Source organism: Lemur catta, chromosome 2 (assembly GCF_020740605.2).
Source record: "Lemur catta isolate mLemCat1 chromosome 2, mLemCat1.pri, whole genome shotgun sequence".
Classification (NCBI taxonomy): domain Eukaryota; kingdom Metazoa; phylum Chordata; class Mammalia; order Primates; family Lemuridae; genus Lemur; species Lemur catta.
In genome coordinates, this window is record NC_059129.1 from 12,493,362 (window position 1) to 12,564,880 (window position 71,519).

Genomic DNA, 71,519 nt, shown 5'->3' on the forward strand with positions numbered 1-71,519 from the left:
GCACTTCATATGATTTAACTCATTCAGCCCTCACCACATTGAACAACCTTACAAGGTGGGCTCTATCTTTATCCCCATTCTGCAGAGGGGGAAACTGAGATATAGGAAGGATACGTACTTTGCCTGAGATCAGATAGGCAGATTCAAACCTACGTCTCCCACCCTGATACCTTTAATCACCCTACACACTGCGTCAAGTAAGATGTTTCCAAATAAACATCTGGCCTCTTGTCTGATGTTTTCCACAGTTTGGAGCAAGAGAAGCAAAAATAAGAATTATGAAGGGAATTTTTCTAAAGCTTAACTTACAGTGGTGTCTCCTCTTACAGGTCAGGGACATTTCAAAGTCAGCACATAGAAAATGAAAATGACACTTAGTTCGAATTACCCTTGATATATTGGGGTAGGAATTTGGATTATACATTTGTCAAAACTCATCCAATGGTCCACTTTTGACTGGTGTATTTCGTTGTATCTAAATTTTACCTCACAAAATCATAATGGATTCTGGTGAGCGACGTGCACACTGAAGGATTTAGAAGTGAGGTGCACTGATCTCAGCAACTGCTTTTACGATGTGTCAGAACATAAGATGCATTGTTGAATGGAGAGTGGGATGGTTAAATGGATAGACATAAGATAAGGCCAGTGAACTTAAATGTTAATGGTAGAATCTAGGTTGTGGGTCTACGGGTATTCATTGTACAATTCTTTCAGTTTCTCTGTGTGTTTGGGAAAATATTTAAGTATAATGTTAAGAGAGAATGCTCAGTTGAGCACTTGATGAAGGAGTTGGTTTGAGTTTAGGAGCCAAATTGTGTGACTAATATGTGCCTTTGAGCACCCAGCAAAACATGATTCTCAACAATGTGAGACAAGGTCAGACAGCAAAGGAGGCTGGGAAATATAGTCAGTATCCTAGATTCCATGTGGCCTCGAAAAGTAAGTATTTTGTTACTACAAAAAAGAAAGAGGCCGGGTGCGGTGGCTCACGCCTGTAATCCTAGCACTCTGGGAGGCCAAGGCGGGTGGATCACTCGAGGTCAGGAGTTCGAGACCAGCCTGAACAAGAGTGAGACCCCATCTCTACTAAAAATAGAAACAAATTATCTGGCCAACTAAAATATGTATATAGAAAAAATTGGCCGGGCATGGTGGCGCATGCCTGTAGTCCCAGCTACTCGGGAGGCTGAGGCAGGAGGATCGCTTAAGCCCAGGAGTTTGAGGTTGCTGTGAGCTAGGCTGATGCCACAGCACTCACTCTAGCCCGGGCAACAAAGTGAGACTCTGTCTCAAAAAAAAAAAAAAAAAAAAGAGAGAGAATAAATATTGGGAAACAATATATCTTTACACCATCTAAAGCATTCTCTCCCCACCCCAAAACATTTTTTTTTGTGTGTAGCTGAATTCCAACAACTTAAACTTGTGTATGATGTGGTTTCAAGATAATTATTCCAAAATTCCACCATTTTAGGAGAATTTGCTCTGGGAAAATCCAGCTACCATGTTGTGAGGGCTCTCAAGGAGCCCTGTGGGGAGCCCCACCTGGTGAAGAACTGGGGCTTCCTGCCAACAACCAGCACTAACGTGCTGGGTGTGCGGTGAGTCACACGGAAGTGCCTCCTCCAGCCCCACTCGAGCCTTCAGATGGTGCAGCCCCAGTTGACATCTTGATTACAATCTCATGAGAGACCCTGAGCTGAAACCACTCAGTGCAGCTGCTCCCAGATTCCTAACCCACAAAAATTGTGTAAGATGATAAATGTTTATTGTTTTAAGCCCCTTAAAAAATACTCTAAGAGTATGCACTTCTACTCTGTTGGATGTTAACCATTTTCTTTTAGGGAGAAATTGATGCGAATGATAGTTAAAGCAGCTTTCTTTCCTTAAGTGTTAACTTAGTAACATGAAAAGTTGGCAGTTCTAGGTTAATCCCTCAAATAATTTACGTTCAGCCACTCAAATGTGGGCACGGATTTTGCCTGCTTTGTTGCCTATTATCTCTCCAGTGCTTGGCACAAGTAGTCACTCAATAAATAAATACTTGTTGAATTAATTTTACTGGCTTGTGAAATCTAAAAGGTTGGATAAAAGGAAAGTTTGCACCAAGATACCAGAAGTCACTAAGTCATTGCCGAGTACATGGATTGCTAGACTGGTGCCCCGAAACTGTGGCCCAGCCCCACACAGACACCTCTTTCCATCAGGCGTGCTGGTCTACTAAGCCTGGAGATGATGTCAGATGTAGATGTCCTGCCACCACAGAGGAAAGGCTTGCTGGAGAGGAAAGGACCACAGAGATAGAAACTGGCTTCACTAGAGCTCCTGGATCCAGCCACAGCTGAAGTTAGACTCTCTGTATTTAGGTTGGTTTGAGTCTCTCCTGTAAGGAATTGGAAATGAGGGAAAGGAGGGTTTCCTTCCTTCTGAACATCTTCTCAGATTCCCAAAACGTCCCAAAGCCCATCCCTGGAGTAGTCACAGCAATCATCCTCCGTAATTGAATACTGTCCCTTTGATTGTATCTGAGCTCCTGCCCTATCTTTTGTGACCCTTCTACTGAAATGAATGATTTACTTAGAGATGGGAGTGAGAAGCAGGCTGGTAAAGAAGACAGCTTTGACATTGGGTTTCACAACAGCCTCTGCTTTTGACTTCAACAGAGATGGGCTAAGACTGCAGAAATCATCAGAAAAGATGCCAGGAAAGTTGTAACATACTAATGCAACAGTGAGCAGGTCTGCTGGAATCTTTTGACCTGGAAAAGGTGCCTGGTATGGAATATTGGTCACTTTTTTTGGTGTTGTCTTAATCTCTCCACGGGCTTCCAAATCTCTACCATTCGCGGTTTTCCCTTTAGGGTCAAACAGAGAAGCCTCATCACGAAACCTAACCACAATGTTTACAACTCGGTCCTTTGTACCTCTAAGACCTTTCAGAAGAAAACACTTAGAAATGAAAATGGAACATATGGAAATGGATGGGAATTGTGGAGATCTGGAATGTAGTAGAGTCACATCGGGAACACTTTTAATTTATGTGAATTCAACAATAAGTATATGGCAGAAAGATGGAGAAGAGGGATAGAGGAGGGGAGAGGGAGAGAGAGAATAGAAGAGTCAAAACATTTCAGGGGAGCCCATGTACCATGGAATCCTTGCAGTGCGTATGACAAGGGACCTGGAATCTGCTATTGTCCTGTTGGGCTACCCCAGTTCCCACCTGCTGGGTGTGACTAATGTTTAAACATTTCTATTTTCTTTCAGTGTAGGAGGGCCCTAGAAACAACAGCATCTCGAACGCCTGACCTCAAGCAATCCTCCTGCCTCGGCCTCCCAGACTGCTAGGATTACAGGCATGAGCCACCGCGCCTGGCCAACAACAGCTTCCTATAGAGCTCAACTGGAGAAATGCAGTGATGTGTTCCAGCCCTGGGAAAAAATAAGCTAGGTGTGTGGAGTTCCTGGGAGACAGTACAACACTGTACTTTCCAGGGAACTTCAGGGATTATTTCAAGGGCATCTTAGACAATGCAGGATTCTCACCATCCATCCATGCTGACCTTGGAAACTCTTCCCACCTCATCTCCACCCTGAAAGGGACAGGGAGAAGGAACAGGTCTCGTACTTGCTTGCTCGGAAGCCTTCAGTACCTCTCATCCTTTGGAATGTTTGAGTCACTTGCAGTTTCAAATACTCAAAGTGCAGTTTCAAATACGCCAAAGGGTATAACACCTTTTAACTGACCCATTTGAACCCATCGCAAATGTGGTTGTGATTTCTAAATCCTGGAAAGGTAACCTCGCCCCGGAAGCTCTGGAGCAGCCTTTCTAAACCGCCTCCCTGCCGCCTGGTTGTGCTGCAGGGTTGGTGTGACCAAGATGCCCCTCTCTGCTGACAGCCACACTGGCAGCTTCTCACCTGGCCACACCTGGCCGCCCCGAGCCTAAGCACTTTATTTGTCCCTCTGTCTCTGGCCATCAGCTTGACAAAATGCCAGGCTGCCTTTGTGCACCTTGCACTTGAACACAGAGGCCCTTCACTTTTCCTGCTCTGTTGGGGGCGCTTTGTGAGGAAAGAAGGAGTGAATTCAGCGGTCTTTTTATAGCCTTTTCCAAAGGTCAGCCTTTCTTCTGTGGCTGTCAGTGGCCCATGACACACTGTGTGCATGAAAGGGTTGGATCATCAGCCCTGCCCTAGTATTAGGGCTGTGCTGAACACATAATCTACCTCCCTTTCCTCGGCAAAGCCACCTGGGGTTCGATTTGATGTGTTTAGTTTCTGACCCTGTGTGAAGGACCACCCCGACACCTGGATCCTTTCGGAGGCCTTGAACAACCCCCACCTTATCATTCATCTGGGAATGCTCTGTTCATACCATACCCAGTGTGGGGCGGGTGTTCGCTTTGCATGAGGAAAAACACAAAACCCAAGCTAGGCACAGCTGGTCGTGACCACACAGAGGGACGCAAGGAGGTTGTGTACGGAAGTGCTATGGCCATTTTGCTGCCATACATGAGGAGGGCCATGGGGGCATTGTGAGGCTAATTTTGACACTGTAGATATAAAAGCAGCAGGGTGGGAAAGCGTTTAGTTTGAGCTCCTGGATCAAGCCATACCTGAAGAAAAGAACCTCTGGATTTTTCATTTAGCAGAGCTAATAACTTCCTCTTAGAAGCAAAGGTGAGATGTTTTGTGTCCTTTCTAAATGATATAAGGGAGGAGTGTGAATTTCATGTTCTAAAATTATTTCATTTCACAGCACTTAGAATAATATGTGCCCTTAAAGCAGTCAAATGAATAACTCAGATAATTATACTTTTCATGCCCATGTGGCCTTATTTAAACACATACACACACACAGAACGCGTCGGCAAGTAAGCACAACAGGTGTCATCTCTGTGCAGTTTTTCATTGTTGCGACAAAGCCACTTGGAAATTAGGCATGGAAAATCCACACAAAGGCTGCTGCCCCGCCCCCCAGCACAATGGGGAGCGTGGCTGTTTGCCATTGTGTCCATCTGGTGAAGACAACTTGGTCTGGAACATGTTTCCAGCTGTCACAGTGCTGTGACAGCTGGAAACATGACTTGGAGAAACCGAGTTGGAGAAAATTGGAACAACAGGTCACATCTTAGCAGAAAACAGTGCAGGAAAAGTGGGATGGCATGGAAATCCTGAACTGGCCCCGGCAAGCAGGAAGTATAGCAAGGGAATCACATCCACGAGGGGCAGATTTAGAATGAAGGCTTTTGTGGAATTAAACCATTGCTTCTTAACTAGGGCTATACATCAGAGCTCCTGTGTGAGTTTAAAAAATATTAGTATATTCGTCCCTTAGGCTTCTGCTTCGGTAGGGATGAATGGAGCAGAAGTGGCTGTAGGTTTGTTTTTTAATCTCGAGTTTATTCTGATATGCATGCCCAGTTAAAAACTTCAGCATTAAGCATTGGGAAATTCTGTCTAACCCAGGAAATATAATTGAGATTTTTTTTTTAAAGGGAGAAAGTATCATGGAGAGGAATTCTCAGAACCCAAAACAGAGGAGCAACAAATAAAAAGCATTTCGAGGTAGAGAAGTTGAGACCGTGTTATGGGTTAAATGTTTGCCAGGATCGGTCATGCTGGGTTTGGGTGCAGATGGACAAGAGGACTGAGAGACACTCACAAGGCTGACCCTCCTTCCCTACTTCATACTTCCATCTAGAAGTTTCTAAGTGTGTTCATATTGAGACCAGGAGGATCGTTTGTCGTTACTTGTAACTACGTGTGTCATTCATTTTGTTCCATTCTTTGAGTGCACGTGATTTCTTAGCTTAGATTAACATATCAAACATTGGCTGAGGGCCTGGTAAGCTATGGGTACTGGGGTAGCCCTTGGCTTTGAGCAGCTCACCACCAGGTTAGAGAGATGGCAGGAAAGCAGGTAATAACCAGGCAATGACAGAGGCAATACCGAGGCAAGAAGTCAAGGGTGGGGGCCCAGGAGAGAGAGGGTCTGGGATAGCTTCAGCTAAGAGGTCAGGGCGGTTGCCAGGGCAGATAGCCTTCATCAGGAAAGGGCTCAGCATGTGGATCAGGAGGAAGGAAAGTGTGTGCGCGTCAGGTGTGTCCAGAAAGCTGCACGAACTAATGAATAAAATATTCAGTGCTGCCCTTCGGATGTTGCTTGATGCAGGAAGCTGGTTTCTCCATGTAGTGCCCCTAGACGGAGACTAATCGCCCCGCCCCACCCCTTGTTTTCTTCTCTCTCTCCCCCTTTTCTGAAAAAGAAAATGTATCCACCTGGATGAGGACCCCCAAGTCGGACGGACGGCGCAGACCTGGACAGCCCGCGGGGCCGTCCGCACGCGGCAGTGCGCACAGGTGACGCTGCGCGGCGGATCGGCGGTTCGGAGACCAGGCGGGGATGGTTGGGGCCCGAGGGCCGCCCCCGCAGCAGTGACCCGGCCTTGCCCGCGCGGCGTGTCCGCACAGCCCTGCCGAGACGCCCGGCAGGCGGGGCGCGGGCGCCCTCTGCGGGACACCGGCGGGCGCCGCGGGGCCCGAGACCTTCCTCGCCCTTGGCGCGCCCGAGCGAGCCTCGCTGCGGTCCGGGATCACGGGGTCTGTCCCGTTTTTCAGAGGCAGGGATGGGAGGACCCTGGTGCCCCGAGGCAAGAGGCGCCTCCGAAAACATTCGGCGGGAAAGCGCTCTGTGCGCCGCGATGTTTCCCGGGAAGGGCAGAGCCAGAAACGAGCGGTTTTGAGGCTGAAGCTCCACTTGGAAAGGTTTCTTTTATTTCCCTGAGCTGGGAAAGGTCATGTTTTCTTGTCCTCAAATCACCTGCATCAAAGGGTCTTAGGGAGGACCATAAGGGGGTCCTGGGGTGAGGGTCTAGAGTTCATATCAAATTCTCAGAGGTATGGAATCTCCAAAAACCTTGAGCCAGGTTAAAAACCTTCCTCCCCAGGGCTCCTTCCTTCTGAAAGATGGTCCTCTGCAGAGTTAGGGGCCCCCAGAAGTCTGTATTAGAAGTAACTCAGGCTGGTGGGACTGTAAACTAGTGCAACCTCTGTGGAAAGCAATATGGAGATACCTCAAAGAGGTACAAGTCCATCTACCATTTGATCCAGCAATCCCATTACTGAGCATCTACCCAAAAGAACAAAAGACATTCTATAGAAAAGACATCTGCACTCGAATGTTTATAGTAGCACAATTCAAGATTGCCAAGATGTAGAAACAACCCAAGTGCCCGTCAATACATGAGTGGATGAATAAAATGTGGTATATGTATACCATGGAGTTCTACTCAGCCACAAAAAACAATGGTGATCTAGCACCTCTTGTATTATCCTGGATAGAACTGGAGCCCATTCTACTAAGTGAAGTATCCCAAGAATGGAAAAACAAGCACCACATGTACTCACCATCAAATTGGTTTTAACTGATCAACACTTAAGTGCACATATAGTAATAACATTCATCGGGTGTCAGGCAGATGGGAGGGGGTAGGAGGGGATGGGTATATTCACACCTAATGGGTACGATGCGCACTGTCTGGGGGATGGACACGCTTGAAGCTCTGACTCAGGTGAGGCAAGGGCAATATACGTAACCTAAACATTTGTTCCCCCATAATAAGCTAATAAAGAAATAAAAAAGAAAAAAAAAAAAAAGAAGTAACTCAGATGTCCACCAATAGATGAAAAGAGGAGACAAGGAGAGGGGAACAGTTGAGTGATTAAGTTTGCAGCCCGTGGAACCAGGCCACCGTGGAGGGGTTGGGAGAACTCAGTGAGTGAAGCCCTTAGAACAGTATTCGGCGGCACTAGGAGCTAGGTCAGTGTCAGCGGTTTCGGTGGAAGAGCATCGCAGCCAAGTAAAGGAATGAGGTGGAGCTCTCCGAGTTGACTTGGAAACATGGATCCTTTAGGAGGCCTTGAACAACACCCACCTTATGGAAACATGTCATCCTGTGATCTGCACTGGGCCAAACTGCAGCTCAAATGAGTAGTATTATTCCATTTGGGGAACAATACAAACAATACAAACCCAATCATGTACACGTATGAATAACAGATTTCTAAAAGCATCTGGATAGATACACATTGAATTATTAATAGTGGTTATTTCTAGGGAATAAGTTTGGAAGGGGAGCTTTTTTCTTGTTTATTTATATTTGATTTTGAGCCAAGTATTAATTTTAAAGAGAAAATAAAAAAGAAGACAATGCACTGTCTTATGTGGCAGGCTGCTACTAGTTAATTGCAAAGTAAGAGAGGTGGTCACAGAATTTGCTATTAATCAACAAGCAGTCTACTTATCACTGTAAATACCCTTTAGCACTGCTGGAATATTTTACCACATACATACAGGTATTATTTATTACAGAAAGTTTTGACTTTTTAAAAACAGGGCACTTTAACCTTGTATTTAGTCCAACAAAAGTTTACTGAGTGTCAAGCACTGTGCTTAGCTCTGAAGACATGGAAATGACCAAGATGGTCTCTGCCTTCCAGGAGTTCAAGGTCTGGTTCAGTGCTTCTCAAATTTTAATGTGCTTCCAAATCACCTGGAGGTGTTGTGTATTGGTTATCTATTGCTGCATAACAAATTACTCCAAAAATCAGCAGCTGAAAACAACAAACTATTATCTAACATAGTTGCTGAGTTTCGGGGATTCATGAATGACTTAGCTGGGTGACTCTGACTTGGGGTCTCTCCTGAGGTTGCCATCAAGATGCTGGGGGCTGCAATTATCTGAAGGCTCCACTGGGGCCAAAGAATTCACTTCCAAGATGGAGTACTCACGTGGCTGCTGGCAGGAGGCCTCAGTACTAGGCCATGTGAACCTCTCCACTGAGTAACTGCTTAAGTGTCCTCATGACGTGACAGCTGGTTTCCCCCAGAGTGAGTAATCCTAGAGGGGAAGGCAGAAACTGCAATGTCTTTTCTGACCTACCCTTGAAAGTCACACTCCATGGTTTCCACCACACTCTGTGTGTTAGAAACAAGTCACTGAGTACAGCCCACACCCAAGGCAAAGGAAATTAAGCTCCATTGAACAGAGGAGTATCAGGGAATTTGTAAACATACGTTAAAACCACGTCTTGCTAAAATGCAAATTCTGCTTGAGTAGGTCTAGAGAGGATCCCCAAATTCTGCATTTCTAACAGGCTCCCATGTGTGATACCACTGCTGTGGGTCCCCGGACCACATGTTGCATAGTGAGGGAATGAAAGATATGCAAAGAACTGCAGCTCAGATAGTCTCTGTGGAACTACACTGCTTGCAAGAATGACATTCTTTGTCATCCTGGCATCACCTTTGGATGGTGCCCAATTTTAAAATCACATTTCCCCTGAAAGGTCAGATCAGTAAAGTAAGAGAAAGGCAAGATTACCTTGTTAATACATGAGGACAAGCTGTAATGGAATTAAAAACAATCAAAGGAGGATTCAGAAAATCTCTCTGGCCTTGTTCTGGAAGCTCTCAGAAGCATAAAACATCAGCCATCAATTCTGAAGAGGATCCTGAACAAACAGCCTGGGCTTTTAATAAGGATTGTACAAAGTGCTTTCCTAGGACTAAGACTCCTGACTGTAATACTTACAAAATTAGCTTTGATACGGAAGGACAAGAAATAGCACCAGAGCCTCAGAAGATCAAGGCTTTGATAAATACTTGAAAGAAATCATTTTCTCATTTAACAGCCTGGGTTGGAATTTGCATAAAACTGTAATATATAACCAGACTCTCTTTCTCATGTGCCCCCATCCCTTGACTTCTTGCATTGGTATTGCATTTTATTATTGTCTGGTTATTGCCTGCTTTCCTGCCATCTCTCCAACCTGGTGGTGAGCTTCTCAAAGTCAAGGGCTACATGCTCGGCTGGCTTGAAGGGTGGTAAGTTAAAAAAAAAAAATCATTTTCTCACTTAACAGCCTAGATTGGAATTTGCATAAAGCTACATAAGCTGTATTTTTCTTATTGGTATGGTCCATGCTATGGTTTGGATGTGGTGTCCCCACCAAAACTCTTGTTGAAATTTAACCCCCAATGTGGCAATGTTGCGAGGTAGAATTTTATGGTGTGTGTCTATTCTGTGTTGCTATAACAACGCAGGTATTTGGGTCATGGAGATGGATCCCTCATGAATAGATTAATGCCCTCCCGCTGGGGTGAGTTCCTTCTCTTTCTCTTGGGAATGGATTAATTCTTGAGAAAGTGGGTTGCTAAAAAGAGTCAGAATCTGACTTCCTCAGTTTTGCTCTTTTGTATCCTGTCTTGCTGTGTGATCTCTTTGACATGCCCACTGCCCCTCCACTTTCTGCCATGAGTGGAGGCAGCCTGAGGCCCTCACCAGGTGCTGCTGCCCAACCCTGGACTTTCCAGCCACCAGAATTGTGAGCCAAATAAGTCTCTTTTCTTTATAAATTACCCTGTCTCAGGTATTTTTCTATAGCAACACAAGACAGACTAAGATGGTTCACATACTATAATCAAAATCTTAAAGTGTATGATCCAGTGGGTTTAAGTATATTCACAAGGTTGTGCAACCATCACTGCTAATTCTAGAACAATTTCATCACCTCAGAAAGAAACCCCATATCCATCAGCAGTTACTCCCCATTTCTCCCCATCCCCCCTTAGCCCCAGGTGATCACTAATCTACCTTCTATCTCTATGGATTTGCCTATTCTGGATATTTTTTATAAGTGGAGTCATACAATATGTGACTTTTTGTGTCTGGCTTTTTTCACTTGGCATGATTTTTTTTAAATGGTGGTAAAATATACAAAAAAAATGCCATTTTAACCATTGTTACATGGCATTATTATTACATTCACATTGTTGTATGATCACCACCACCATCCATCTCCAGAATTATTTTCATCTTCTCATATTGAAACTCTATACCCAAGCGTAATGTTTTCAAGGTTCATCCATGTTACAGCATGTGCCAATATTTCATTCCTTTTTATGGCTGAATAATACTGCACTGTAGCAGTATGCCACATTTTGCTCACCAGTTTGAAACCATCCTTACAAATTAATAAAAATGGGTGCAAGGTGAGAACTGTGGTAAGGGCCTAGCTAAAAATAATAATTAGTCACTGTCCCCCTGTTTACTTCTCTATAATTGCCACTCTGCAGCCACATAGCTGGTGGTCATAAAGATTCTTAGCTTTCTCCATAGATAATAATCATCTTTTGAAACCTAGGGGCAGTTTCTGAGATATCTTCCAGGTTTTTCATTCTAGTGTAACGCTGACCCACCCATACCAGTGGGCCATACTGAGGAACTGACTCAACTGGTCTTGTGACCCTCACCTAAGAACCTGGTCAGCAAAGAAGACGATTTCTACAACCCTATGGTTATGCCTCGAACACAGCCAATTAGCAGACCCAATTGCCTATGCCAAACTGTCTTTAAAAACCCTGTTTCCCAAATTCTCGAGGAGGTGGATTTGAGAAATTTCTCCCCGCTTAGTGCTACACAAAATAAATTCTTTCTCTGCTGTAAACCCTGCTGTCTCAGCATATTGACTTCCTCTTGGGGGACGGCAGGCAAATGAACCTGGTTGGGCAGCAACAAGTTCATCAGTTGATGGATATATGGGTTATTTCCACTTTGGGTTACTATGAATAATGTTTCTATAAACATTCATGTACAAATATTTGTTTGAACATGTTTTCGTTTCTATTGAAATATTTGTACATAAGAGAGGAGTCGCTGTATCCTATAGTAACTTATGTTTAACTGAGGAATTGTGAGACTGTTTTCCAAAGTGGCTGCACCATTTTACATTCTCACCAGCACTGTATGAAAATGCCAAATTCTTGACATCCACACCAACACTTATTATTTTCCATCTTTTTTATTACAGTCATCCTAGTGGGTGTGAAGTGGTGTCTCATCGTGGTTTCCCTAATGGCTAATGATGTTGAACATCTTTTCATATGCTTATTGGCCATCTGTATATCTTTGTTGAAGAAATGTCTATTCAAATCCCTTGCCTATTTTTTAATTGGGCTATTTGTCTTTTTATGGTTGAATTGTGAAAGTTGTTTATATATTCTAGATACAAGTCCTTTATCAGATATATGATTCGTAAATATTTTCTCCCATTCTGTGAGTTGTGTTTTCATTTTCTTGATATTGTCTTTTGAAGCACAAGTTTTTATTTTGATGAAGTCCAATTTATCTTTTTCTTTTGTTACTTGAGCTTTTGGTGTCATATCTAAGAAACTGCTGCCTAATCTAAGGTTGTACAGATTTATCCTTGTGTTTTCTTCTCAGAGCTTTAAAGTTTTGGCACTAACATTTATATTTTTAGTCTATTTGAGTTAATTTTTATATATACCATGAGATAGGGTCCAAACTCATGTTTTTACAGGTGAATATCCTACATTTTTTAAATCCAGGAGGAAGCATAGAGAATGACCTTCTTTTGGTTTCCTAGTGGCATCTTTTCAATAAATCTCCACTGAATTTTCCTGAGATGCACACAGGACTAGCCTCAAATTACTAGTTATTTGAAAATCACTTCTAATAAGGGAGAACTATTTCTTTTTTTTTTTTTTTTGAGACAGAGTCTCACTCTGTTGCCTGGGCTAGAGTGAGTGCCGTGGCATCAGCCTAGCTCACAGCAACCTCAAACTCCTGGGCTTAAGCGATCCTACTGCCTCAGCCTCCCAAGTAGCTGGGACTACAGACATGCGCCACCATGCCCGGCTAATTTTTTCTATATATATTTTTAGTTGTCCAGATAATTTCTTTCTATTTTTAGTAGAGACGGGGTCTCGCTCAGACTGGTCTCGAACTCCTGACCTCGAGCGATCCACCCGCCTCGGCCTCCCAGAGGGCTAGGATTACAGGCGTGAGCCACCGCGCCCAGCCCGAGAACTATTTCTTTATTCAATCCCATCAACAACTATTTATTGAGCACCTATTATGTGTCAGTGATTAAAACAAAGATTCCTGCCCTCACAGAGCTTATGTTCCATTCTAGCAGGGAGAAACAGACAAGAAATCTAACAAATAGGTACATTAAACAATGTAGTAGAAGGTGGTAAGTGCCATGGGGGAAGAATCAGAGCACAGAAAATGAAATGAAGTGTGGGGTAGGGTGGGGTTTGCAATTGTGAAAAAGGTGGTCAGGATGGGCCTTCTTTAAAAGGTGACATCTGAACAAAATCTCAGGAGCTGGCAAGAGATTTGACCATGTGCACATCTGGGAAAGACCATTCCAGGCAGAGGAAGCAGCTGTAGCAAAGTCTACAGGCAGAACTGTGCCTGGCACTTTTGAGTAGCAAGAAGGCTGGTGTGGCTGGAGCAGAGTGGGGACAGGGATTAGAGGTCGCAGAGGGCCACATCCTCTAGGGTCTCCTAAACTGTCTTAGTGACTTTGACTTTCAATATGAGAGAGCCAGAAATAGCCACTGCGGAGTTCTGAGCTGAGCAGTGACATGATCTGGCTTAAGATCAAAGGATCACTCTGGCTGGTGGGTTGACAACGGATTGTGGGAGAACAGGGGCAAAGCAGGAAGAGTATTTAGGAAGCTTCTGAGATAATCCAGGTGAGAGAAGAGGGAGGCTGGGCCCTGAGTGGCAGCGGTGGAGGTTGTGAGAGGGAGCTGGCAGAGCCCACAGGATGTCCTGATTGGATGGAGGTGTGCGGGAGGCAAGAGGCAAAGGGGACTACAGCGATTCTGACCTGAGCACTGGGAGGGGGAGGCCACAGGTTTGGGGAGTGCGGTGGGAGGCAAGGAGCTCAGCTTGGGGCACATGGAGTTGGAAATTCTCCTTGACATCCAAGTGCCTCCACTTGGACAGGTAGGCAGGTAGATATCTGAAAATGGGAAGTTGGACTGGAGATACAAATATGAAGGAATCAGCAACAACGAAGGAGAAGATGGTAGACTGAGAACAGGGCCCAGGACCACACCCCGGGACGCTCTGGCATGAAGAAATCCAAGGGGAGGAAGAAGAGCCAATGAAGCTGTTTTCCAATTTTGCAGCTACTTCAGAACATCTTCCCTCCCTCCCGTTCTCCCTTCCCCTCTCCTCCTTTCTTCCCTCTAAATTTTCTCCCTTTAAATGGGCACTTATTATGTACTGGGAACTAGAAACAAAAGTTCTGCCTTCAATAAACTCAGTCTTATATACAGGAGAGACACTTAAAAAATAATGCACAGAAAATGCACACTTATAAAATAATGTAGACACAGGCAATAACTGGAGCTTGGATTTCCAGCTGTTAGCCAACTACACTAAACTATACTACAGACATCTGCTTATAACATGGCACAGAAGAGTTTGGAATCTAAAACTGTCTTTACTCCTATTCTCACCCATGTTGAATTTATTACAATTATTATTGGAGACATTCACTTAATCACATAAAATTAAACTGGCTCTTGGTTGAGGAAAACAGAGAGATTGTGGAGGATTAATCCAAACTATCCCAGTGTCCACTGTCCTCCAAAGCCAGGCTCTCGAGAGTCATCCTGCCCAGTCATCAGGTGCTGATGAAACGCAGGGCACTGCGTGGGAGGCAAAGACCTAAACGATGCGGTCCTTTACCAGAAGCAGCTTATGATCTACTAATAGTTCAGGGGTTCCCAGCCCAGACTCACACCAGAATTACCTGGGAGCTTTTGAAACCATTCTGATCCTGGGCACCCCCTTAATTCAGTCAGAATTTTTGGTCTACAAACTAAAAAAAAAATTTAAATCTCCATTCTGATGAGCAGCCAAGAAGGAGAACCAGTGAGCTAGGTTTTTCATGAATTATTTAAAAATTTGCAAACCATAGCTCACACCTGTAATCCTAGCACTTTGGGAGGCTGAAGTGGGAGGATTGCTTCAAGACCAGCCTGAGCAAGAGCAAGACCCTGTCTCTACAAAAAACAAACAAAAAAAAAAAGAAAAGAAAAATTAGCTGGGCATGGTGGCACACACCTGTACTCCCAGCTACTCAGGAGGCTGAGGCAGAAGAATCGCTGGAGGTCAGGAGTTTGAGCTTGCAGTGAGCTACGATGATGCCACTGCATACTAGCCCAGGAGACACTGCAAGACCCTATCTCAAAAAAAAAAAAAAAAAAAAATCTCGCAAATCATAAAATACTTCATCAAAGTATAAAAATTTTAATTAGTTTTGGTTCATTTTTTAAAATTTGGTAACAGACCTTAAGGAAATGATTCACAAATAACCCACAACTTACTTAGTACATTCTTTCATGGAAGCAACACCCACACACCCCTGTCTTATTCTGCTTGGGCACCTGTAACAAAATACCATAGCCCGGGTGGCTTATCAACAACATTTACTGCTCACCATTCTGGAGGCTGAGAAGTCCAAGATGAAGGTACCAGCTGATTTGATGATGGCACCTTGAGGCATCACTGGGGCGCACTAATCCCATTTATGAGGGCTCCACTCCCATGACCTAATCACTTCCCAATCACTCTTAACCCAACTGCAGGGGAGCATCTCAACATATGATTTTCGGGGAATACAAACATTCAGACCATAGCACTCTCCCACCCACAATTCAAAATGGAAACACTGACAGCTGTTGACTTACCTGATAGACTTCACATTCTTTCTTAGCCTGTCTTAAATACCCTCATGCTTTAAATTACCATTTGTTAACAGTAAATTCAATTTTTTTTCTCTTAGAGATTCCTGTTACTTTACTAATGATTCATTCTTGACGTTTTAGGAGAAAATTAAGTACGAGACCAAACAAGGACCAGCTTCATTTGAACAAACCTGGTGAATTATCAGCCTTATGGTGTAAAATGACACAGAAAAATCAACACTGAAGAGTTATTAATGAAAAAACAAAAAACCCTGTAGTTTATTAACAAAATTCATATAATGATTTTAATTATACGTTTCCTTCTCTGCAAACGTCACTTGTTAAATTACTATCATCTTTTATAGACAGAGATAAGTGGACATACTTCAAAATCTTTCTGATAAATATATCGCTGCTCTGCATCCAGCTTGGATAACGCTCTTCAAGATGGCATACGCTGGAGCCTGTTAAAAACAACAAGCAAATAAAAGAAATACATTATATGTTTGTTTCTAGCTGTAAGTTTCAGGGCTGGCAGGGCAGGGTTTGGACTTCTCTGGAGAACAAATAAAATCTGAGAAGGAATTTAATTTGGAAAAAAGCCATTCAAAAAGATCAGAATGCCTCTGCTACTGCCAAAACACTGGAATCATCCAGTTTCTCACAGGAAAGGGAAAATGATAAGGAATGAAGCAAGAAACAAGATTCCCAATCCGGAGCAATGTGTTTGCTTGCTTTTTGTCAAAGCAACGTCACTGGTTTTCTTCCCTTTGGCAGTAACTATAAAATTTATTTTTCTGGAAACAGAAATTTCCTGCCCCCTCAACCTTCCAGATAACGTGCCCCAAAGCACTACAAGTCACAGTAGATTCCTACCAATTCTGCATCATGGTCAAGGCCTATGTCATGGTGCTCAAGCTCTTCATCTCGAAATTTCTTTATCACCTGGTTAAATAAAAAGAAACCAAAGCAAGTCAGCATTTCAACTCTCCTACTGTTCCATCTTATTTTGGAGGCTTAAGCCTCATATTATAGTCTAGGACAGGAGTAGGCCAACTTTTCCTATAAATGGCCACAGCGTAAATACTTTAAGCTTTGAAGGTTGTGCAGTCTCTGGCCCAACTACTCAACTCTGCTACTGTGGCCTGCAAGCAAACGGGCATGCTTGTGTTCCAATAAAGCTGTAAATTGTTATTTACAGAAACAGGTGGTTGGCCACGGGCCATAGTTTTCCAACCTCTGATTTAGACTTTAAGAAGTTAAATGGTTCCCTTATTTATTATGAAAAATTATCTGAGGATATCTATCAATTCATAATTCTTTTATTTAATCTAAAGGGCTCATGCTCACAGCATTTGCTCAGAGTCTACAGAGAATCAAGAAGTGGAGAGAATGCAGGCAGGACAGGGCTCAGGAGTCCCAGCTCTGCCTGAATTATGTGACCAGAGCAGATGGCTTCACCTTCTGTGCCTCAGTTTGCTCATCTTTAAGATGAGTCACTGACCTGGTTATCTATCCTTCCATCATCCCCTAATATTCTCTTATATTTTTTCTTTTTACCCATGTGCATATCTGCTCGTTTTCCCCTTGAGCAGCCCTTTTCTAGAGTATAGTCAAATACCTGAAGAAGTTCCTCATATTTTTCAGGATCCTCCTCCATCAGCGTCCTGATCTGGTTGTTGTAGTGATGTGCTATGCTCTCTTCCACCGCCACCGTGCAGGCCATCGCGCCTTCCTTCCCCAGCAAGGCAGTCCCTGCCCCTGCAGTTGTTAAACCCAGAGCAGGAAGGTAAGGGATGGATACTACTAGCAACAGAGATCATTTCTGGTCAGGGTTTCTCGACCTCGGCACCGCTGCCATTTGGCGTTGGGTCATTCTTTGTTGGGGGGCTGTCCTGTGCATTGTAGGATATTTAACAGCATCCCCCGTCTCTACCAACTAGATGCCAGTAGCACCAAGTCGTAACAACCAAAATTGTCTTTAGATATTGCCACATGTCCTCTGGAAGGCAAACTTGCCTGGGTGGAGAGCCACTGTTTTAGGTGGTACCAGATCCTAGCATTAAACCTAGAATCACATGGTAAGAAAGCTATTCTCTTTTCAATGCTCTTTTAACCTTCTGATTAGGGCCAAGATAAAGTCTGCATTTGGGGGGAGTATGTCTTTCATCTTCTATACCCCTTACTCTTCTCCCTTTATAAAAGAGTGAACAGGTTTAGAATCTTTGTCAGGGAACAGTATCTCGCTATAACTGAATTAGGCTAGCTTTCCCCCTCTGTTATGTATATTTTTACTTTCTATTTATAAAAGTACTGACTTTAAGATTTTATCTTAAATAAACTGAAGCAAAATAAAGGCAGTAAATTTACCTTTAGAAAACTATTAAGTAAATTAAAAAAAGGACGTAAGGACACAGCAACTATTGTGAAAAGTGGTACCCGAATGATGTAATCATCCCAGATCCTTAAGCTCACAGAAGCTCTGTACAGACACGTACCCAGTACGAACCCCGCCACATTCCAAAAGGGCATCAGGACTGTCGGCCGGACCCTGAATGTAACCATCAACTCATTGAACTTTTTCAAATGCTCCTTTTCTTGATCCCACATTTTCTGCAAAAAAATAAAGACATGCAAACATTCCATAGAGGCCTCTTTGCTATGCAACGAGGAAGCCCATCCATGTGGTATACAGGAAGCAAAACAGAAATGGAGAAAATGATGTGAACTGCTACCTCCTCCCTTCCCCTCAAAACATCAATGAAGAAAGTAAAATATCAGACTAAAAGGCACCTTTGATACAGAGGAGAGAGTGCCAACAAACCAAAGGAAAAGCCTCTTATTTCAACTCCAGATAAGAATAGTTCCAGCAGAAGTCCCTCAGACCCACAAGGCACCTATTAAATGAAAAGGGTCCATACACATGGGAAATGAGACATTTAACCATTTCAAAATCAGGAGGGCAAAATGTAGCTATTGTGTAATTTCCTTTCATATTGCTAGAATATTAGTATCATTCACATCTAAGGAAAAAGGAGAATGACAACAGCTAACACTTAGCTGGCCCTAAGTGCCAGGTGCTGTCAAATGGCTTTACACAGGCAAGTCATTCAGTCCATAGAACTGCCCCATGAAGGACAAACTATTATCTCCAGTATATAGATGAAGAAAGTGAAGCCCAGAGAGGTTAAGTAACTTGCCCAAGGACTCAGAGCAGGCAATTTAACTTGCACTAACTTGTCTATCGCATGCCAGGCATGGTGTTAGTTGCTCTATCCCAGCCCTTTTGTTCCTCACCCACACCCAGGCCATTATCAGACCATTTTGCAGATATGGAAGTGGAGACCCCAGAGAGGTCATATGACATCCTCAAGATCACACAGACAGCAGGTGGCAGACAGTAGAAATGTGAATCCAGGTCTGTGTGACTATAAAGTCCAGGCCTTTCCACTGCCTCTCAGTGTACAGCATCTCCCCTGGCGCTCCATGGGGCAGGACTAAACCCCTCAGCACAGGGTGCTTTCACCTAATGAAGTAATTCTCAACCTTGTTTTCATTATTACCTGCCCCTGCCATGAAGTTTTAATACCACAGATATACTATGCATCTGTTTATGTACTATTTGTCTACCTGCACTTTATACAGAAAAAGAATAATATGCTTTTCACTCCCTCATCCCTCCAAGAACCAAGTTTTCACTCTCTTGGAGACAAAAGCATGCATCCCCCTTGGGAATGCATGACCTAATGTGATTCATTACTTGAAGGCCTTCAGATCCACCCATTCAGTAGGCCACGCTGAGAGAGACAAAGATGCACTCACCTGAATGACGGGCCCGACGCTTGAACGACCCAGGACAGCCATCTGCCCAGCATAGATGCGGTTGGCTCCATATTCCCCTGCGTGATCCACCCGGATTATTCGATCCACAGCAGCCCAATTGATACTATCTAAGGTCATTCCTGAACTGCAAAATCTGACACTGATTCTTCTTCCATAAGCTGAAATGTAAGTGTTTATTCTTTGTTACTCTCAGGTAAAATCGAGATATTTCCTTTTACAGACAGAAGAAAGGGGCACAAATAAGTTCCTCATGGGCTGCATGTGCCCATAAATATATTCTATTTAACATGCAGGATTAAAACAGAGGATTTTACCTAAATATTGGAATCTCTGGCTTCACTTTAAGTGTATGAAGATCTAGAAATGCTGAGTCTGTCCTCTCAACAAGAGTTAACGTGGCAGCTGCTTCAAGACGGGCATGGTTCTACAGTTCACCCACCCCTCCCAGCCTGCTTCTCCCCAGTCCAGGCTGTACAGCAGAGAGCTTTCAAAAACATAATGCTTCTCCCCAGTCTTTGGGTGGGGGGGGGGCACACTGATATTTTTAAAAAGCTCTGTGCACAAATCTTCCCTGTAGTCAAGGATGAGAACCACAGTAAGTTCCCTTAAAACACCCACACTCACGGGCATTCGATTTTGAGACTCCAGCCTCAGAGCTTAGGTTTCATCTCATTATGGTCCAACAACAACTCAGCTAAACTTCTCTCATATTCAAAATGTAAATTCTTCAGGACAGATTAGATTTCCGCTTTAAACAAAAATCTCCTTATGGTAACTCCTTAATTATATTCTCTGGTCCTTATATTAGGGTATCTCAAAAGTTTTTCCCCCTGTAAGAGAAGGGTTTACAGCTAGTATGTCCTGACACCTTCCTAACACTTGCTAATCTCCCTTTCTAACAGAAAGATGGTCTTGGATTCAAGCCTTGCTGTACTGTCTAACGGAATTTTACAATTTTTTGTTTTCAAAAAACAAAAAATTGTCACTTTTATGATTACCCATCCATTTGGGGCAGGCAATACTAATTTTCCATATACTATAAGGATTTAGTTTCTGAGAAATTGTTTGGTTTTAAAATGGGACATGTTTATACAAGAAACATATTTAGTAATCAAAAGTTCAAGGGGTATTGCCGTAAGGCAAAAATTCCGAAGGTGGCGCACGAATGATGAAACTTTGAGAAGACGACTTCACAATAATTTTCTGAGGCAGTTCAGACGGAAAGCAGAAGGAGCCAGAATCCAAAACCATGTCTCTCTACCCCCCAAATTCGATGCTCCTTCCACTACACTGACGTTCTCAAGGTTTACAGTGCTTGCAAATCATCTGAAGGTCTTAAAATACGGACGCCAACCAAATAGGGCAGGAGTGGGGCCCAAGAATATGCACTTCTAACAAGTTCCCAGAAGAGGCTGACGATGCTGGTCGTCGGGCTCCACTTTGTATGGCAAGGCCCTGGGCAAAGACTACGGAGACACTCCGGGGACACTGAACTTTCACTGTCGCCAACTGTCCTCACCCCGGAACGCCGCCCACACCTGCAGTGACGTCACTGCACAGGTGGGCAGTTACGTCACTCCTCAACACGCCGACCCTGACCGTACGGCCGAAGGGTCACTGACGAAAACCACCACCTTCCGCCGGTCTCTCTCCGGGTGTTCTAGAGGCCTCGCCCCGCCCGCCAGCGCCCCCTCATCTATGGCCCACAGTCGCGCTCTGTCGCAGACCAGTGACGTAATCTTCGCCCCAACCTTCAGGCAAAAATTCCTAGGCGGGCCCGCCCAGCGCACGACCGGAACCGCGCGTCCTCCTGTACCTGAGAGGGGCCGCCGGACGCCCGAGCGCAGCCGCCACAGGGAGGGAGCCGCCACCGCCCCGGCACAAATCATTGCCGGACAAAAAAAGCAGCCACTCGGTTGAGTGAAGCGGGCCAATCGTGCCCTTGGTGCGGACTGATGACGCACAACAGGCGTCAGAAAGTCGCTTCTCGCCCTGGCATCGGTGGAAACGCCCCCTAAGCCCCTGCTTCCGTTCGATTGGTTGGCAACGGCAAATGGGAAGATTCTATTGGATGCGATTACTATCAATAACTGGGGAAACCGAAGGCGGTAATGACGCTGGGGTTGCCGTGAAAATAACAATGCTAAATGACACTCAAAGATTCGGACAGTGTCATGATTTCTTACCTAAGTTCCTGGGAAAGAGGACCATGAGGGAATTACTTATTGACAGAGCCATCGTGTTTTCTGTTAGGGTGGAAGACCTAGTAGGTGTTCACTGCGCGGGTGAGAAAGATTTTTCGCGCAGAAATTAAGATATAAAAGTAAAATTTTATCTTCTTAGAGGAGAGAGAGAGAGAGAAAGAAAAAGAGAGGGGAAAGGGAACGGGAAGACGGCATGGCATCCCGAAGAGAGAAGGGAGATGCCAGCAGCGAGGCCAAGTGGCTCACTGATTTTAAGGGGGACGAAGAGAAGAAAAAACAGTGATGGCTGTCACTTGGTAACAAAAGCTGCAGTAGGTAGATAAAATCGAGGCTGTAGCTCGTTGTGCTGTTTAGTCAGAAACTCTGTAAAACCAGATTTAAAAAAAAAAAACAATTTTGAAAGAGATTTACATTCCTTTTGTGTTCATTGAGCTCTTTTCAGAAGTTGTACAAAACAGAACTCTTGCAGGGTATCTGTTAGTGAGAAAACTCATACATAGGCTTGATCTTTAACAGTTACTGGGCAAATTGTAGGATTAGGTATTTTCCTGTTATTTTTGTAAGGCTGTCCCTTTCATTCTGCTTTACCTACCTGGAAGGAGATTTTTCTCTATTTGTATCCAACATCCACTTTAAAATAGTGGAAATTACATGCTAAAATTAAATTCACCGCATGGTCAATAGTGTTATCTCTAGGTGGTGGGCTGAAAGCCAACTTTAAATTTCTTCCCAGTCCTTTTGTCTATTTTCAAATTTTCTACAGAGAACATGTATTATTTTTGTATCCACTTTACTGTGTTTTTGGTGTGTGTGTATTTTGTGGCAAAATTTTTTTTGAAAGGAGGGGAAATTTAGCAACATATTAACCTTTTTTAGAGTGCATATCATTAATACAGCAGTCTTCTAGGGATCTACTCAACAGAAATAATTTTTCAAATGAGTAATGTATAGAAGAGCAAAAAATCAAAGATACATATCTGGAAGTATATAAAGAAAATGTTTAACATTGCTTGGGATCGTGAGAAGGGAGCTCTCACTCTACACTCTTGGATTATTTATATATTTTATCTGAGTTTACTGTAAAATATTTTAAGACACAATACTGTTGCAAAATAATTGAATTTAAATTTCTAGTTATTTTTGTATCATTCTACAGTGTTGAAATTAACACACTACAATAATTTGAAATTATGATGAACCTAAATACTAACACTTAGTGATAGTAAAAGTGATGTAACATTCTCATATAAGGCTACTGAGAATGTGAATCTGACTCTCAAAAGCCTTAAAACATTCAAAACTTTTCCCATAATCTCACTTCTAGGTCTCTGTCCCTAAGGAGAAAAATTCTAACAAAGATTTATGGATGTCTTATTTATTAGTGGGAAAATTTGGAAACAAAATGTTAAGGGAATATTTAAAAATTATGACCCATCTGCATGATGTTATATATAGCCCATTGAAATGTTTACAAAGAACTTGTAATAACATGAGAAAGCACTTACACTTATATTAAGTGAAAAAGAAATGAAAATACCATTTTTTTCTTTCCATCCTTTCTCTCTCCCTCCTTTCTATCTTGAAAGGAATTTCACCAGAATTAACAATAGAGGTACATAAATGGTGCTTATGAGTGATTTTAATTTTTTTCCATGTAGCTTTTGATGTTCTTTGTATTTTCTATAGTAAACAAGTATTTTTATGACAAAATTTCATAAAGAAAAAGCATACTATTCCCTAATTCAATCCTAGAAAGTAAAAACAAATGTGTGTATATATGTATTTTTAATTTTTTTTTTTTTGTGTGTGTGTGTGTGTCATACCCTGTCACCCAGGCTGGAGTACAGTGGTGATAATGTAGTTCACTGGCTTAACCAGCTCCCAGGCTTAAACAATCCTCGTGACTCAGCCTCTCTAGTAGCTAGGACTGCAGGTGTACACCACCACACCTGGCTAATTTTTTAAATTTTTTGTAGAGATGAGGTCTCACTATATTGCCCAGGCTGGTCTCAAAACTCCTGGCCTCAAGCAATCCTCCTGCCTCAGCCTCCCAAAGTGCTGGGATTACAGGCATGAGCCACCACACCCAACCTTATACTAATATATATTATTTTTCCATTTTAAAGATAAGGGAACTCAGAGAGGTGAAGACACTTGTACAAAATCGTACAATTAAACAAGTAGCAAAGCTATTCCATGTCCCAAGCACAATTTACTTCTAAAGCCACACCCTGTATAAAGAAAATACATTCAGGCCGGGTGGGTGCGGTGGGTGGGTGCGGTGGCTCACGCCTGTAATCCTAGCACTCTGGGAGGCCGAGGTGGGAGGATCACTAGAGGTCATGAGTTTGAGACTAGCCTAACCAAGAGTGAGACCCCGTCTCTACTAAAAAATAGAAAGAAATTATCTGGACAACTAAAAATATATAGAAAAAATATTAGCAGGGCATGGTGGCGCATGCCTGTAGTCCCAGCTACTTGGGAGGCTGAGGCAGAAGGATCGCTTGAGCCCAGGAGTTTGAGGTTGCTGTGAGCTAGGCTGATGCCACGGCACTCTAGCCAGGGCAAAAGATCAAGACTCTGTCTCAAAAAAAAAAAAAAAAGAAAGTACAAAAAAACCCAAACAAACAAAATAAATAAATAAATAAAAAGAAAATACATTCAGAAGTTCTCTGTTCCCAAGAGTCAGACCTTATAGCGCCACCCTGGCAAAATTAATCCCTTTCTTCTCTGATACTTACCTAAGTGGGTAGCTGCTATCAGATTTGTAGCTGCAGGAATTTATTTTTCCAACTTAAGAGTTAATGCAAACTAAAGACTTGCTTAACTGGATTCTTCTTTTTGCCAGGGAGAAGAATGTTCTGTGACTGTGTGAACCTGCAAGGAACAAGGGCCTGAAGCAGAATGGGGCAAGACAAGGGTTTGCAGGTTCTTTCAAAATGCCAGTTTCCAGTGTTTATGAAGGAGAGGGCCTGAAAACAACTTAAGTATCTATTAGTCCTGCAATGGTTATAAAGTATACATGGATGCTACAGAATGCTATGTAGCCATTAAAAAGAATGAGGTAGCTGCTTATATGAAAATGTCTTCAGGATGTTATTAAGGAGGGAAAAAGGGGAATGTCAGAAATATATTATTTTACACATACACACACACACATGCTTGAATATGTGTCTCAATTCTCTGGAAGAATAAAATAAGCATCATTAGTGGGTTTCTCTGGGGGTGGACACACATACAACACCTCTTGGCTTCAGCAGAGCCAAGGAATCTTAAAAGCACTCATCTGATAATTGCCTTAAACACTTCTTTCTCCTCTCTGATTCTAGGAAAAGGCAAAGAACAACTTTACAAACTGTTATAGTTTTCTGTGATCACTTGATTACTAACAAGAAGCATCCATGAATTCAAATAATCACAGTCACATTTTAAAACCTTCAAGACATTGTTTAATCAGTAGTTTTAATGCACCTTTGTTAGAGAGCTGCACTTTAAAAATTACACGGACATCACCTGAAGTTATTAAAGTTATCAAAACACATAAAAACATTCAAGTAAGAGGTATGCAAATTAGCAGCATCTAACAAAAATGACTATATTAGCATATTTCAGTATCACGTTTATAATAGGGAAAGAAAACAGCAATATATTTTCATTGTGTGCATTTCACACACACACACACACACACACACACACACACAAATAGAAAACTCAAATGTCTTCAGAACCATGGTGAAGGCAAAAACATAAAGGCACTAGGCTGAAATACATACAATTAGAATTTGCTTTTTAAGTGAGGTTGGAATGAACTTTGAGTTACTCAAAAATTTCATGATACCAATTATTAGAGTTAGGAACTCATAAGCCTTAGCAAGACTGAAAAAGAATGAAAGGCTCGTTGGTCTCATAGGTAATTTTCCCATGTTAATACTATCTTTGTAGAAGAACAAGAAAATGGTTGTGGCAAAGGGACAAGAATATATCTTTACTCCTCGGAGCAAGGAGTCAATCATTTTTGAGGAATGAAAGAATGGAAGTAGGGGTGGGAATTATTCTTAATAGCAGCAGCTTTCTAAAACTTGCACCCAACTTTTAATTCCAGGCTACTCCCTGGGAAGGGTGAAAGAAAAACAGTGGAAGAAAGGCTCAGTCTATTACAAAACTACAGTACTTTGAAAAGGATTTTGCAGATATTAAAATGAAAGTGATTACATTAAAAAATAACTTAGGCTTCTAGTAAAAAGTTCAGAGCTATGTATTTCGGGTAAGCTCGTGATGAGGTATTTATTGCATATGGCTTTTACTATAACGGAAATCTTAGATATTCTGCATGTTTTGTAAAATAAAGGCACGTGCATTTAAAATTTTAAGCGTAGGAAAACAAACGACAGCCTTTAAAAATGTAGACACGTGTATTTAAGAAACCAGCCCCCAGTTCAGCTTGGTACACATTCTCAGGCTGGTCTTATTAACAGGTTGAACTGCAACCCACATCCCCAAAACACTTATGCACATAAACTCTCAGCTCAGATACTAAACTGTTCTTTCCAGCCTGGCTCTGAAATGGTAAGTGTCCTTCAGAAATGAAGAGCTTAGCGTAAACCAGGAAGTGAAATGGCATTTGGAAGGCTGAGAGACAAACTTTGCCCACCTCTTTATTTTGAAGGCACAGGGTCGTCCAGCAAGTCTGAGAACTCAGGACTAGATGAGAACTGAAGGCTTGTGGGTAACTAGCCCCCTAAAGACAGTTTTCCCCTGAGTAATAAATAAGGCTGCAGCAAAATGCCCTGAAAGCTAAGAAACCGAAACTGCCATCCTGCAGCCATTCCCTTCCTCCTGAGGCTTAATCTAAGGCATTCAGGGACTTATTCACATAGTAGGGATGGGGTTTCTTGCTCTTATTACTACTATGAGCTGAAATGACACAACCTTCCTCTTCATTCTCACCATCTGTTCTCAACCTCACGATTTGAGAATTTCTGCTCATTAAAAAAAAAACAAAAAAATCAGGTTTCATTTTAAGTCAACAGAGCCATTCAAAAGGGTCACTGCTTCTTAAGGAATACTCGTCAGCCTAACCCCCTACAACGTGGTTCACAAGAAATAACCCAGCCTCATGAATGATGAGCTCTAAAGTTAACTTTAAAAGACAACATAAATAAGCTCTTAAAAAATTGAAAAGTCTCTCCTCAATTTGTGTTGTAAAAGCATGAATGGCTTAATAAGTTGCGGAGTTAGGTAAACACAGCTACACATAGGGAGCCACGATCAGGAAGAGCCTAAACTCCAAAAAATATATTTTAAGATTTCCACTCAAAACCCAGGTGGACTTTGTAGGCTTGACAGAGTCACTGTGTCAGCTGAGAAGCAACAGGCAGCACCACTGTCCTGCATGGTCTATGCTGGTTGGTTCCTTATGTCCCTTTGTGCTTCGGTGAGTTTCTGGATTAGGTAGCGCTTGTCACGACTTTCCTAAAAAACGAAATGAGGTTGAAAGTACACTTAATATATTTGAAACAAATATCGTAATTACCTACCAGGCTCAGACTAGGGATTCTAACCACTGGACTACTGTAATGGCTTCTGATCTGGACTGCCTCTTTCATTTGTGTCCCTTCCACAGCCCCTTGTCCACACAGCAGCTGATGTTTTTTTTTTTTTTTTTTTAAAATGCACATTAGACTTCTACTTAACACCCTCCAGTGGCTTCCCGTCACACTCCGAATAAAACTCAAATTTCTTCCCAGAACCCTCAGGTTCTGCTATGACTCTAGCTGATATTATAGCTTCTTCCCATCCCTCACCCCCTCTCCCTCCCTCCCGGCTCCAGAAGTGCCTAGCTTATTACTATCATCCCTAATTAGGACCTCGTAATTGGCTCCTCAGAGAGGCCTTCTGTGGCCACCATCCACAGTAGCAGATGGCCCCTTCGTCACCCTGCCTCGTTTTCATTATCCTCAAGGCAGTTATGGTTATCGGAATTTATCTTATTTCTTTAACTACCTAGCAGTTTTGTCTCTCTTGTCACCAGTGCACCCCAGCACCCTCCACCATACAGAGCACAGAGTAGGTGCTCAATGTATATGTTGGAGAGATCGATGAGTCAGTGAATGAATGAGGCTGCAGATGGCCAAGCCTGGAGGCAGACTTTGGGGAGAAGGTGTGAGAGGGGGCCACAGCAATGCCACTCCCTCCCTGGAAAAAGCGTCACTTCTCATATGGTGTCCAGCCATGACCTCTGGGCCTATGCTTCCTTACCAGGGACAGCTGCTCTCGAAGCTGGTCGACCACCCGTTTGTGTGCTCCGGCCAAGGCAATGAAGTAAAACATAATGAGGCTGCAACACAAGATGGACAGGTCATGAGGGAGTCTGGATCATCTGAAGGCCATTAGAAAAAAAACAACCTAACATATTTTGCTTAGACTGTTTTTACTTTTGTTAGGAAAAGAAAAAAAGAAAGAAAACTCTCATCTCTCCCAAGCAGAGAGCATGAGAATCAGCCAGTGGAGTTTGTATTTGTCAGTGGCAGCAGAGTCTGATGTATGCCTTGGTTTGGGGTCAATATTAAAAGTTGTTGATGGAGAATGCAGAATGAGAGGCAGAGAGAAGCAGATGGTCCAGAAAGTCAGCTGGGCGTGTAATTAACATACGATCACTGTGGAAGCTGTCTGGCTTGTTTCCTCATCTGTAAAATGGGGAAAATGTAATAAAATGCAGTGATTGCAAGCTTGAGATAATATAATTTTGATTAAAAGCAATTAACAACTGGTTCCTGTCTTCTGTGCAGGCCCGGATCTCACATGGGGGTGGTTGAAGTTATCATCTTTGGCGAGGGGGGCTAGTGGAGTGAGGGCAAGCCCCCCAGAAAAACAGCAGGCAACCTCATTTAATGAAGAGGGGTGGGTTTCCTGTCCAATCTGGCCTCACAAGGCTGACGAAATGAGAGCCAAGTAACCAGGAGATCCTGGAATCACTGATATCCACAGTATTCTCCTGGAAGTCCCTGCCAGCCACAGAAGAACGGCCTCCAAAGACATTGAAGTCAGATCAAATAACTGCCACCGGGTGGCGCCAGCCAAGCTACAGCTGGGGTGAACCAATTAGCGGGGAGCCACTGGAACCCCGGATCCTGTGAATTCCAGGCTCGCTGGCTGCACAGCTCCACAAGTCATTTTATTGCTCTCATCAAAAGTATCCTGCCTTTTTACGAGTGATTTTTTTCTGGCTTACATGCACTATGGTGGGGTTTTCCTGTAGTAACATCCCTGTCATAGGGTATCTGTGATGATGTCATGAGTTAGTACAGGTAAGGTGCGATCAATTCCAGTACTCATGGCTTGCCAGAGCTAGAGCCGGGGTTCATGCCCATGCTCCTAATCTGGCATTCATCTCTCTGTCCAGTAATCTGTTCCTTTCCAAAGAGCACGCGATTTTGTGAATAATCAGTAGTGTTAATAATAGGCAACGTTTACTGGGTTTTTATAAGCCAGGCATTGGGCTAAGTGCCTTACACGTGTGATCCTTCTGAATCTGCTCAAAGACCCTCTGAAAGGGTGACTATTATGATGTCCATTTTAGAGATGGGAAAGTGAGGCTCAGAGAAGCATAGTAACTTGTCAAGTTTAGGAGGGTCCTCAATTTCCCAGTGGAAGGAGCCCACGTGCCTCAGAGGAAAATATTTGCCAGGGTCCATGTGGTTTTCACTCACCAGATGATCATGAAGAAAGGAACTGCGAAGGCTTCCGACGTGATGCCATGGACCAAGGACTGCAGCGAGCTGGGGAAGGTGCTCACCGTCCTGGGGATGACCTCCCAGGTGGTGTTGAAGTTGGTGAACGGCCCACAGGCTTTAGAGGAAGGGATGCTGCAGGTAGAACACCATGGGAAAAGCCAATAAAACATGGAATGGACCCTTTAACATAAAAGAGGAACACATCAAGAAGCCAGGAAATGTTCTAGAAAACAAAGTCATATTTACCGTGACATGCTGATTGTCAGAGGTATTATTGCCAAACACAGCCCAATCAGCAATACCAACAGGAAGAAGAAATTAGAATTGGATGCTCTGAACTGCCTGGGGGAGGGTCTGCAGGTGTAAAGAAGGCTCAACTAAGGGAAAACAAGGAAAGAAAAAGTTAGGATCAGTGAGTGCAGCTTCCATGAGGCGAAATCAGCACATTCAGGCATTCCAGTGGGGACGTAAATTGGTCTAACCTTTCTAGAGGGTAGTCCAGCCATGCACATCAAAATGAAAAAATGTTTAATCCAGACTCCAACTTTGGGGAATTCATGCTGATGAAATAAAGGGGAAAATGGGCCAAAACACATGTGTGAGGATGTTTCCTGCTGCAGTCATTGATAACAGGGAGTAAGTGGAAACAACCTACATAGCTCTCAGTGGGGACTTATTAGGTTAATGTTAAAGGTTAAAATACACCAGGTGGGGCACAGTGGCTCAGCCTGTAATCCCAGCACTTTGAGGAGGCAGGAGGATTGCTTGAAGCCAGGAATTCTAGACCAGCCTGGGCAACATAACAAGACCCTGTCTCTACAAAAAAAATTTTTCTTTAAATTAGCCAGGTGTAGTGGCACATGCCTGCAGTCCCAGCTACTCGGGAGGCTGAGGCAGGAGGATCGCTTGAGCTCTGGAGTTTGAGGTTGCAGTGAGCTATGATAACACCACTGCACTCTAGCCCAGGCAACAGAGCAATACTGTCTCAAAAAATTTAAAAAAAAATAAAAAAAATACATACTTCTACTGCAGGAAAGAAGATGTGAAGGGAATATCAAGTGGGGAGGAGGGAAACGGGACAGCAACAGCATCCAATTTCTCAGTATTTTAAAACCTGTATTACTGGGTGTGGGCATCAAGCTCTTCTGAATTTAGCAGAAGCCAGAACATTTTGGGGGGCAAAAGATATTGAGTACCAGGGACACTTGGCACCCTGCTTTGGGGCAGCTGGCCAGACATGCCTGGGGTGGGTGTCCCACGTGAGCCCTGGTGCCCTGGTGACACGTTTCATCAGCTCATGCTGTCTTTACTCCGATAGACACTGGGAGACCACAAGCTAACCGATATTTTCTGGAAAGGGAGGAAAAGTTCCTATGAGCTTTCTTACATCCATCTCTCCTGTGATGATTTCAGCCAATTGAAGTTTCCAAATGAAAGCATCAGAACATTTGTCAAAGGCCAAAACATCTAGGTAAAACATTTGGTCCAATTCAAGTCTCTGCTTACTGGGTTAAGAGGTTAGACTCTGGACTAAGATAAACCTGGGTTCAATTCCCAGGAGTCACTTATAAGCTGTGTGACCTTGCACCAGTTACTCAACCTCTCTGAACTTCAGCTTCCTAATTTATAAAATATGGGACCTACTTCACAGGGTGGGTGTACACACTGCATGATAATCTATGTAAAGTGGGGGCAGAGTGGAGGAACATGGTATTATTATTATCTGCTATTATTGCCATTGTGATTATTAACATTATTATTATTTTCATTTTTGAATTCTCAGGGCTTGGCTTAATAGGTAACCAATAAATGTTGGGCTTGTTAACAGAGGGTACCTCTGGAAGAAGGGATAGAATTTACTGTATACATATCTGCATTATTTACATGTTTAATAATGAGCATTGGCCGGGCGCGGTGGCTCACGCCTGTAATCCTAGCCCTCTGGGAGGCCGAGGCGGGTGGATCGCTCCAGGTCAGGAGTTCGAGACCAGCCTGAGTGAGACCCCGTCTCTACTAAAAATAGAAAGAAATTATCTGGCCAACTAAAAATATATATAGAAAAAAAAATTAGCCGGGCATGGTGGCTCATGCCTGTAGTCCCAGCTACTCGGGAGGCTGAGGCAGTAGCATCGCTTAAGCCCAGGAGTTTGAGGTTGCTGTGAGCTAGGCTGACGCCACGGCACTCACTCTAGCCCGGGCAACAAAGTGAGACTCTGTCTCAAAAAAAAAAAAAAAAAAAAAAAAAAAAAAATAATAATGAGCATGTATTTCTCCTGTAATAAAGAAAAAAGAACTTAGGTTAATAAGCCCAGATGAGCCCATCATCTGCAAGGCCACTTCACCCATTAAGCACTTAGTTCTGGCACAATGCCTAGGGACTGCGAGCTGTCAAGGGCCTGCACAAATCATTGAGACCTGAAAATAAATGCATTGGCTGCAAAATCCAAGCAGAAAATTACAAAATAGAAATTAATAAATGTTTCATTAAATGTCATTGCAACTTAACTATTAGACAAGTACATAAAAAAATTATATCACAGGATCAAAACAATTCTTAATAAAACTCCCAAAATTATAAAAATGTGAAAAATCCATTAAAAGTCTTTTTCCAGAATAAAAATATATTTTAAACAAGGGATGCAATTTTGACATGTCTCACGGGATGTGGGCTGGGCTCCAGACACGTGCCTTAGAGGGTCAAGAATGGTCCAGGGTATGCCCCCCACCCCACTTGTCCTTACCTCTTTCACATAAAAGATGATAATGAATTTCAAGGTTGCAATCGCAGGAAGAAGGGGTGAGAAAAAGGCTCCGATCCAGCAAATGGTTTGCCCGTAAACAATGCCCAGGACATTGTCAGGAATGGCAAACTCCTGCTGCCCCCAGCACTGAATCAGCTTCCACGAGGAACAGTAGGTCACTAGCAGGCTGGAAGCAAACCGGACAGTTTCTTAGCTGGACTGCTGGTGTCTGCCACGGCCACAGAACCACATCTACAAAATCAGGGCCATTTCCATGCGTACTTCCCATGGAAACTGGTTAGTCACATGTCTAACAGATGCGGACTATAGTGAACTCTGGAATCATTAAGAGTCCAAGTCTCAGATCCACAACCCAGCACCCAAATCAACACAGGTTCCTCAATCTCTCTGAGCCCCATTTTTCTCATCTGGAACGTGGAGGGCAGGATTGTAATACAGCCTACTTTGCAGGGTTGTGGGGAGAATACATGACAAGGGAAACCTCTGTACCCTGGCATCCTGGCTTGCTGCTTAGCACAAAAAGTACCATGTATCCACCTAGAACGTGGCTTATGAGGACCCTACCACCTAGCAGTGCCACCTCCCAGAGTCCTAGAAGCTTCCTACAGAAATCCCAGGACCAGGGGCCCCAAGATAAACATACACAGTTGTTCACTACAGCATCGCCACAGATTAGCAAAATATTATACTAGTGGCAACCTGAATACCCATCGGTAGGGGCTGGATTGGTAAAGCACAATAAGCCATGCATACAGTGAAACATTATTCAGTCTTTAAGAAGCATGAGGAAGATCCCTGTGTCCTGACATGAAAAGTTATTCATGATATTTTGTTTGTAGAGGAGGGAAAAAATGTAAGCTGCAGACCAGTGTGGATGTGCTGTTGATTCCACGTAGGGGGGTAAGGACAGGAAGAACACTTGTAATAAGGCTGTATGTGCTTACACGTGTACTTATGTAAATGTTTTTATTTTTAAGGACTGTGGATCTATCCCAAGGAGTGGCATTGAGGAATTAGGGGATACGGTCAGAAATGAGAACACCCACTGTTCTCCAGACTTCAGTATTTATTTAAATTCTAAATATTTTAAATTTTAAAGTAAGTACATATTCATATCATATTTGTATAATTTTTTAAAAGAACAGTTTTTTTAATGTTTATTTTTCAGGACTCACAGGCCTTCTGTCTTCTGCATGGATTATCTGTCTGTGCGTGGGAAAACAGCGGCTAAGTGAACAGTTCCACTTAAGACTCAAGGAGATGCAGGGAATGACAGCAGAAGTGACCACTCAGGAATGGTAATCAGAGGGTGACAGTGTGTATGTTGTTGGGTTCTGTCCTATGGAGTGTTCTCGGTGCTTTTATCTGCATTCATTGTCTCATTTAATCCTCACAACAAGGCTATGAGGTGGGTTCTGCTACTATCCCCATTCTACAGGTGAGAAAATAGGCACAGAGCTTAAATAATTTGCCCGAATTTGCATGACCAGCAAGGTGCAGGGAGACGTGGTGTCTACTGCCACCTGGAGGGTCTACAATGACACTGCCCATGGCTGTGCTGATGGCGGAAGGTCATCCCCAGCAAAGCCTCTGGGAAAGTGGTGCTATTTCAACTCTCCCTGGCGTCTTTAGACGGACAACTAATGGACCCTGAGGTTGACAGCCTGAAGCCGTCTGCAAGTCACCAGTTGTTGGTGGTTTCCAGGGCTGTGGAGTCATCCAGCACTTTCTGGGGAGGAGCTGCAACAGGAGTCTCCGGTTGTGTGTGGGAGAGGGTAAGGTATCAAAGGGACACCCCTACACTTACTTTCTGGGAAAATCCACAAAGAGCGTCACAGCCAAGATGATGATGAAGTCGAAGATCATCAGCTTGTACATTTCCTGCCCAACTTGGGTCTCCCAGCACTGCAACCAAAGAGAGCGAGGGAAACTGAGAGACCCTACCTGAGGCAGAGAAAGCTCCCAGTCGCCTTGCAATTCCCTTTCCATCTCTAGATCCTGCTGCTCCGGGCATCAGCTGACATGCCTCTGAGCTTCCAGGCAGACTGTAGTTTCTAAGCCCTTAAAGTGCATGGCATGGTGCCCGACTCTGCTTCACGCATAGCTGTTCTCTTGACCGTGACACTGTCTTCCAGAATGACCCGCCCAGCCAGACACCCCCGGCCCTGCAGCTCACCGGGTAGAGTTTCTGGTTGTAGCCACAGAGTTCACACGTGCCGTTATCACAGGATGTGATCTTGGAGCCCAGTGTGAACACCAGCACACAGATGGTGGCCAGCCGCATAAAGACACACCTTTGGGGAAGAGAAAGAGGACAGAGGATGGAAACAGGAGGCCTCAGGGCAGGCTAGCCCCTAGGAACTGGGGCTAGGGAATTTAGAAGCTGCCTGTCTTAAAATCAAACCCACAAGTGTGTTCAGAGTTTGATGAAAAAACACTAAAGATGATGGTAGTGATTCTTGCACAACTGCATGCCACTGAATTGTACCCTTAAAATAGTTAAAACTGGCCGGGTGAGGTGGCTCACGCCTGTAATCCTAGCCCTCTGGGAGGCTGAGGCGGGTGGATCGCTCGAGGTCAGGAGTTCGAGACCAGCCTGAGCGAGACCCTGTCTCTACTAAAAATAGAAATAAAAATTATCTGGACAACTAAAAATATATATAGAAAATATTAGCAGGGCATGGTGGCGCATGCCTGTAGTCCCAGCTACTCAGGAGGCTGAGGCAGGAGGATCGCTTAAGCCCAGGAGTTTGAGGTTGCTGTGAGCTAGGCTGATGCCACGGCACTCACTCTAGCCCGGGCAACAGAGCGAGACTCTGTCTCAAAAAAAAAAAAAAGTTAAAATTATGTTATATATATTTTACTGCAATTTTTAAGAAAGATCAGAAAACTAGGAACTCCTAGTGTCATGGTGATATAGTTACACTACAGAATATTACTCATTCCTAAAAACAACAAATTGAATCTTTTATGTATCAGCGTTGAGGCACATCTGATATATTGAGAAGTGAGAAAAAGTATGTGCAGAGTATCACGTAGATATGATGCTATTTTTAGAAGAAAACTAAACGTGTGCGAACATTGGCACGGACATCGGGAACCGTGCGGAGAACGCACACTGGCTGTTCCCGTGGATTCAAGGGAGGAGGGCAGAGAGGGCAAGTTGTTGCTGTTTTGTTTTTTTTTAAAGACGCTTTTCTATTGTTTGGTTTGTAATAAAAAATTAAATTAAATAGAACCATTAAAAAATGAGGGAAAAAGCTTAACTCCCAACCATCTGCTCCCTCTCATTATTAAGCCTGCACCACCTGCTGTGACCTCCAGATGGGAAACAACAGAAAGGACATCACACCGTTGATGAGGTTTCCATAACTGAAAACTGAAATGGAAGCTAAGGAAAACGGAATCTGCGCAGTAGTTCACAGCAACTATGGGAACAGAAAAACAACCCATAAAAACACACCTCCAAGAAAACGGTGAAATAAATCCAGAATAGGAGACATCCTACAGGACAAATGACACAGTTTCTCTCACAAACCAATAGCATGACAAAAGGGGAGGGGACATTCTTACAAGAATAAAAGGGATTTAGGTAACACAACAACCAAACACAGCAGGTGGGCCCAATTTGGATCCTGATTTGAACAAATCAGCCACACAAAGCCATCTGCAATCCCACCAGGGAGACTGACTCAATTTTATTACGTGTGATGATGGTTATATTTATTTAAAAAAAAAAAGGGCCAAGTGCGGTGGCTCACGCCTATCATCCTAGCACTGTGGGAGGCCGGGGTGGGAGGATTGCTTGAGGTCTAGAGTTCAAGACCAGCCTGAGCAGAGCAAAACCCCATCTCTACTAAGAATAGAAAGAATTAGTGGGGCGTGCTGGTGTGCACCTGCAGTCCCAGCTACTTGGGAGGCTGAGGCAGGAGGATCGCTTGAGCCTAGGAGTTTGAGGTTGCTGTGAGCTGGGCTGACACCACGGCACTCTAGTCCAGACAACAGAGTGAGACTCTGCCTCAAAAATAAATAAATAGATAAATAAAAATTAAAAATAAAAAAAAGGTCCTCATCACATAGAGATATACGGAAGTATTTACAGGTGAAATGACTTGTTGCCTGAGATTTGCTTAAAACAATCCAGCAAAAGTGGGGGAGGCATGGATGAAACAAGATTAGCAAAATGTTGGGAATGGTTGACACTAAGTGATGGGCACTTGGAAGTTTGTTATACTATTCATTCTGCTTGAAAATTTCAAAAATAAAAAGTTTTAAAAAATAAAATGCAAATGTAAACTCAGGCATTTGAGAAGCAGAAAGAAAACTCTCAAGTTCCACACAGTTCCCACTGGTCCTCTTCATTTATTTGTGTTAGTGCCCTGGACGCTGTCTGCCTTATACCTGTCATTCACGACAGGTTCAGAGCAACACCTCCTCCTAGGGCCCCAGCCTGCATCCTCAGCTGTCAATGTGCTAATACATGGACCAAAAAATATAATACCGATGAGCAAACTCTCAAGTCAGAGATTTCATTGCATGTACAAACTCTGATTCGTTCATGGGGGCTGTCCAAAGGTTGAGGAGGATTCTTGGCTGAGCAGCAACATATACCATGAATGATTAGTAATGTCTGCCATGGGCAAGGGAATGGACAAGCAGTGGTCTGCTTGGCATGCCGGCCATCCTTGAGTTAGGCATTACCTAAGGATTGTCAGCCGGATCTCAAAGCCTGGGGAATAATCCTCATAGTGGATGATCTTGGCAAAAATCACTGGGGTGATAAAATTGGCCAGTGTGATCACAATAGACGGTAGGTACAGTATCAAGAGGTTCTCTCCGAAAACCATCTTGTCAATCTCCTACAAAGATAAAAAAAAAAAAACTTACTGGTCAGGAGTTTAATAAATTACAACACAAATGAATTAAACTGAAAAGAACTCAATTATGCATGTTTGGCAAACAAACAAAACGTATTTGTCATTCAACATGGCCTGTAAACATAAGCCATCTCCTTCTTAAGTGTTCAAACAGAGGTTTGATACCATGCTGGAAGGGAAATGAGCTCTATTGGATTTATTAAGGTGACGTATAATAAAATCCACATAGTCTGCATAAAGGGGCAGTTTAAAGTCTTTTCAAGGATGTAGTACTGATGGAATAGCCATTCTCTCCTTATTTCATAGTAACAGATTATTTAGCCACATATATAGCTATCCAGAATCAAAAGTAAATGTCCTGCCAAGCACTTTGGGTGGCCAAGGCAGGAGGATTGCTTGAGAATTGGAGACCAGCCTGGGTGACATAGTGAGACCTTGTCTCTACAAAAAATTTAAATAATCAGCCGGGAGTGTTAGTGCTGGGTGTGGTGGTGTACACGTGTAATCCCAGCGACTCCGGAGGCTGAGGTGGGAGGACTGCTTCAGCCCAGGAGTTGGAGGCTGCAGTGAGCTATGATCATGCCACTGAATTCCAGCCTGGATGACAGAGTGAGACCCTGTCTCTTAAAAAAAAAATAAAGGAAATGTCCTGGCCTCCCTTGTTGGTAGGTACAGCCATGTGACTAAATTTTGGCCACAGGGGATATGAGTTTAAGTGCGACCTCCAGGTCATGCCTTTCAAGGGAAGAGATGTGCCCCCCCCAGCCCCTTCACCTCCTTCCCCCTGGCTAGAATGCAGCCTGACGGGGAGCCATCTTGTACCACACAGAAGACAGCCACACCCTACAGACAGCAGAGCCACCAGATGGCTGGAACCTGGGCCCCTGATGGCTGATTTCAGGAAGCAGAGCCACTAGACCAACTTGGATTTTCAAAATCACTGCTATTTTAGGTAAACTGAGGCCCCGGCTAGTAAGTAGAGGTGTCAGGCATAAAACCCAGGCAATCCAGCCTAGATTTAAATATTGTGAATTCCAGGAGCAGTAGGTATCTCCAACACTCTATTTTAGATGCTTTTTAAAATTTCTCTTAAAAGTGGAAACTGATCACCTCTGATCATTTAGTTCTTGGTCATATTAGCCAAACTTATATCCCCATACATAAAACAGAAGTGATGACAGTATTTACAGCACAGGTTTGCAATGAGCTTAACATAATGCCCAACCAGGTACAAGTTAGATTGACTCTCTGCGGAGTACTCACTTTTTTCATGTGTTCTTGCGAGAAGATAGTTGCTATATAGATGGCATAAAAGCACACCACCAGAACAGCCAGAACGATACAGTTCAAAAACAGCCTCAAAGAATAAATGCGAATCGTTTCTTCTGAGGTCCTTTCCGCTATTTTCTGCCGTATTCTTTCTTCCTCCAGATCTGCCTGAGGACCAAAGCAGACTCATCTGTGAGCAGTGGGCATGAAGGAATATTCAGGAATGGAATTTTTGGTTCATTATACCCACCCCGTCCTATCTTTAAAACTTCCCTTAAATATTCATCTCCCCCAAGATACCTTCCCAGACTAAGCCCAGCCCGTTTTTATGGCTACTAATGGCCTAAGACAAGGCAGAGCCTCCTATTTGAGCCTGTAATCAGGCTTTGCAATAAATGTGAAAACAGAACTGTAATCTATTCATGGTATTACCTATATACAGTATGTGTCATTTTTTAAACAGCAAATAGGTAGGTATTGTTATTTTTTCTTTTAACCCAATATGGTAGTCTCATTTTAAGAGGAAAATGCAATCTGTTCATATTTCGTGTAAGAAATAATACATTTGATTTTATTCCTGCCTCCTTACTTTATTAAGTTTTTGATTTACATGGCTCCTCCTCCTTTTCTTTCTTCTTTTCTTTCTTTCTTCTTTTCTTTCTTTCTTTCTTTCTTTCCTTCCTTCCTTCCTTCCTTCCTTCCTTCCTTCTTTCCTTCCTTCCCTCGCTCCCTCCCTCCCTCTCTCCCTCCCTCCCTTCCTTCCTTCCTTCCTTCCTTCCTTCCTTCCTTCCTTCCTTCCTTCCTTCCTTCCTTCTTTCCTTCCTTCCCTCGCTCCCTCCCTCCCTCTCTCCCTTCCTTCCTCCCTTCCTTTCTTTCTTTCTTTCTTTTTCTTTTTTTGAGACAGGGTCTTGCTCTTTTGCCCGGGCTAGAGTGCAATGGTGCCATCATAGCTCACAGCAACCTCAAACTCCTGGGCTCAAGTGATCCTCCTGCCTCAGCCTCCCCCCAAGTAGCTGAGACTACAGGTGTGTACCACCCACCCAGCTAATTTTTCCATTTTTTGTAGAGACGGGGTCTTGCTCTTGCTCAGGCTGGTCTTGAACTCCTGGCCTCGAGTGATCCTCCCGCCTTGGGCTCCTTTTCTTTGATGGCTTTGACCCAGATGCTATTCATTACTCCTCTCTTTATTAATTTGGAAATTTTCTTGCACTTTTTCATATACTCTTCACTCCACCCTATCATCATAACATTCCCTCCTTAGGCCCTTAGATGGTTGGTGGGAGGGGAGACACAATCTCCTCCCAGCCACTGTGTGTCTGCATCTCCCTTCCTGGCCCCAGTTCACCAGTGCCCCCTGCTTGGGTTCAAGGTGATCAACCCTAGTAAGCTGCTGGCTGCGAACAGCTCTTGAAAACTACACAGGGAAACTTGCTAAGCACCAGGGACAGCCTGGCGCCCACCCTAGATCCTCTGCGAGCTGCAAACTCAGCCTCCCAAGGCAGGATCTTGGTGTGGGGACCCTGCCCAGGGAAAACCCAGCAGCACTTACCCGGAGCTCGTACCGCAAGCTGCTGTGCTTCAGATCGGCCGTGCTGCGGTTGGTGATGCAGAAGTCCCAGCCAGCAAAGATCTTGTTGCAGTAACTCTGGAAGTGCTCCTCACTCCGAATCAGGTTGATTTTGAACCCTTCCACCGACCTGACTCCAAAACACAATCACCCTTCTTATAAGAACAACAGCAAAATAGGGGCCCATGAATTGGCTTTGTCTAAAATTTTAAAAGTCAGACACGGCTACATGTTCAGCCCATGCTGACATGGTCGACTTGGACCATTCTAAATATACATGGTAGCTAACCAGGTATCTCATTTCCTGGAAATGAGATGGAAAATCATTTCCTTTCATGCATCTAATAGTCTCTATCACAAATGGAATAAAATCCAAACTCCTTAATTCAGCCTAGAGATCTCCTACGTGCCAGCTCTGCTGTCTCTCCTCCCAGTAACTACACTGGCTCTCCTTCTATCCCATAAACATGCAAATCCCTGTTCCTGCCTCAGGGCCTTTGCACTTGCTGGTTCCCACCCCAGGGATGGATCTTCTCCCGACTCTTCCCGTGGCTGCTTTCCTCCCATCCTTCAGCTTTCAGGGCAAATATCTCCTCTACGATTCCTACCTCCCCATCTAAAGTTGCCCACAACCCCCCTTCAAGTCAGTTCCTTTTATTTTCTTCACAGCAATGACCCTAATCTGAAATTATCTTATTTATCTGTTTACTGCTTGTAGCCCCTTACTCTGACTAAATTTTAAATTCCCAGAGGACAGGCACCCTGGCTGTCTTGCCATCTTTATATACAGAATGCCTGCACCATACTATGGCCAGTATGCCACTGAGGGATAAATGAATGAATAGATGACTTAGACAGTAAATTAAATGAATATTTAGTGAGCACCTGTTTAGGTCACATACAACTCTGTTGCACATTTCATCATTTTTATTCATTCAAATGCTTTCATGGAAAAAACACCCTGACACTTGATATAAAAATACCAAATGCTACACACAGTCCTCTGTAGATGAAACAGTTTATTTTTAGGATTTGTTAGCGCTGAGGCATGGAGACAATAGAAGCAGAAGCAATTATTGCAATCAGTCATTCTGCCAAAGGGTCACAAAAAGGATTTTATATCAGAACCACCTGGGCTGTTTTCCCAAAATGCAGATTCCCAAAGTGGTTTCATACTCTGAGATTTTCAATTCAGTAGGTCTCCTGTGGGGTGCAGAAATACACCATTTTATAAAGCTCATGGTGATCCATCCCAGTTGAAAACCTCTAATTTATGTATTTATTTTTTTGAGACAGGGTCTCCATCTGTTGCTCAGGCTGGAGTGCAGTGGTGTGATCACAGCTCACTGCAGCCTCGAACTGCTGGGCTCAAGCAGTCCTCCTGCCTCAGCCTTCTAAGTAGCTGAGGGGCTGGGTGTATACCACACACCCAGCTAATTTTTAAATTTTTTGTAAACATGGGGGTCTCACTATGTTGCCCAGGCTGATCTCAAACTCTTGACCTCTAGTGATCCTTCTGCCTCAGCCTCCCAAAATGCTGGGATTATAGGCATGAGCCACTGTGCCAAAATGAACATCTCTGATTTAGACCAAACCTATGTTTTACAGATAAGGAAGCTAAGATCCAAAGAAGGGAATTGGATTTCTGCCACTTACAACCCAGTAGAGACCTAGTTAACATACACACCAAAGCAAAGGTAAGGTGTGTGCAGGTGCTGGTGGGATTGCCAGATGTGTTCAATAATGACTGAATGAAGAACTCCAGGCTGCTACTCCAGCTCCCAAATCCCAGGTTCCATTTCCTCCAGGTTTCCTCAGTTGCCAACATACTCGGAAACCTTTCCCCACAGAGCCTACCCTTGGACTCCACTCGTTCTCTGGGCAAAGACTCCCAGAGCTTAGAGCTCACAGACTCCAGCCCTCAAAGGCAATTCAGAGAAAACACAATTGACAAGATAAAACTTTACCTTTTCACTATCCAAAGAAGGCTCAGGGCCAGGTAGGCAATCGTGCTTAACAAATAAGCCAGGGGAAGATCATAGGTGAAGTTCTGAAATTTCACCCCATCAATGGTATAATGTCCATAAAAGAGGCTGGTCCCCTCCAAGAAACCCTGAAACAAAGCCAAGGGCATGAGGTCAGACTGATGAGCTCACTGTAGGGAACCAGAAGAATAGTCCCTGCCTCAGTGTCCTTATTTCATCCCCGAATCCCCAGAGACTGGAATAGCACCAGAATTATACGGGCTATTCTGTTAGTGTTTGGGAAATAAAGCACTGATGAAACATTAGCATTAAAAATGCACAAGTAACAACTGAAATCAAGAACAAAATTCCATGTGCCATAGCATCAAAAAGAATAAAACATTTAGGAGTGAATTTAACAAAAGACCTACAAATCTTATACCCTGAAAACTATAAAACATTGTGGAAAAAAATTAAAGAGGGTTGAAATAAATGGGAAAACATCCCATGTTTGTGGATCAGGAGATCCACTGCAATACTCCCAACATTGATCTACAGATTCAACCTAAGCTCTGTCAGAATCCCAGCTGGCTTCTTGGTAGAAACTGACGAGCTGATCCTAAAATTCATATGGAATTGCAAGAGACCCAGAATAGCCAGAACAACTTTGAAAAAGAACAAAGTTGGAAGGCACACATGTCCCCACTTCAAAAGTTACTACAAAATAACAGTAATCAAGATGTGTAGCACTGGCATAAGAATAGACATATGCATCAATGGAATAGGACTGAGTCCAGAAATGAATCAATATGTCTATAGTCATTGATCTTTTTTTTTTTTTTTTTGAGACAGAATCTCTCTGTCACCCAGGCTAGAGTGTCTGGCATCATCACGGCCCATAGCAACCTCAAACTCCTGAGCTCAAGTGATCCTCCTGCCTCAACCTCTGGAGTAGCTGGGACTACAGGCATGCACCACCACGCTCGGCTAATTTTTTCCTATTTTTAGGAGAGATGGAGTCTTGCTCGTGCTTAGGCTGGTCTCGAATGCCTGAGCTCAAGCGATCCTTCTGCCTCTGTCTCCCAGGGTGTTAGGATTACAGGCATGAGCCACCACGCCCAGCTGTCAATTGATTTTTGATAAGGAGAAAATATAGTCTTCAACAAATTATACTGAGACAACTGGATAGACACATGTAAAAGAATGAAGCTGGGCCCCAACCTCACATCATATACAAAAAAATTAACTTTACGTGGATCAAAAACCTAAATGTAAGAGGCAAAGCTATAAAATCCTTAGAAGAAAACAGAGGGCTAAGTCTTCATAGCTTTGAACAAAATGTGGTCTATACATACAATGGCATATCATTCAGCCTTAAAAAAGGAGATCCTGTCACATGCTACAACATGGATGAACCTTGAGGACATTATGCTAAGTGAAATAAGCCCGTCACAAAAAGACGAATACTGTTAAGATTCTACTCATATGAAGTATCTAAAGTAGTCAAACTCATAGACAGAAAGTACTATAGAATGGTGGTTGCCAGGGGACGTGGGGAGGGGAAAAAGGAGAGTTGTTGTTTAACAGGTATAGAGTTTCAGATTTGCAAGATGAAGAAGTTCTGGAGGGCCGGGCGTGGTGGCTCACGCCTGTAATCCTAGCACTCTGGGAGGCCGAGGCAGGAGGATCCTTTGAGCTCAGGAGTTCAAGACCAGCCTGAGCAAAAGTGAGACCCCTGTTTCTAAAAAAATAAATGAATAAAAAATAAACAGCCCTTTCAGAGACAGAAAGTAGATTAACAGTTCCTTAGTGCTGATGAGGGAGACCAGGAAGTGACAGCTAAACAATACGGGGTTTCTTTCAGAGGTGATGAAAAGGTTATTAAAAACAATACGAAGGTGCCCTTTGTGAAAAATAGCAGAGAAAAGTCTCTGACTTCTTGTGGTGGGAGCGATTGGACATCTCCTTCAACGTCAGCAAAAGTCCAGAACAGCGAAGAAGAGAACAGATACAGGAAGCAGAAACAGTGTCTAAGTGATACACAGATGTTACCTACAGCATTGTTTATAAAGGGAAGAAATGGAAGTAATCTGAATGCCCATCAGTAGGGGACTAGCTAGATCATGAAAAATCCGTATTATGCAATATTATGCAAGACCACGTAAGTGCATAGAGAAAGGTCCCGTAGACTGTGAACCAGGGTGTCAGAGGTTTGCTGACCTCTGGGGAAGGGCACTTTCCCATTTTACTCTATGAATTCTATATTTTTCATGACAGCCATGTATTCTTAGGTTATTTGAGTAACTAAGGAAATTGTTTAATAGAAAAGAAAAAGTAGAAACACAAGACTACATATTCTCTTTAACTCCCCTAAAAGCTGGACACAGGCCATAAATACTTGTCCAACTAGATGAAACCTGATTTATATTGCCCCAGGTCAGTATCAGAGTTATCATCAATCTTTCCCTCAAAATAATGTAACATTACAGGGCAAAGGGCCACTGGGTGTGGAAAATAAATTCCCCAGTTTGATAAGGAGTTTGGCTCAACTCTTTTAAAAAGATAAGTTCTTGTTAGATCTCTCTGGTCCTCTTTTACTTGGGTCTCTTTCAATTTAAATTAATAACAATAAAATTAAATTAAAACTCAGCTTCTCAGCCAAAACCAGCTATATTTCAAGTGCTCAAGAGTTAGTGGCTCTCGTTATACAGGACAGATCCACAACATTCTTCAGAACATCACAAGAAGTTCTTTTAGACAGGGAGGTTTTATATCCTGCTTACTTTATTGAACATTTATGATTAAGTACAGTTAAGTCCCCTATAAAATCTTTCTTATAAAGAAGGAGGTTATGATATGTCAAGGTTCACAAACAGAAACTTCTCTTGTAAGATGTAATCTTAAAGAAAGAAGGCAAACAGCAGCTTTGGGATCTGATTCCAGTTTTGAGTAGCAGTGTGACCTTGGGTGAGTACTGAATTTCCTTTCTCATCTGCATAGTTGACATTTGCATAGCTTTCATTTTCTCATTTGCCTAGGTAACATTTGAACATCTATCTAGCAATCTCTCTGAGTTTTTTTTTTTTTTTTGCAGAAAACATGAGCTCAGAGATATAAATGCACTTTTTCAAAATCAAATGCCATGGACAAATTCAAGGCTTTCTACCTATCCATTTAGACAAGTGGGAGCTCAATGACATGGCATTTTAATACCGGTAACTTTCAGAAAGATACTTTTATTTATCTGTATTTCGTAAATAGCTATAGTAGTGGTTCTTAAGTGGGGGCAATTCTGTCCTCCAGGGAACATCTGACAATGTCTGGAAACATTTTTGGTTGTCACAACTGGAAGGGGGTGTGCCACTGGCATCTAGTGGTCGTAGACTAGGGATGCTGCCCGACATCCCACAATGCACAGGACAACCCCCACAACACAGAATTATCTGACCCCAAACATCAATAGTGCCAAGGCTGAGAAACCCTGTTCTAGAAGGCAGAGATGGCCACTTTTCATAGTTGCTATTTTACTTGCTGAAAAAAGTGGGATGAAAAAATTAAAACACACCCACAAAATCACTTTGTTAGAAGATGATAAAAAACGTTTTAGAACTACTGTAAGAGCAATGAAATTAATTCCATTTTAGAGCAGGGGGTGTTAAGGGATTTCATGGAATCTGCAAATGCCCGTGTACATGGTACACGTGTGTACAACTGAGTCTGTGCATTACGCATGTTTCTGTGTGTAATTTCTGAGGAGTGGAGACAGCTTTCATCCATGTAGTCTAGCACCCCAAAATGTTAAGGTTTGCAGTGTCAGAGAAATTAGATAAATTCCATCCAGGTTCATTTTCACTGAATCTTCGTTCTGTGGGGGAACTCAGTAAATATTTTGTTGCAGGTCAGTATGAAGGTGGCAAGGACTGGGGAATGGCCAATGGCTGGAAGTGACAAAGCATGTTTCCTGTCATGCTAGCAGGGGTGGGTGGAGATTGTCCTTGCTGATGAGATAACCACAAATCCTACTTCTTTTACTGGTACATGTGTCAACACTTGTGTTTGGCTCTCACTGCGGACATCCAGGAAACTGATCTTTAAATCAACCAATTTTCAGTATATTGAGGGTCCAAACAGAGGATCATGTTAAGGCCGGGCGTGGTGGCTCACGCCTATAATCCTAGCACTTTGGGAGGCCAAGGCGGGTAGATCATTCGAGGTCAAGAGTTCGAGACCAGCCTGAGCAAGAGCGAGACCCCGTCTCTACTAAAAATAGAAAGAAATTATCTGGAAATTATATTAACTAAAAATATATATAGAAAAAATTATCTGGGCATTGTGGTGCATGCCTGTAGTCCCAGCTACTTGGGAGGCTGAGGCAGTAGGACTGCTTGAATCCAGGAGTTTGAGGTTGCTGTGAGCTAGGCTGAGGCCACGGCACTCACTCTAGCCCGGGCAACAAAGCGAGACTCTGTTTCAAAAAAAAAAAACAAAAACAAAAACAAAAAAAACCAAAGGATCATGTTAAATACTTACAGTGCCGGAAAGCAAGTCTATGATATAGCTGTAAAAGTAAATGAGTCCAGAGCTACTTATTGGATACACTGTACATTGTATATCTGCAAAAAATGAAAACAAGAACATCAGTAGAAACAATTTGACAGTCTCCCTAACTTGTCTGCTTATCACGATTTGTGTATATAAGCAGGTGCAGTCATGCATTGCTTAACAGTGGAGACTCGTTCTAAAAAATGTTGTTGGTACATGATTTCAGCATTGTATGAACATCAGAGAGTGTGCTCACACAAACCTAGATGATATAGCATACTACACACTGAGGTTATATAGCCTATTGCTCCTGGGCTCCAAACCTGGACAGCATATTACTATACTGAATACTACAGGCAAATGCAACACAATGGTACACATTTGTGTAGCTAACTGTAGAAAGGTACAGTAAAAATACAGTATTATAATCTTATAGGTCTACTGTTGCATATGTGGTCTGTTGTTGAATGAAATAACATTATGTGGCGCATGACTGTGTGTGTGGGTATATATATACACACACATATTTGGATATGTCATATAGATTTGCATATTTTTATATGGAGGCGTTTGTGTATTTGTGATTTTCTACATGTAGTCAAAACCCTGATATGCGAAATATAGTATCATTTCCTTCTATTTTTATTATCTTCTATTTCTATTTTTAGTATTTCCTTCATTATTCTCCCTAAATATTTGGGGACATATGCCTTTTCTATATATTTTGTGTGTGGATCCATAGATAAAACATTTTCTGCTTGTATGTGTGTTTTGTGGTTTTGGGTTCATATTTGTACATGTCTGGGGATATGTGACTGGTATAATTGTTATCCCATTTTAAGTACATCTAATATAGAAACATTTCTATGTGTGTGTAAACACAGTTTTATTTAAAAAATACATATATTTACATATGTATAATTACCCAGGAAATTTTCTGAATATCAGTTTTAGTGATACTATCTTATGCTTGAACAACTCACTCACTTCCTCTCTGTATCAGACAGCTATGGCTGTGTAACAAACCACTTCAAAGTCCCAGTGACTTAAAACCGCAAACATCTATTTTCTCATGCATGGGTTTGAATTTATGCAGCTGATTTAGGCTGAGCAACGATGGACTGCAGACTTCTAGTTGAGTTCCTGTTCCTAAATAGTTGAGATCTGTTCTATGTGACTTCATTCTGGGGCCCAGGCTGAAGAGGAAATGGTCCTTGGGGAATGTTCTTCTCATGGGAGATCACAGGGGCAAAATCAGGCAACCCAACCTCACAAAGACATTTCTAGCTAACACTGCGCTAGACAAAATGAGTCTCATGGTCAAGCTCAATACCAATGGGGAAGGAAACAGTCTCCACCCACAGTGGAAGGCCCTGCAAAGTCACGATTACAGGGGAGGGACAAATTGGGAAAAATAACCCAATCTACCACCCCTTCTCTGGGCCTTAGTTTCCTCTTTGTTAAAATAAGGGAGTTGAACCAGTTCCTCCAAGGCCATTTTCAACTCAGCTCTGTTATAATTCTAACATGCAAAACTCTTTCCATCTGAAACACTTAGGACCACCAGATGATCTGACTTGTGTTGAGAATTCAATAAGAAAACCCAGGTTTAGCACTTGCCATAATGTCTGGCACACAACCGGTATTGAACACATAGTTCCCTTGAACATCACACTTATCAGAGATAAAAATCTTGACATAAAGTCACTGGGCTAGACTGTGTTATGTTTGCTAAATAGTCTACTTTTCTACCCTGCATTGCTCCTCCCAAATGCCCTGATGCACTCTGCAGTGGCCAAGTGACTTGCATTGGTCAAAGAGATGTGGCAAAAATGCAATGTGTCATTTCTAGGCAGAAGCTTCAGGAGCTAGCACAGGTTTGTCCTTGGCCACTGTGACTATCAGTGGTCCAGATGGAGGCTGCTCCATCAGCTGGGGCTCCAGAGTAAAGACCATCAAGCCATGATGGACATGGGCTGTGAGTGAGAAATAAACCTTTGTGGTTATTAGGCACTGAGTGTGATGGGGTCATTTGTTTCTGCAGCATAACATAGCCCATCCTGACTAATACAGTCAACCCAAGACTTTGAATAAAGATTCCTAGCAAAGGAAGTATTGTAGGGAGGTACACAGCAAAAAGAACACGCTTCATAGTAAACCAAGCCTTGGACTCACCCATGTCTTTGAATGGAATGAGCACAAAGCTGCTGTTGGTGATCTTGTATTTGGTAAGCAAGACTGGGAGCAAAACCAGCATAAAGATGATCAGAAATATCACCAAATTCAGCAGCACCAGGAACCGCAAGAAGGAGAAATAGGACTGAATCCCAGTGCCAAATTTCCCTGGAAAAAAGAAGTTCAGACATCGTTGACCAGAAGTATTGACCCACTACGTGTCATAGATTCAGTCAGTCACAGAGAGCTGAAGTCAGAGGAATCTTGGTGGGAGATGGGAGGAAGAAACATTTTATTTTTTCTACCATTGGCTTAAAGCTTCTACTTCCTAGATCTACAATCTTGAATTAATCATTTGAGAATGGTGTGAGGGAGGGCTCACATCATTTATTGATTGATTGAGACTCTACCCCATTTATTGATTGCCTTTTGGGGAAATCACTTGACTGTATATATATGAATCTGTTTCTTAACTCTACCCTGTCCCATGGGTATATTTGTCTATCCTTGCACCAATACTAGACTATCTTATTTATTCCAGATTTATAATAAGACTTCATATATAGTACTATATGTCTTTCACCTTTGTCTTCCTCAAGATCGTCCTAGGTATCCTTGGCCTTTTGCATTTATATACAAACATTTGAATCAGTGTATTAATTTTCACACACACACACACACACACAATCTGCTGAGATTCTAACTGCAATTACATGAAATATATAGGTCAATTTGAGGAGAAGTGACATCTTTTTATATTATTGAGTCTTCTGATCCATGAACACGGTATATTTAGGTCTTCTTTAGTTTTTCTCAATAATAGTTGATAGTTTTCTGTGCAGAATTACTGCATATCTTTCTTTAGATATATTCTTAGGTATCTGACATTTTGTGATTCCATTGTAAACTGTATCATTTAAAAAATTTAATTTTCTAAATGTCTGTTGGTGGTGAGCACCCAGCTGCCCAAGAAATCAGAGACAGAGCAACTGGGAGAAAAATCAAAGTCCCAGTTCCCAGGGAGAACCTATCCTCTACCACGCAAGCCACTTTCTGAATGACAATCTCCAGAAAGGCCACCACTTAAAAAGGTAGGAAGCTGGACAGAGTGGCCAAAACCCTGGACTCTGAAACTTGAATGTCTGGGTTCAAACCCTGGCTCTGCCTCATTCAAGCTGAGTGAACCTGGGCAAGATTTTAACCTCTCTGAGCCAGGGGAAGGGTGAGTTCCTATAGGAAGGGTTCTAGTGAGGATTAACTCGACTAATATGAGTAACATGCTCGGCAGCCCAGGTAGACTAACACGATACTATCTCCCAAATTCTCACCATTATGAGAACGTCGGGATTCTTAGTATTTTCAGGGCCACAGGCACCCTTTCTTTGGCTGTCTGGTGAAGCCGATGAACCTCATCTCAACTCAGATAATGTTACAAATGCATAAAATCCAAACAATAGAGTTAGCATCATATTAAAAACCATACTTGTGATAGAATAACATATGAATATCTTCATTGGTACATTGAATAACAACATCTAGTGGCAAGTCTAGTAATGATCTTTCTAATGCATTTCAAAGTAGTGTTGTGCGTAAATGGTATTCCAAGGTAACTACAACAGCCGGAAAGGACAGGAAAACATCCATGACTTTTTCTGGTGATGAAGACACAGGTTCTACTAAGCCTAACCGTGCTTTGTTGCTCACATTCATCACAGGAGGAAAGGAAATGCTCGATTTCAGCTAGTGCTTAGCGAGAACGAAGGTGTATTTTTTCCCCAGACACAGAGACTTCTGCAGAGGAGACTGCACAGAATTCGGGGTGCGGTACCTTCTATGCTGCGAATGTCCTCCCGCCACAGCTCCAGGTGGGTCGTCATCTCGCGAGCCTTCTCCAGGAATCTCTTCCAAGACTTGCTGCTGTACCGTTTCCACTGGTCCCACTCGGATAGATACTTCATTTGGGTCTCCTGAATGTCCCTGCATTAAAAACACGATCACGACGACAATGACAACGGCAACATCATCGAGTCTCCACATCCAATAAAACCCCAGCTGAGAGGATGGGAAAAAAAACCAGAGCCCTCCTACATTGCTGCTGGGAATATAAAATGGCACAGCCACTGTGGAAAACAGTTTGGCGGTTCCTCAAAACGTTAAACACAGAATTACCATAGGACCCTGCAATTCCACTGCTAGGTACATACTCAAAAGAACTGAAAACAGGGTCCTCAAATAAAAACTTGCCATGAGTGTTCATAGCAGCACTATTCCCCATAGCAACAAGGTGGCAACAACCCAAATGTCCATGCATTTGGATGAGTAGATTTAAAAAAATGTGGTGTATCCACACAATGTAATATGATTTGGCTTTAAAAACAATGAAGTACTGACACCTGCTACAACATAGACGAATCTTGGAAACATTATGCTAAGTGTAAGAAGCCAGACACAAAGATCACATACTGTATGGTTCCACTTATCCGAAATGTCCAGAACAGGCCAATCTATAGAGACACACGGTAGGTTACTGGTTGCCCAGGGCTGAGGGGAGGCGGAAACAGAGACTGGCCGTTTAATGGGTACAAAGTCTCCAGTGAAAGTGATAAAACATTTCCGGATCTGGATAGCGGTGACAGTTGCACAACCTTGTCAATGTACTTAATGCCACTGAACTGTACACTTTCAAATTATTAAGATTATAAATTTTAGGTGTATTTTGTCACAATTAACAAACATTTTTTTTAAAAAGAGGCCAGGCATGGTGGCTCACACCTGTAATCCTTGCGCTCTGGGAGTCCAAGGTGGAAGGATCCTTTGAGCTTAGGAGTTCGAGACCAGCTCGAGCAAGAGTGAAACCCTGTCTCTACTAAAAATAGAAAAATTAGCTGGGTGTGGTGGCATGCACCTATAGTCCCAGCTACTCAGGAAGCTGAGGCAGGAGGATCACTTGAGCCCAGGAGTTTGAGGTTGCTGTGAGCTAGACTGACACCATGGCACTCTAGACAGGACGAGAGAGTGAGACTCTGTCTCAAAAAAAAATTAAAAAAAAAAGAAATGTATTTTCATTTTATGGCTCATCATTATTTACAGAAGAAAAAGCACATTCTTTAGGCTGGAAAGAGAAGGTGTCAGGGCCTGAGGGTGAGAGAGGGAACGTGAGGAATTTGGAGACAGCCAAGCATCTGGTGAGGCGGGAGCACAGCGTGAGTGTGGGGCGTGAGGACTGCCCTGCCTTCCCCTGCATGCAGCAGGGAGTCTGCCCTGGCCCCCGGCCAGCCCCCCCATAGCACGTGGCACACGCCTCCCCCTCCCCCCAGTCTGTCCTCCTCCAGCAGACAGGGCCCTCCTGTCAAGGGAAGGGCTTTGAACCTTCCATTCAAACAAGCCTCTTTGTGCCATGCCTCAGTTTCCTTATCTGTAAACTGGGCTTAACAAACCTTAGACCAGTGGTTCTCAACTGGGGTGATTTTGCCCCCATGCCCCTGCCAGGGGATATCAGGCGATGTCTGGGGGTATTTTTGATTGTCACGACTGGGGAGAGGGGAACGTGCTCCTGGCATCTAATAGGTAGAGGCCAGGGATGCTGCTAAACATTCCACATACACAGACGGCCTCCCCTACAGGGAACTCTCTAGCCCCAAATGTCAACAAGCAATAGTGCCAAGGTTTAGAAACCCCGCCTCAGAGGGTAGACATGGAGATTAAAGCAAAGAAAGAGCCTGGAGTAACACCTGGCTGGATGTCAGTGCTCAATAACTACTAGCCACTAGTATTATCATCCTTGTGTCCTTTTCTTTGCCAAGTTCCAGGGATTTGCTGGTAAACCAGGTAGACATGGCCCCTGCTCTCATGGGTTTCCTAGTGTTCTTTTTCCACTTAGCTTGGGAGCCCCTTGATGGAGGAAAATATGTTTCCTTTTTGGGCGTGGAAAAATTTGGTGTAGAGCAGTAGTAGTATTTTATAAGAATTCAAAATCTGAATCTGAAAGAGTGGGAAATGAAATACATTCATAAAGTCTTACTTTATTCACATATTTCTTGAGAATACAAATGCCCCCCCAAATTAAAAATAAAAATTACCCAAGATGAAGTGTTTTCAAAGCTAGAAGGCACAGTGCATCATGCTCCTCCTTATGCCACTAGCTCTGAGTAGCCCCCGTTAGAGAGGTAAGCAGAAATACTCATCTGTGCCATTATATCGTCAATGGGAAAATTATGTTCTGAATTCCGCAAGAATGGAGGAGATGGCAAGCTACCACCAAAATCCACTCTCCCCTTCTCTGGCACTAGCTGGAGACATTTCCCAGCCTTCCTGGCAGTTAGGTTTGGCCATGCGAGTCAATTCCCTCCAGTAGAAATGTAAGTAGAAGTGATATGTCCAACTTTCAGGCTTAACTCATATAAGTTCCCCCGACTGCTCCATCAATGTGTGTATCCCCCATTGCCATGTGACTTTGCAGCTCTTCCCAGGAGGAGGAGGAATCTCTTCTCCCACCGATTGAATCTGGACTGGCCTTGTGATCTGCTTAGACCAGAGAATGCAGGAGAAGCAGGGCCGAGCCAGTTCCAAGCCCAGCCTCAGGAGGCCTTGCCGGCCTCTGCACCTCTCTTGGATCCCAACTGTTACCGCATAAGTAAGCACGAGCTAAGCTGACAGAGGATGATATCATGTGATCATCCCAGCCGAGGCCATCCCAGACCAGCCTAAGGCCAGCTGACCCCCAGCCTAGATCACAAAAGCCACGTTCCCAGCCACAGCTAACTACAGATATATAGTGAGCCCAGCTGAAACTAGAGGAATTGGCCAGCTAACTTACAGACTTGTGAAGGTGTTGTTTTAGGCTACTAAATTGTAAGGTGGTTTATAATGCTGTGTAGCTAACTGGTGTACTCAAACTCCGTACTCTCCTTTTCCACTGACTCAATGCAGACAAAAATGAGCCTTTCGGGAGGGGGTGCAGAGCCACAAGACGGAAGGAGCCTGGGTCCCCGAATGGCTGCCAACTCCCCTACTGACCTGAACCTAGTTCTTTACGTGAGCAATAAATAAACTTCTCATATGTTGACCTATTACATGTTTGGGTATCTTTGTCACAGAGGCTTAGATTGCCCTAAGGAGTAAAATTTTAATTATGTGAGCTCTTCAGGAAATGAATTCTATGTATAAAATGCACCTCTGCCCATAACATACATTAGGTGGTTTCCAGGTGGCTATCAAACAAACCTGAGTCTCCGCTTCTCGGAGATGTTCAGTGCATACTTTCGAATGCATTGGCTATTGAGGTTCTCAGCGATTCCTCCCTCCAGGCGGGAGCTGTAACAGTCTGTCGGTTTTAGCAAAGTGCCGCTTTGCTTGTCACGGGAAAGGATGGCCGTCCTCCTGCGGGCGATGGACCGGTAGCTTGGCAATTCTTGAAGGAAGTTCACGGGTGGAGAGGAGAAGCAACTCAAGTCCAGGGAGGGGGTCTCTGGGTAAAAGAGAAGCAAGCCATCATTCACTCCAGGGAGCCTGGGAGCCAAACCACAAAACTTGTATAGGACACTTGGATCTTGGGCACCATAACTAAAGCTTGCAGATAGTCACCAGCCTGGGCCAGTGACGAGAACATTTGGATCTTACTTTATTTACCACAATGGTGCTCATGGCAACGAAATCATCTGCAAATGGGTTCGCTTTCTGCAGATTTGTTTGTAAACATGCTTTAAATTGTACGGTATCTGACTTCTAGTGTTTGCCTGCAGCCACTAGCTAAAAGTGTGGCACTGGGCAAGTTTTCTAAACTCTGCTTTTCATTTGTCAAATGGGGCTTGTAATATCTGCCCCATGTGCCCTCACACAGTGGAGAGTATAATAACATATGCAATAAAACTTTGAAAAAGCATAAAGTGCTCTGCAAATGCATGGTGATAACAACATGGACAGCAATAATAATAGCATTTACTGAGCATTTTCTGTGTGTCAGGCGCTCTGTTAAGAACTGCACACGTACTCATGGGGTTTGGGCTGGCCTTGTGACCTGCTTGGACTGACAGAATACAGTATAAATGATGCTGTGCCATTCCTAAGCCCAGCCTCAGGAAGCCTTGCACGCTTCTGCTTCCCTCTGTAGCCCAGCTAGCACAAGCTTGAGCTGGAGGATGAGACCATGTCCCAGCTGAGGCCACCAAGACCAGCTTTCAGAAAGCCCACCCTCAGCTGACTGCAGACACTCAGAATGAATGACATCCATAGTTTGCTTGTGATTAGAGAGCCCGTGGTGGGGGTTGCAGAAACAAAGCCAGGTCCATCTGACTCTGAAACCCTTGTTTTTTCTACTGTCTCAGGACACAGCTAGAAGGCAAGCTCTGCTGCTCCTTCCTTGTACAGCAGCCTAAGGCAGGTGGACTTCCTGTTGAAGAGGAGGGAAGCCACCTTCAAGAAGGGTTTTATCCCTGATCAGATTTTAGTTGTGGGAAGATCACTTCAAGTAGAGACAGACAGGACTAAGGGAAAAGAGGAGGCAGCCATAATTATCTAAGCAATTATCCTACAAGTAGCGGAGCTTCTATGGCTTTAGGTAAGATGCCAACTTGCTTGGGTTTGAATCCCAGCTCTGTGGTTTATTAGCTATGTGTCTTTGGGAAAGTTACTTAACCTCTCTGAGCTTCACTTTCCTCATCTTGAATACTCATTCATTCAGCCACTCTATCTGGCATGTGTCATATCTGGAGCTAGGGACACTGCAGTGAGCAAAGCAAATGCCCTTCTCACATGGCACTTAAAGATTCTGAGATGGGGAGAGGGAGATAAGATAATAAACAGGCAATAAATATTATGCCAGGAGGTGATAAGTACAATGAATAAACCCCCCCCAAAACAGAGTGATATAAGGGCCCAGAGGTGATATGGGGGTGAGTGCTGTTTTTGATAAGGGAGGGTCAGGTATGGTCTCCCTACTGAGGCGACATTTGTTGTAGGCTGAATGAAGGGAAGGTGTGAGATCTGTGGGTGTTTGGGGAAAGGCACCCTGGGCAGAGGGGAAGCAGCAAGTGCAAAGGTCCAGGGGCAGGTGCGTGCTTGGCATGTTGGAGAAGAGTGAATGGGCAGGAGGCTGGCGGGCCGTTTTGTTGGTGGACCCCCATGAGCCATACCAGTCCTTCTGTGGTCCCCTTGTGTGGTCCCCTTGTGTGGTCCCCTTCTGAATCTCAGCTGGGCCTGACACTTGCTTTACCCAAAGGATGCAACAGAACTGATGCTCTGCCAGTCCCAACTCCAAGTCATAAGAGGGCCTGGTGGCTTCCACTTCTGTGCTCTTGGGACCCTGGGCTGCCAGCTAAGACGTCCGGCTGCCTGGCATAACCACTTGGAGAGGAAGAGGCCGTAAGCCTACAATGAGGAGAACCAAGGCCCCTGGATCATGTCCCTACCCCCTGGGGCATCCTTACCAGGCACCGCCATGAAGAGGCTGTCGTGGGCGTTCCGGTCCCAGCAGACGTCCTGTGCAGTGGCGCAAGCCGGTTCCTCCGTGCCCTGTTGCATTCCTGGTGCACAGAATCAGCAGAAATGATAAAATGGCTTAAGCCACCACGTTTGGAGTAATTTGTTAAGCAACAATAGGTATCTGGGATGGGGAGAATGGAAACGCTGAGGTCAGAGAGGTGGCTGGGGTCGGACCAAGTCGGCTTTTGTAGGCTGTGGCAGGACCTTCTAATGTCATTGAGCCAGGAAGCCACTGAGGACTCTGGGCCGAAGCATGCCCATGTTTTAAAGGGTCACTCGGGAGGCTGCAAGGCCAAGGACAGGACTCCCCACATGGCCTGCTTATGAGCATTAAAGGCGATCACATGGGTAGAAGGTCCCAGCGCAGAGCCTGGCACACACCGAGCTCCGTGAATGCACTAACCGGACGTGGAAGGGCTGGGGGAGGGCTGGCAGGGGCCCAGCCAAGGCCTGGCTCACACAGGGCCCATGTGTAATCTTTGCCTCTCGGATGGGCACGTTCAGACACAACAGAGCAGCTGTGTCACTACAGATGATACACACACACGCGCCCGGGGCTCTGCCAATGCCATGTGCAAGCCTGTGAGTCTCACCCACCCTTCATCTCCCTGCCCAGCACGCCCTGAGGATATGACACACCTCCATGAGCAACAGCAGCTCCCTGATGTGGGGGTGGGGGCCTGAAAGGTCCAAGCCCTGACTGAAGGCCACCCTCCCTCTGGGCAGCAACAAAGGGCTGTTATTAACCAGGAACAAAGGTCTTTGGATATAGAACAGCACAGACCTACTGAATATTCAACAGCTGCAGCGTCAGCGACCCCAGGCTTCATGCAGCTGGAGCCTGGGTTGGCTTAAAACATTGGCCACAAGCCAAGCCACCCCAGCAGAGACAACCACCCCCCAGAGTCGCATTTTTCTCATCTCAGGAATGGGTGACATAATACCATGGACGGAGGTACAAACAACATAAATAATACTGGCTAAGATTTATTGAACATTTACCTCATACCAGGCTATTCAAAGCGTCTAACATGCATCATCACATTTAGTACTCCAAGCTACTCTTTGAATAGAATCATCCCCATTTTACAGATGAAGAAACTGAAGCTCAGAGAGGTTAAGTGTGTTGCTCACTCACACAGTGAGTGTTGGAACTAGAGGACCTATCACAGGTTTCTCAGACACCATGAAAAAATTCAAGGGGCCATGGATTTGAAAGTGCTTTGTAAAAGCTAAAAATGCCACACAAATACTAGGTAATTATTTGACTGTTCTAGCATACAGCCCCACAGGAAGAATATGTTCTATTCACATTTCTTAAAGACAGTCCCTGGTGGAAAAGTCTGGTTTCAAAAATGGCCATCACTGAAGAGGAATGAGTTTTCCTCTTCTAACACTCTTCAAACAAAAAATACCATGACCACACCCTCAAACACGGGCATTGTTATTTTTAGGACTAGGATCCGCCTCCTCTTGTTTTCATACAGGACCACACACTTTTCACGGCATGACATCACCGATTTCCCACGCCAACCTGCTGAGGTAGGCAGAGAAGGCGTCACTGCCTTGGCTTCTCAGCAGGGAAACTGAGGCCCACGGAGGCGGTGACTTGCCCAAGGCTTGGGTGTCAAGACAGACGCCCGGTTTTACTGCAGGTTGCTTCATTCAGAGCCTCAGTTCTCTTCTCATCCTTAGAGAATCAGAATGTCTCATGACAGTCACTGTCTCACGTGCTACTGAGCTGGTCCAGCCAAAAGTGTCACTGTGGGCGTGGGCACTTAAGTCTAGTGGTCAGTGTGTGAGTTGCTGTCGATCATTTGCACAGGAAGGGGGAGCATATTTCAGATATTGGAGTGCCTCCATCTAGGAATGCCTACAACTTCTCGGCCACTGGGGCCGGATTTCAGCCATTGGGAGGATGACTCGGTAACTACAGGGGCAGGCAGAGCTACTTTTTCTGCTATCTATTAATATTTTTCCAGGTCTTTAAGGACAAAGTGAGTCTCTCTGAGGCTTAGAGGGGTGCCTTGTTCACAGAAGACCCTCTGTCTGAAGAATGAACGAATGGGCCAAGCAGGCACATCTGGAGAGCAGCCGTAGGTCCTTTCTCAGCAGCTCTTTCCACAGGACACGAAATCCCACCAACGGGCATGAACCCTCCCAGGATGTGGGCATCAGCCCAGCGTGATCTAAATGGCACTAAAACCGTCACCAGCTTCCCCAGCGTGCCTGCCAAGAACCTAGCCCAGCCGTATTTGGTGGTGAGTTCACGCAGAGTTTAGCTTCCCACTTGCAGTAGCATGGAAACTCTGGGTAGCAAGAGACCTTGGAGGTCATCGGGTCCAGGCCTGTTGCCAGCTGCCGTGGGAATTAGTTCTGCTTGACAACTTGCATGGAGCCCTCTCTGCGCCAGACTCCGGGCTGGGCCTAGGACTCTGGTGAGGATGAAGACTTGCTCTCTGCCTTGATGAGTTTTTTTTTTTTGAGACAAAGTCATGCTCTGTCACCCAGGCTGGAGCGCAGTGGCATTGTCATAGCTCACCGCAACCTCAAACTCCTGGCCTCAAGCAATCCTCCCGCCTCGGTTTCCTGAGTTGCTGGGACTACAGGTACACACCACCACGCATGGCTAATTTTTCTATTTTTTGTAGAGAAGAAGTCTCACAATGTTGCCCAGGCTGGTCTTGAACTTCTGGTCTCAAGCGATCCTCCCACCTCGGCCTCCCAGAGTGCTAGGATTACAGGCATGAGGCACTGTGCCCAGACTCCACGAGCTTTTGCTCACTCCTTCAACCACTACATAACTCCTGCGAGCTCACTCCATAGCACTCGCCCCTGTCATTAGTCGGTCTTTTACAACTGTTTATTTGTGGGTGTCTCTGACCCCCTTCCTCCCTACTAGGCTGTAACCTCCATGAGTGCAGGGACCCTGTCTCTATCCATCACCACTGGATCCCCAGGGCCTAGCCTAGAGTCAGACACATGGCGGATGCTCAGTAAATCCCTGCTGGTTGAACGAATGAATGAATGGTTCAGGAATGAATGAATTTGGCGCTGGCGACACAGGCAACACGGGATCACCAACCAAGCCGACCAAAGTATGTGCTCTGCACACCAGCAAAGCAGGGGTGCCAAAAAACAAGAAAAAGATTTAAGAAATTTAAACATCGAACATTATTCTTTTCTATATGGATGATTACTTTTTGTACAATTGCAAACATTTCCAAAGGAAAAAAAAGCTAGCAAAAAAATATTGACTGACATGTTGTCGGTATATTACATTCTTCTTATTTCAGGTTACTGTACACAAACCAGCCCTATTAGAAATGTGCTTTGCTGTTTTTTCTCATGAAATGATAAAATGTTGGGCACGCCCACACAATTTGATATCACCAATAAGGCAATGTAGACATCGATTTCTGAATGTTTTGGACTTCTTTCCACTTGCTGTGGTCTGACAGTGTTTCTATTTTGGATGCTAGCTGGAGGTGGGGTGCCCGAATAATCTGTGCTTATAGCTACTGAAGGGTCTTAACCCAGGGGCTCAAACAGTCCCAGGATACTAGTTGAAGCTGCTAGGATGCGTCCATCGAGTGAAAAAAACCCTCCAAAGCCAGGGCCTCATCATTGCCCTCCCCCTGGCAAGACCACGCACCCACCCACCCATCCATCCATTCATTCATTCATTCCCTGGCCCACTCACTCAGTCACTTGAAAACATTTACTGAGGAACTACCGTGAGTCAAGCACTTTTCTAGGACTGGGACACAGCCTCAAATACAATACACCTGCCTTTACGGAACTTAACATGCTGTTTGGAGGAGACAGACATTAAACAAATGAGACCAATATATTTCAGACGGTGGTTACAGCAGAGGAGTGATGATCTAATTCAGGTTTAAGAGCATCCCTCTGGCCATTTCTGTCCCTAAGCTACACGGGGTAGCATGGCTATAATCCAAGCCAAGGCACCACTTGTTGGGTTTCTGCAATGAAGGCCACACTCTATATCCACAATGTCCAATATGGTGAGCACTAGCCACATGGGACTATTAAACAATTGAAATGTGGCTGGTGTGACTGAGGAAATGAATGTTTAATTTTATCGGACTTTATTAAATTGACATTTCCATAGCTGCACATGGCTAGTGGCTGCTGCCTAGAGAGCCCTCACTCATGGGACCCCAGAGCCTAGTCTGAGAGGGGAGGAGCCAGAGGCCCAGGGAGCCTCCTCCATCTGCCAGACTCCAGAACAGCAGTGCAGGGGGGATCCAGGTGAGTCATGCCAACCGGCACCTGGGTGGGGCCCGGTGATTGCTGGGTCCAAGGCTTTACGACCAGATGAGCAAACAGCCTTCAAAAGCAGTGACTAACACTCTCATCAGAGCCACTGCTGGGCCTAAAACCCAAGTTTCCTGGTTTTCAAGCCCATGGAACATCCGGTGAGCTGTCTGCGGAGTGGTTACTGTGATTCTGTCTGTCTAAGAAGGTGGCAAGGCACAGCAGCAGTTCAGAGCACAGCCTGCCTGGATTCGCACCCCAGCTCCACCTGCCACCTGTGTGACCTGGCAGCTTTCTTGCCCATCCTGTGTCTCAGTTTTTCCACCTGTAAAATGGGAACAACAGTACCCACCTCATAAAGCTGCCCTGAGGACTAGATGCCTACCATATGTAATGTGCTTAGAAAAGAGGTCAGCAAACCTACTCTGTAATGAGCCGGAAAGGAAATATTTACCATTTGCCATATGGTCTCTGTTGCAACTACTCAGCTCTACAGCTGGAAAGTGGCCACGGATGATCCATAAATGAAAGGGCAGGGCTGTGTTCTAATAAAACTTTATTTACAAAAATAGTTGGCAGGCTAGATTTGGTCCAGGGTCTGTAGTCTGCAGATCCCTGGCTTAGAACAGTGCTTGGTATATTGTGCCATATACTTGTAGGCTATGACTCTGATTATTTATTTATTCTTGAAACAGGGTCTTGCTCTGTCACCTGGCTAGAGTGCAGTGACGTCATCACAGCTCACAGCAACCTCAAACTCCTGTGATCAAGCGATCCTCCTGCCTCAGCCTCCCAAGTAGCTGGGACTATAGGTGTACCACCATGCCTGGCTAATTTTTCTATTTTTCGTAGAGATGGGGTCTTGCTATGTTGCCCAGACTGGTCTCAAACTTCTGGCCTCAAGCAATCCTCCTGCCTCTGCCTCCCAGAGCATTGGGATTATAGGCGTGAACCACTGCTCTTGGCCCTCTGGCTTAATACACATGAAAAGTTTAAATTTGCAGTGGGGGATCTTCTTCCTGTGGACCAAGCCACTCGTGTAGAGTGTTTTTTCTTCTTGGCCAAGACCTCTTCAAAAAAGAAACTTCCAATGTTCCTAGAAGCAACAAGAACAAGGAGCCTTCACTGAGTATTTAGCATGCACCAGGATCACATCAAAACCTTCAATTACTTATCTCCTGCAAGCCTCACTATTCCTTTATTCCATGAGTTCTTCTTATGTAATATCCTCATTTTGCAGATATGGAGGATTCTTTGAAGTTCTTATCTTCTCTGAACATAAGGTTGAGCTAAGGTCTGAACCATGAGATCACAGCATGTTGCATCTGCTTTTATACCCCTGGTGATTAGCATGGGGCCTGGCATATAACAGGTGCTCAAGAAATTCATGTCAAATGAATATATGAACATATGAGCTTCAATGTTCTTCTGTTAGTAGCTTGGCAAGTAACTTCTCTAAGCCTCAGTTTCCACAGGGGTAAAATGGGCAAATAACACCTCTTTCATTGAGTTGCTGTGACATAGAATCCAAAACCAAACTGCTGACCTGGGCCTACGAGATCCTCATGAAGCGGCTCCTGCTGCTCTGACCTCACTCTCCTCCTCCTCCTCGGAACTCCAGGTCTCCTCAAAGGCACCAAGGTCATTCCCACCTCCAGCCCTTTGCTCCAGGTATCCCAGTGCCTGAATGCTCTTCCCACCCGCACTTCACGGGACTGGCTCCTCTCCCCACTTCGGGCCTCCACCCTGAAGTCACCTCTTCAGAGGCCTTGGGACCACCCCCCACTCTATCTCATCACTCTGTTTATTTCCTTCCCGGTAGATAAGGCTAGCTCCAAGCTCCAATCATCCTATTTCTGTCTCTCTCTCTCTTTTGAGACAGGGTCTTGTGTTCTTGCTCTGTCGCCCAGGCTGGAGTGCAGTACAGTGTGCAGTGGCATGATCATAGCCCACTACAGCCTCAAACTCCTGGGCTCAAGTGATCTTCTTGCCTCAGCCTCCTAAGTAGCTGGGACTACAAGCAAATGCCACCATGCCCGGCTAATTTTTTAAATTTTTTGTAGAGACGAGGTCTCGCTACATTGCCCAAGTTGGTCTCAAACTCTTGGCCTCATGTGGCCTCCTCCCACCTTGGCCTCCCAAAGTGCTGGAATTACAGGCCTGAGACATACATGGCCCCCTATTTTTTTCTCGGTTTAGTGTGTCTCCATTGAACAGAAGCACTGTGACAGCAGGGACTCTCCCTGTCTTCTTCGCCACCAGGTTCCCAGGGCCTGTGACACGGTGATCACTCGGGGTCAGTTCTCTTCCCTTCCTCCTCCTCTGAGGGTGGGGACAGCCCAGCACAAGGTCTAGGTGGCCCCAGACTCAAACAATGCTCCTTTAAAAAGCAATCAGATGGCAACAAAGGTCACAACACTAAAAAGTTATTTCCTCCTTTTATCCTTCGAAATTCTTCACTTCCTGAAAAAACAAACAAAAAAAACAACCCAGGGCCTCTGGGCTTAATCCAGGCCTGAGTTGCTGGGCAGAGTTCTGTGTCTTCTAGACAGAGGGGAAAAAAATAACTCAAGTCAGACGGGTGGGTCACCGGAGTACAAACCCAGCCTGAAAACAGCCTGTGTCATCCCCAGTTGTGTCCAGACCTGCCTCCTTCGGAGACACCTTTAAGGGTGATGAGTGACCGAGGTGAATGGGTTTAGCAGATAAGGAGGAAAAGAAATAAATACTGCAGGTCAAATGGTTATGTCTTCAAGTTTAATACAATCTATCGACTGAAACAGGCCCCAAAGTAGTTACTCAACTATATAAATAGCAAACACCACAACTCCAGGAAGTATAGGCACACCGCCCAAACAGCCTCCAAACCTTGCAACATTAGGGCTAGAGACCCAGTAATAATTATGGCAACAACAGCTCCCACTCGAGTGCTCAAGCTTTTTTTTTTGCTTTTCTTTTTGAGACAGGGTCTCACTCTGTCTCCGGGGCTGGGGTACAGTGGTGTCAGCCTAGCTCACAGCAACCTCAAACTCCTGGGCTCAAGCGATCCTACCGCCTCAGCCTCCCGAGTAGCTGGGACTACAGGCATGCGCCACCATGCCTGGCTAATTTCTCTATTTTTTGTAGAGATGGAGGCTCGCTCTTGCTCAGGTTGGTCCCGAACTCCTGGCCTCAAGCGATCCTCCTACCTCAGCCTCCCAAAGCCACCGCACCCACCCGGCCCTGAGTGCTCAGTCTTTGACGTGCTTATCTCCTTGAACGCTCTCAGTGATCCTAGCAGATAGGAGTATAATTATTCCCATTTTACAGATGAGAAACATGAGGCTCAGAGGTTACAGGACGACTTGCCCAAGGCCTCACAGCTGATAACTGGCAGGCTCCGTAAGAACCAACGCCAGAGGAGTTCTTCATTTATCTTAAAAATAAAATAAAACTAGAATCAGGTTCCAGCTCCTCCCACAGGAGCAGCCCAGAGGGGCTGTTGAGTCGGGTCCCTTCACCGCTCCCGGTGTCCCCTGCTCCAGAGGCCCAGGCCAAGCCCCGCCCTCTGGCAGGCCGGGTCAGTCCAAATCCAGTCACATCAGGGCCCTCCAGGTCCCCTCCTGAGAGCAGGGCCCCTTGAGGAGGGCAGAGGAGAGGCTGGTGGCTCTGTAGCCATCACTGGGTTCAACCCTTGCCAGGCCACTGTTTAGTGGCCGTCTAGAGATCTTGGTCGAGCCATTTCCGTGTACTCTACCTCCCCGCTGACCGACATTGATCACAGTCACCCACCACAGAAGGTGAGGAGTCACCGAGTTTGGCCATTCCTCAAGAAAGTTCAACATAGAATTACCCTGTGATCCAGCAATTCCACTCCTGGACTCGTATCCAAAAGATCTGAAAACAGATATTCAAACACGAACTTGTCCATGAATGTCCACAGCAGCGCTAGTCACAGTGGCCAGAAGGCGGAAACAACCCACACGTCCATCAACGACCAGATGAATGGATAAATAAAATGTGGTCTAGCCACACAACGGAGTACTATTACTCGGCCATAAGAAGGAAGTTAGTTCTGACACACGCTACGACACGGATGAACCTTGAAAACATTCTGCTACATGAAAGAAGCCAGTCACAAAAGACTACATAGTATATAATTCTGTTAAATAAATGTCTAGAATAGGCAAATCCACGGAGACAGACAGCAGATCACTGGCTGCTAGAGGCTGAGGGGCGAGGAACGGGGACAGACTGCTCAACGGGTGTGGAGTTTCCTTTCGGGATGATGAAAATGTTCTGGAACTAGACAGAGGTGGTGGTTGTACAACGCTGTGTATGTCCTAAATGCCACTGAATTGTAGAGTTTAAGATGGTTCATTTTGTGATGTAAATTCCACTTTGATAAAAGAGAAATGAAAGGCAGGAAGGAAGGGAGCCAGGGAGGGACGAAGGAAGGCGGGCGGGCAAGTGTGGGTCGAAAGTGACCTGGTATGAAGCACTTAGTGAGTGGAACACAGCAAACATCTGACAAAGGGAAAAAGCCATGAAGATCATTCCGTTCAGTGAACAACAAACATGTCAGGCACTGCGGGGCCAAGAGGCAAAGCAGTCTCAGAGAGGGACGGATGGAGTGGATGTCACAGGGGTACCTTTGCTGGTGAGGTTGAAGCTGAGCTCAGAAGCGAGAGGGTCCGGTCTCGGGAAGGGCATGTGAGAAGAGGGAACAGCGAATACAAACACCTGAGGAGGGAACCGCTGGAAGAGACTCCCAGGGGCTGAGCCTGCTGGGGAAGGAAGCAGCAGGTGCCCAGGCTGGGGAGACTGGTTGGCAGGGGCTGGCCCAGAGCAGCCATCCTGTCTAGGGGCCCTGGAACAAGGTCATTCCTCGGCTTCTACTCCCATCAGAATCTCCACTTTACAGACGGGAAAACTGATAGAAAAGTTAGTAACTTGCTCAAGGCCACACAGCTTGGAAGAGACCAAGTCAGGGTCTAAACCCAGGTCCAAAATCCCAGCTCTTAAAAATGACACAACTCAAGGGAAATGAGAATACAGTTCAGTGGATACGTTGATGGGGTGAGGGCAAGAGGTTGTACGGGCACAGAGAAGGGACCCAGAGTCCAGCCTGGGTGAGAGGGGGTAGCCTGGGAAGGCTTCCAGGAGGAAGTGACACCAGATTAAAAGAAGAGAGAAGGAGTATGTTTGCCTTATAAGGAAGTAAGCTCATGGTCCCCGTGGCGGAGGGAACAGGAGCTTGGCTGGCTCAAGAAGCCACATGGAGACCATCAGGTAGTGTGGGGGAAAATGGGAGCCAAGAGAGGGACCAAATCATGAGGGCATCCACTTGCCTCCTATTCATGGAGGCCTGCTATGCACTGAGCACGGGGCTGAGCGAACGGCCTGGCCCCTGCTCCCAGAGCTTATCATCCAACACGGGAGGTGCAGACACTACTAGTAACAGTCAACACTAGTACAGAACTGCAGTCAGTCTCCAGGACGGCCACCAGGGATCCTCCCCCGCAATATCCAGATACTCACGCCCTATGAGGGCCCCTTCCACACTGAGTAGGCTGACCCCTGTGACCAACAGGTACTACAGAAATGACAGAGTGTGATTTCCGACACCAGATCATAAAAGACATTAGAGCTTCAACCTTGCTCTCTCTTGGAGCGTCCACTCTGGGGGAAGCCAGCCGCCATGTCATGAGGACACTCAAGCTACCGTCTGCGAGAGCCACGTGGAGGGGGACTGAGGCCTCCTGCCAACAGCCGGAGTCAAGTCACCATCTCGGGAGGGACCCTCCAGCCCCAATCAAGTGTTCAGATGACAGCATCCCCAGCTGACACCTTCACTGTAACCTCGCAGGAGACCCTGAGGAAGAACCACCCAGATAAATCACTCTCAATGTCTGACCCACAGAAACCGTGAGGAAATAAGTGATTATTATTGTTGTTCTAAGCCACTAAGTTTTGGGGTAATTCGTAACAGCATAGATAACTAATACAAGAATTAGGCTAAATTTTTTTTATAAATGAACTCACCTAATCCTTATAATGACTCCCTGCAGTAGGTATTATCATTATCTCCATTTAATACCCAAGGAAACTGAGGCACCAAGCACAACTGCCTCGGCCAAAGACAAAACCAGTACAAGAGGAAACAAGGATTTGCACTTGAACGCCAGAGTCTCGCCTCATAACCACTACATTACAGCAGCCAGTGTGGCTGCAGGTACACTTCGTTCATTCACTCGTTCATTCAAAATATATGTAGTTTCTGTTGTGTGTCAGACACCATTTTAAGTTCTAGGAAAACAAGATATAAAGCCCCTGTTTTTCACGGCACCCACATTCTAGAAGAAGAGGCAGCTACAAAACAAGGAAACAATCCAGCCAGATGACTTCTTCAGATGGTGGTAAGTGCTTTCGAAGGAATAAGCAAGGTAACTGAGCAGGCGAAAGGAGGTGGGGGCAGTCCCCCAGACAGGATGCCCCAGAGGGCTGCCTCTCTGTGGCATTTGAGCAGAGACCTAAGAGGAGGAGAATGAGGTTGCCAGAGGAAGAGCCAAGAGAAGAGTGATACAGGCAAAGAGAACAGCAGATGCAAAGGCCCTGAGGCAGAAATGACCTTGGTATGTCAGAGGAATGGGAAGGCAGCCAGTGTAGCTGGAGCAGGATGGGCTGAGGGAGGGTTGTAGGTGATGAGGGCCTGGGCACGGGGGCTGGGGTTGAATTATCAGGCCTTGTTGGCCTCCATGAAGAGCCTAGAGTTTATTTTCAGGGCAGTGAGAAGCCACTGGAAAGTTTTAATTAAGCAGGGAAGTGATCAGTCTTATCATTTAGAAGGATGCACACTTCCCATTCTTTAAACCAGACCACTTTTGTCTCCTGTCCCCCGTCCTCCCCCTCCCTGACTATCATTCCATGATGCCCATACAACAGGTCACTGTTTACTAAGTGCTACAAAGTTATAAACACGGTCCCTGTGTGAGCCTCCCACCAATGCTGGTGGGTACAAGGTCAAAAAATATCATCTGTCCAAGGAGCAGGGGAGACGTTTTAGAGCGGCCGGTTATAGCACTCATGAAAAGACATGTAGAGGGTCCCCTTTAACACCCAGCAAAGATCCAGGAAAGATGAATCTCACACCCTCTGTATGGGAAACAGGCTGGCATCTTCAGCGTAATGGATTGTGCTAAAATAAGACAAACATAAATAGAAACCAACCAGAAAAATACTTGAATGGCTATTATCGAAAGGCAGAAATTGAGCTGTTGACAGCAGTTTTAATATTGAGCTAGGAATTACTTTGCTTTGAACCCAGCCTGACTTTTGTTTTCTACTCCCGAGCACTTTTCCCAGGGTTTGAGTCTCTTCTAAATTTTTTTTCTTCTAGACATTGAGAACAATGCAATCCAGAAGGGCCCAATGCCCGAATCTGCATTCATGTTTTACTCCAAATCCTTAGTTTTGTTACCTCTCTAGTCTCAAATTGAAATAGAGAAAACGTTGTGGACTCTTGTGTTTTACTCAGGACAGACACAAGATTAAAATGCCCTAAGGAAGCCTGCCTGCGTGCTGGCAACTTTTCTATCTTGCCTGGGTGGCGGTTGTACATATTTACATAGAAATTCATGGAGCTGGACGCTTTACTGAAAGTTCCACCCAATAAAAAAGAAAAAAAGATTATAATGTTTGGCTGGCTTCCATTTATTGTGCCTTTCTATGTACAGTACGGGCACTGTGCTGGACACTTCACACGTTTCTCAGCTAATGCCAGCGCCATCCTATTCCCATTTTAACTGCTGAAGAGTCCGAAGCTCAGAGAAGGCAAGCCGCTTACCACAGGTCACACAGCAATGAACGGCCGAGGCAGAACCGGGTTTCCAGTCGGTCTTCTTGTAATCCCGAAATGTCTGGGAGGCAGGTTTCTCTTATCAGAATGTTAGGACCGGCGGGGCTCCCCTGATCTTTTCGTTTCACAGATAGGTAATTTAGAGACTTGCCCGCGATCCCTCGGTGGACAGCTGGGAGCAAGCCCGCCGCGGCCCGCACTGCCATTCCAGTGCCCCCTTTGGCCCGGCTCGCTCCCTCTGCAAGGGGTGAGGATGGATCGCAGGAGGGAGCAGGGAGCAGGGAGATCCGCCTTCCCATCCGCTTTCCCCAAAGGCTGGAGGACCCAGCGCAGGGAGGCTGGCGGGGACCGCGACCCCGGCCACTGCCGTGCGCCCCCGCCGTGCGCCCGGAGCGCCGTTCCCGCGCGCACCGCCCCCGCCGCCCTACCTTGGTGGGTGCCCGGCCGCCTGCCGGGCCTGCCGGGCGGGAGCGCACCGGCGCCCGCCTCGCTCATGGCCTCGCCCGGCCACCCGCGCCGCCGCCGCCGCTCCCGGCCTCCCCTCCCGCAGCCGGGATTCCAGGCTCCGGAGCCGACGTCACAGAGGCCGGGGCGGGGCGCCGAGGTGGCCCTTCCCAGGCCCGCCGCGCGCAGGACCACCCGAGAGATCGCGGGGACCCGGGAAGGCTCCATCCAGCGGCGGCGACGAGGAGCGACCTCCTGGATGCCTTACGAAAATGCAAAAAAATGACAATACCAAAAAGAGCCGGGGAGCTTTCATTATACTTTATAGAACGGAGACTACCCTGATTCAAAAATTTTAAAAAATTAATTAATTAGCAGTGAGCCATGATGACGCCACTGCGCTCTAGCCCGGGCAACACAGCGAGACTTAGACTCAAAAAAGGAAAAGTAATAAAAATTTAATTAAAAAAAAACAAAACACCAAGCCCCCCAATAAGTGTATCTAGTAAGATACAATTTAGGAACAAAAAGAAAACAAAAGAATATATTTGTATTAATACATGTTTGTAAACGCCTAAGCCATCTCATTAGCGGGTGCAAGAAACCGGGTGCCAGAGTTGCCTTGGGTGAGGAGCAGGGGGTGGCTGAAGGGAGGAATTGCACTACAGGCAGTGTTTGTCTTTTTAAAATTTTGCAACATATCCTCGTTTCATCTCTACCTCTATACATCTGCACAACTGCTGTCCACCCGTGTGCAGTTGAAAACATAAAATTAAAAGTTATTGCTAAATGTGAATAAATGATTAAATAAATCGATAAATGGGGAAATGTAGATAAATCTGTGCAGAATTCCCAATGATTTCCGTAGATGCTTCAAGGAGGTGGCGCGTAACTCCCCACACATAATGCACGTAATGAAATCCTGCCAAAGAGTAGAGTGTGGGAGAGGGTGGGGAGGGGCAGTAAAACTTTACAGTAGATAAAACCTGGCGCACGCTTTCTCAGACAGGTGATCCAGATGAACACCAACGAAAGTGAGTCACGTGGATAGTGTGCGCCCTTGATACGGCGTGATGACAAGGGCACTTTACCTCTGTGGTCTTCCCCCCCCCAAACCTGTAATCCCACTCGAATCGTATTAAAAACACCAGACAAACCTCAGTTGAGGGGCATTCTACAGAATACCCGATCAGTATTCCTCAAAACCGTCAAGGTCATTAGAAGAAAGGAAAGTCTTTGGCAAGTGACACTGTCGTGAAAAAACAAGAAAAAAGTCTGAGAAACTGTCACAGCCAAGAGGAGGCTTTTGAAGGAAGCAGTAGCAGAGGAAGAAGGCAGGCAGATGCACACAGAGATTTCAGACAGAGGTAATGGGGACAGAAAGCAGAGCGGAGTTCCTGAATCCATGCATTGCTTTATTTCAAGGGGAGACAGGCGTCTCCCCACATCGCCCTCTATCGCCTCCCTCAATCCTAGCACTTTATTTTTATTAATACTTGTTTTGTCTGTTTCCCCACACTAGAATATAAGCTTGGTGAGGGCTCTCTTTTATTATTAGGGGTATAACAATGACAATGACTGTCACTTACTGAGAACTTACTGTACATCAAACTATGTCATGTGTCATTTCATTTCATCATCCCTAAGAGGCCAGGAGAAACCTTGAATCTCATGTTGTATTGGAAAGAACTGTGGCTCAGAGGAGCAAAGTGGCTCACCTAACCCAGCACCGCCGCCTCTGCCCAGACAAAGCCTGCCTCCTGACTGTCCCCCCGTCTTGTCCAAATTAGGTGCACCAGCACTCAGAGCCAACCTCTCAGAAAAGGAGATCTGATCTTGTCATTTTCCTGTTTAACCAATGGTTTCCTCTGGCCGCTTAGAATCCACACTCACTCTTCATATGTGCCGAGGCTTGACAGGATCCACCCAGCCCCATCTCCTACCAGCTCCGTGCTGGCTGGCCTCCTCTCTACCCTTTGGTAACAACTGGCATGCTCCTGCCTTTGGGCTTTTGCACTGCCTGTTTCCCCTCCCTGGAACCTGCACCTCATGCTCCTCCCTCATTTCATCTGCTTCTCCCTTCACGCAGCAAAGATGGCCACATTGCAGCCCTGAGATTACATAAACCTTGCAAAGACCAAGTAGAGGTCTCTGAGTCGCAATTCTCAAATCCTGGGAGTGAAGAGTCTAGCATACTTAAGTCAAGAATAAATTCCTAGGCCAGGTGTGGTGGCTCACCCCTGTAATCCTAGTACTCTGGGAGTCCAAGGTGAGAGGATCGCTTGAGGCCAGGAAATAGAGACCAGCCTGAGCAAGAGCGAGACCCCCGTTTCTACAAAAAATAGAAAAATTAGCTGAGTGTGGTGGCACAAGCCTGTAGTCTCAGCTACTCGGGAGGGTGAGGCAGGAGGATCGCTTGAGCCCAGGAGTTTGAGGTTGCAGTGAGCTATGATGATGCCACTGCACTGTAGCCGGGGTGAGAGAGTGAGACTCTATCTCAATAAATAAATAAATAAATTTCTGGCCCCATAAACTGTGGTTTCAATGGAGGTTGTCGTGGAAACAGGGCTCCTGGGGCATCCTGGGGCATCCTGCTTCCTTTTCCCTTCGTCCCACCCCCACTAACGGTCACTCTCCAAGTTGTCTACAACAGAAATGCTTTGCAAATGGCAAACCTCTAAATAAATGTTAATGCAGTAGCTGTGGCTGTGTAAGACTCATAACTATGGGGCTGCAAAGCCAAAGAAGAGGGCTGTGGACGCACCAAAGGAAAAATTCTGTTCCTCTTCTCCCAATACTTCCGACACCAAATGTGTGGGTTTTTTTGTTTTTTTTTTTTTTCACACCAACCAGTTCTCTAACTCTCCTGACACCAGCTGGGTGTCCTACAATTCAATTCAATTCCGACACTCTCTACCTGGAGTTAGTGTCAAACTCCAAAGATTAAGGGCTCGGTCTCAAAAGAA

At 44.7% G+C, this 71,519-nt stretch overlaps 2 protein-coding genes across 5 annotated transcripts; both read right to left on the minus strand.

The window, feature by feature from the left end:
• Window positions 1-15,833: 15,833 nt before the first annotated feature.
• Window positions 15,834-21,383, minus strand: COQ7 (coenzyme Q7, hydroxylase). 3 transcript variants are annotated; one of them, XM_045542690.1, is made up of 6 exons: window positions 21,236-21,383; window positions 19,399-19,577; window positions 18,075-18,189; window positions 17,198-17,337; window positions 16,453-16,521; window positions 15,834-16,040 (listed from the first exon to the last, which is right to left on the minus strand). In XM_045542690.1, the coding sequence occupies exons 1-6, from the start codon at window positions 21,306-21,308 to the stop codon at window positions 15,963-15,965; spliced, it is 654 nt and encodes a 217-aa protein (XP_045398646.1). In that variant the 5' UTR covers window positions 21,309-21,383; the 3' UTR covers window positions 15,834-15,962. The 3 variants fall into 3 exon arrangements, with proteins under 3 accessions (XP_045398646.1, XP_045398647.1, XP_045398648.1); XM_045542691.1 differs by lacking the exon at window positions 21,236-21,383 and adding an exon at window positions 20,939-21,088; XM_045542692.1 differs by lacking the exon at window positions 21,236-21,383 and adding an exon at window positions 20,044-20,072.
• A 4,633-nt stretch (window positions 21,384-26,016) lies between these two features.
• On the minus strand, window positions 26,017-56,025 carry TMC7 (transmembrane channel like 7). 2 transcript variants are annotated; one of them, XM_045542693.1, is made up of 16 exons: window positions 55,937-56,025; window positions 53,736-53,979; window positions 50,341-50,489; window positions 48,513-48,680; window positions 46,326-46,408; window positions 41,799-41,944; window positions 39,814-39,961; window positions 38,259-38,432; window positions 36,820-36,977; window positions 34,295-34,412; window positions 33,926-34,023; window positions 32,098-32,284; window positions 29,603-29,733; window positions 29,333-29,488; window positions 27,882-27,960; window positions 26,017-27,095 (listed from the first exon to the last, which is right to left on the minus strand). In XM_045542693.1, the coding sequence occupies exons 1-16, from the start codon at window positions 55,947-55,949 to the stop codon at window positions 27,021-27,023; spliced, it is 2,127 nt and encodes a 708-aa protein (XP_045398649.1). In that variant the 5' UTR covers window positions 55,950-56,025; the 3' UTR covers window positions 26,017-27,020. The 2 variants fall into 2 exon arrangements, with proteins under 2 accessions (XP_045398649.1, XP_045398650.1); XM_045542694.1 differs by lacking the exons at window positions 26,017-27,095; window positions 27,882-27,960 and adding an exon at window positions 28,160-28,309.
• Between the last annotated feature and the right edge of the window lie 15,494 nt (window positions 56,026-71,519).

Bases quoted from the DNA above. Each gene is read 5' to 3' on its own strand.
- COQ7 (XM_045542690.1), bottom strand. From the start codon at position 21,308: ATGATTTGTGCCGGGGCGGTGGCGGCTCCCTCCCTGTGGCGGCTGCGC. The intron at 19,578-21,235 runs GTACAGGAGGAC...CTTACATTTCAG, and splicing joins CGTCCGGCGGCCCCTCTCAG to CTTATGGAAGAAGAATCAGT. The intron at 16,041-16,452 runs GTAGGAATCTAC...TGTTTTTAACAG, and splicing joins TTGACCATGATGCAGAATTG to GCTCCAGCGTATGCCATCTT.
- TMC7 (XM_045542693.1), bottom strand. The intron at 50,490-53,735 runs GTTTGTTTGATA...TTTTTAATGCAG, and splicing joins TCCGAGAAGCGGAGACTCAG to GGACATTCAGGAGACCCAAA. The intron at 38,433-39,813 runs GTAAGTGCTGCT...TTTGGTCCTCAG, and splicing joins GCTTGCGGTACGAGCTCCGG to GCAGATCTGGAGGAAGAAAG.